Genomic DNA, 60,948 nt, shown 5'->3' with positions numbered 1-60,948 from the left:
GTGTCATATCGCTATTCATCCAAAATTTATCTTTTTTTTTTACTTTCAAATAAAATTGAGTTTGAACCTAAGATTTGGTGTGATTGTATTTCATAACTATACCTATTATTATTTTTTTCATGAATTGAGAGAACTTTTACATATGTTTTATGGGTATTCACTTATTTGATGGTGAAAACCAACTTTAAATTGTTGAGAAATTTAAACATAATTACTTTTTTCTAACATGCCGTTTTACAAGCTTGCTATGACCCAAACAATCGAGGCATTTTAACTTTTTTCGTCTTGGATATACTATGATAAAACCCTAAAACCACAAGTTACACAAAGTTGTATCCCTTGCGGTTTTGCGGACGCAAGTATCACTAGAGAAAAAAGAAAAAAAATCACTTACTTATCTGTACTATTTCACTGGACCACTTAACCCTTAAACTATTTTTTTTCTCATTTTCCACCCTCAAACTATTGAAAACGGTTCCCTTCACTCACCTAATGCTATTTCTCACTTTAGTTCTCATTGTATAAATCATATTTTGCATTGGAAATTTGGTAAAATATAGATGCATCCACAACTTACGTCTCAACATTTTTTTATTTTTCTTCTCACTGTTTACATAGGTTGAAAACACTTCAAACTATTTTAAACATAAAAAAAAATTAAAGTTCAAGCAAACGCAGTGAAAACAAATTCAAAATATTTTTGAACTTCGATAATGGTGTCATCTATGGCTCTAACAAATTTCAACTTAAAATACAACTTGTATGGAAAAGTAACAGAAAGAGAAATGTTATTCAGAAGGAAAGTGAATCATTTTTAATAGTTTGGGGTGGGGTGGGGGAGTAAAATGAGCCAAAAAATAGTTCAAAGGATTAAGTGATCCATTAAATTAGTTTTTTTTGGGGGGAGTAAAATGATTTTCTTTAAAAAATATCCACATAAAGTGGTCCGTCCAAATCAAACAAATCATTTTCTCTGAGTCGAATATCTCCTGCTTCTATCATAGCATCATCCACTTTTGGCCATGTGGACCAAAATTAAATACAAATATTTAAAGTGAGAAATCACTAGGATATAATTAATTAAGTTTTATTTATTTCAAACTTAAAATGATTCATCTAATATTTTAAATCAATTTTTAAATAGAATTTTTTTACATAAAATATAATGTTTTACCAATTTGAAAAACATATAACCAAGTAAAATCTTGGGGTCATTTGAATGCAGTATTGAAAAAAAATCCAGAGGAGTAGGCAAAACACAGAGTTTGATTAGACCGTATGAAAAACACATAAATTAGATGAGATAGATAGACTTAAAGATAAATTTTAAAAGGTTAGTCCTCTTGTTAACTTTTCGCTAAATTTTTTATATAATTATGCATTCCATATATTTTTTTAAAGAAATGGTAGGATTCAATCCTCTGATTCAAAAGTTTTCATCTCAATTTTCCATATAAAATTAAAATCCTCAGAATTCTCTATATTTTTCCAACAAATCAAACTACCCTTAAATCACATATTACGGGACCGAACCAGCGCACATGAACCTGACCTTTCCGGTCCGGGAGGCCGCACCTGACCTAACCAAACCTCACGAGCCAAGTGTCCCCGAACCCAAACCTAAACCCCGATCCGGCCCCACCTGCCATGGACCCAACCCCAGCGACCGCGTGGCCGCCACGCCCTCTCCATCCCAACTATGGTTAACAAACTTAACACTAACCCCAACCCAACCAAGCGGAGTACAATTATTTTTGTACAAATGTTGTTATTATTATTATTTTCTGAGTGAATTTTCGCAGTTCTTCCATCTCCTCACCAACCCCGTCCTCCTCCTCCCCTCCTCCGCGAGACCCACCGAGCTCGCGACCCATGTATAAAGCGGCATACTCCTCCGCCTCCGCCCGCCTCTCCTCCTCCCTCCTCCGCTTCAGATCCCTCCCCTCTCCCGCTCCCTCCTCCTCGCCGTCGCGCCTCCTCTCCCTCAGGGCACGCGCGTTCTCGCGGCCGTCGCGCGGCGCGTGGGCGGCGGCGGGCGGTTGGTCCGGGAGGGCGTCGTCGTCGCCGGTCGTCGGGTGCGGCGCCTGCAGGGCGCAGATCGGGGCCGTCGCGCCTGCCGTCGAGCGCGTCCACCGCAGGATGGCCGCCACCGCAGGTGAGCCACCGTGATTTGGGAGGGTGGTGGTGGTCGCGTGAGATTCGAATCACGGTGTGCTAGCTGCGGCTACTGCTCTCGTGCTATCTCTCGATCTCTCGTGTGGGTTTCGAGATGCATCTGTATGGTTTGGAGTTCTCGTCTTTTGCGAGAAACGGAATTTGGAATTATGCGACGGATATGCCTTTTATTTTTTTATTTTTGGATTTTGGTGTGGATGCGTTTGGGGAGGAGGTTTAAGCTGATGCGCTCGCTCGCGATCGGGAGCACGATCCATTTGTAGTTGCGTTCGCATCGGCAGATTAGACTTCGACAAATTCAAAGTGAGCTCGTGTTGGAGCGCCGCAAGGATCTCTTTACAAGTCGGATGGATTCGGTTGGAATTTTAGGGCCTAGGGGTTTAGGGATCGGCAGGAATATATTCCTAGTACCACGCTCATCTTCCCCATGAGATTCGACATGGATGCTGCAGCTTTTCTCTCTGTCTGGGTGGAACGATTCCCTCGGCAATCTAGAAGCAGAGCTCCATGTCCAGATTTGATGGAGCTGGAGGAACTCGTGCTAATGCTCGCAGTTGATCACTGGCCACTTTTTTCGCTGGAAGATTTTTTTCTTTCTTTCTTAAAAGTATCTCCTGGTAGTTTGATGGTGATGTCATTCTGGCTCCTTGGTGTGTTTCCTGAGCCGCCAACTTAGAATTGGTGCCCTTTGGAAACTCTATCTGTATGCTATCTTCGATGGTTGAACCCCGAGTGTAAGCATTAAATACAAAAAAGGCATATGTTAAGTGTTTAAGTGCGTAGAGTACAATGTGCTGTCGACGAATAGTCAATTTTTATGTAGTATTGGACAATAATACCTGCCCACAAGAATTCCTGTCACTCACACCAAACTACAATATTTGGTTGCCCGTATTCTTCTTGGTTAGAGTTCCCAAAACGTGAGTGATCAGCAGTCACTATTAAGTTATGACGACGGACTTACCTGGTTGACTCTGTAGACGTTTCTTCCTTAACTATTATTTCTCCTTGACATTTAAGCGTCTTGTGGACTTGCTATGCATATTCAGCTTTGGCAATGATGTAATGGTTTGTTTGTGTTACCCTTTCGATTATGCTAATAATTAATCCTATTGCTTGTCTTTGCCTACAGCTGCTGAGCATCCCTTCAAGAACATTTTGACCACCCTCCCTAAGCCTGGGGGTGGTGAATATGGGAAATTCTACAGCCTTCCTGCACTAAATGATCCCAGGATTGGTAATTGCTCTGCTTGCTCTTGGAGTTCTAAATTTTATCCTCCTCCCTTTGTTTTTATATTATATTTTCAATTCTTATCTGGGCTGTGTACATTGAGCATGATTTTCACTTGAAAAATAGGGTGGACCTGTAAGTTTTTAGTGTTTTTGCACTACTTAGCTCATCATGTTTTTGAAACAAAGCAATTTAATGTTTTATCTTTGGAAAGCTAGATTTTCACTTTAAATTTTGTCTTATGAATTGATTTTGCATTAGAATATGTACCATGTAAAATCCACTTAGACCTGTACACATACTCTTTGTGTGTTCTAGCAACTGCAATGCTATAGTTTGCAACATTACGTCTGCACATTAAATTTGGTATTTGTTACCTAACAATGATTCTCTTTTTTGTTCTATCAGATAAGCTGCCCTACTCTATCCGTATTCTTCTAGAGTCAGCTATCCGCAACTGTGATAACTTCCAAGTCAACCAGAATGATGTTGAGAAAATTATTGATTGGGAGAATACATCTCCCAAGCTGGCTGAAATACCTTTCAAGCCAGCACGAGTTCTTCTTCAGGTTTGATACTGAAATGTCACATACGATTTTTTTGTCTGTTTCTAAATGCCTATTTTGCTTATGAGTGGTGCTACTCTCTAGGACTTCACTGGAGTTCCAGCTGTCGTAGATCTTGCAGCTATGCGTGACGCGATGGCCAAGTTGGGCAGTGATGCCAACAAGATCAATCCACTGGTACCTACATCATTTCTTTTATCTGAAATTTTCCATCAGTTTGTTCTGGCCATCTTAAGTTTTCACTGAAGAACATTTTAAGGTTGGCCAGAACTTAGGCCCTAATACATCTGACCAACATTGATCATCCTCCTTGGCGTACTTCTTTTCTATCTAAAATTCCATGTTCCCATTTGGACTGCAGGTTCCAGTGGATCTTGTAATTGACCACTCAGTGCAGGTGGATGTTGCAAGGTCACCAAATGCTGTGCAATCAAACATGGAGTTGGAGTTTAAGCGTAACAATGAAAGATTTGGTTTCCTTAAATGGGGTTCTACTGCTTTCCACAATATGTTGGTTGTACCCCCTGGTTCAGGAATTGTGCACCAGGTAATGCTCTGGTTCGAAGGAAATCTTGTGTTGATCATGTTTATTATCTGGACAACTCTTCATTTTGTTCATATTTCAGGTCAATCTTGAGTATCTTGGTCGAGTTGTTTTCAACACAGATGGAATTATGTATCCTGACAGTGTGGTTGGTACCGATTCACACACCACTATGATTGATGGTTTGGGTGTTGCTGGTTGGGGAGTTGGTGGAATTGAAGCAGAGGCCACAATGCTTGGTCAGGTAAATCTCGGTGGAGCCTCACCTCTAATGACATCTATTGAAATCTTGCACCGAGAATAGTTGAAAATGTACTGATCCTAATTTAATAGGAACATAAATATTTCGCTTTAATCTTTCCCTATAGTTGAAAATGCAGTGCTATTTCTTTCATTCTATTATCTACAAATACATATTGTGGAAATGGCACATTAAATACTATTCTTATATGGTTCAACAACGAAGTGTGGTATTGATCTTTATGTATTGTTTTATCACCATTTGATGTATCTCCATTTAACCCACATTATTATTTTATACAGCCAATGAGCATGGTTTTGCCTGGTGTTGTTGGGTTCAAGTTGACTGGGAAGTTACAGAATGGTGTCACTGCTACCGACCTTGTTCTTACTGTCACCCAAATGTTAAGGAAGCACGGCGTTGTTGGCAAATTTGTTGAATTCTATGGTCAGTATTCATGTTTGCAAGGGAACAAAGTTGCCTTGATATAGTTGCATCTTGTTGATATTTCCCCTTTCTCTGTTCTATCCAGGCGAAGGCATGGGAAAGCTTTCTTTGGCTGACAGGGCCACAATCGCAAACATGTCACCTGAATATGGAGCCACAATGGGTTTCTTCCCTGTAGACCACGTGACACTAGATTATCTTAAATTGACTGGCCGGAGTGATGAAACTGTACGTTTTGTTATCTGCACACTCTTCTCTCTATTATATTGCTTTGATAGACAGAATAAGCATGAAATAGGGGGTTGAATTGGAAATTTTGTGAACAATCCTGGGACATGCACTTGTTTGCGATGGTAAAAATATCCATGGGATTTCATTTCCCTAAGGCCTAGTTTGGTTAATCCCCATGGGGAGGGATTGGAGGGGGGTTAATTCCACACCTCAATAGGTGTGGAATTCCAAATCCCTCCAATCCCCTTATGATCGGGATTAACTGAACAAGTAATGTGGCCTTGCAGTTTTTTTTAGCACCCCTTGGTATTGTATTGATTACACATATAATGGCTTATTCACTTGTAAAATATTGTATGCTGATGGGTTTCACCTTCTCAGCGTTCTGTAAACTAAATATTGCGTTTTGATTTAGGTGGCAATGATTGAAGCATATCTGCGAGCTAACAAGATGTTTGTAGACTACAATGAGGTATGCCTTTTTTGTTTGTTGTTATAGCACTTGATTTTAATTATTTGTTAAACGTAATACAAACATATTTGAATTCATGATGGCAGCCTCAAACAGAAAGGGTTTACTCTTCGTATCTTGAGTTGGATCTTAATGAGGTGGAACCTTGCATTTCAGGCCCAAAGAGGTACAATTATATGATCTTGATTATGTGCTTGTTGGATTGTTCAGCTAATGGAGAGGTGCATAATATTTACCTGTTTGATTTTTTTAACTTGTAGGCCTCATGACCGTGTCCCTTTGAAGGAAATGAAATCTGACTGGCATTCTTGCCTGGATAACAGAGTTGGTTTCAAGGTAAGCGCAAAGTTTTGTAGGATATATCTTTTTGCACTACTGTTCTGTATCTGACATTCTAACTTACTAATACAATGCACGTGGAGTATTACAGGGTTTTGCTGTACCAAAGGAACAACAAGATAAAGTTGTGAAATTTGACTTCCATGGACAACCTGCTGAACTCAAACATGGCAGTGTTGTCATAGCAGCAATTACTAGCTGCACAAACACATCTAATCCTAGTGTTATGCTTGGTGCTGCCCTTGTGGCAAAGAAAGCCTGTGAACTGGGTCTTGAGGTTTGATCTTCGTCATGTTTTCACAGATTGTTGCATTGCCTTCTTTTATCTGCTCTCTGTTGACTGTGCAATGCCATTTCTCTTCAGGTGAAACCATGGGTAAAGACAAGCCTTGCCCCTGGATCTGGGGTTGTCACTAAATACTTGTTACAGAGGTACCTTCGTGTCACTGAATAACTAATTTTAGTAAAGATGAAATTCCAGTGTCATATCTGGACCAATCTCAACCAAACATGGTAATTTCTCTGTGCAGTGGCCTTCAAGAATACTTGAACAAGCAAGGTTTCCATGTTGTTGGATATGGTTGTACCACTTGCATTGGCAACTCTGGTGATCTAGATGAATCTGTATCAGCTGCCATTTCAGAAAATGGTACATCTAGATTCTATGAATGTTGAATATTTAGCTGCAACGAGCCAATGAGTTTCTCTATTGACAACTTATGGTTTTCTTTTTTATAGATGTTGTTGCTGCTGCTGTTTTGTCGGGCAACCGTAACTTCGAGGGTCGTGTGCACCCATTGACCCGGGCTAATTACCTTGCTTCACCGCCTCTTGTGGTTGCATATGCACTTGCTGGCACTGTAAGTTTGTGTTGTTTTCTCCTCCTTGATACTCATATTAACTCGATTCTGTTGGAAGGGTTGGCATGGTATTAAAATTTTGCCTATCTTTGCTTTTGTTTCAGGGAGCCTGCTAACATTAGAACTTGTACTTTTCAGGTTGACATTGATTTTGAGAAAGAGCCGATTGGAGTTGGAAAGGATGGTAAAGAAGTCTTCTTCAGGGACATATGGCCCTCAACTGAAGAAATTGCAGAAGTATGTGTTCTGTGATGTTATTTTAATATGTTTCAGATTTTCATCTGTAAGTGTGAGTTTCATTTATTGGAGATATTTATCTCTCTAGTCTCGCTTAATTATTGGCAATAAAATGCTACTTGACAGGTGGTCCAATCTAGCGTACTGCCTGATATGTTCAAAAGTACATACGAGGCTATTACAAAAGGCAACCCGATGTGGAATCAGCTGACCGTGCCCGAAGCATCGCTCTATTCGTGGGATCCAAACTCCACCTACATCCATGAGCCTCCATACTTTAAGGACATGACCATGTCCCCACCTGGCCCCCATGGGGTGAAGAATGCCTACTGCTTACTGAACTTTGGGGACAGCATTACGACAGACCATATTTCACCAGCAGGTAGCATTCACAAAGACAGCCCTGCTGCCAAGTACTTGCTTGAGCGTGGTGTGGACCGTAAGGACTTCAATTCATATGGTAGCCGTCGTGGTAATGATGAAGTAATGGCAAGAGGAACATTTGCGAACATCAGGATTGTGAACAAGTTTTTGAATGGAGAAGTTGGACCCAAGACTGTTCATGTCCCTACAGGGGAGAAGCTCTATGTATTTGATGCTGCCTTGGTATGTTGCTAGTATGTAGACAGACGATGTGATACTGTTGTTGTATTGACTAACATCCTTGGTTTTGTCTGGTACATTAATGCAGAAATACAAGTCTGAGGGTCATGACACCATTGTTCTTGCTGGTGCTGAGTATGGAAGTGGCAGTTCTCGTGACTGGGCTGCCAAGGGACCGATGCTCCTGGTAACTCCCCATATTTAGATTCATCATCTTGTTTTGATACTCATGTTTGGGGAAGTATAGCATTATTAAGTACATGCTGTTTTCAGGGTGTTAAAGCTGTGATCGCTAAGAGCTTTGAGCGTATCCACCGAAGCAACCTGGTGGGTATGGGAATCATTCCTCTCTGCTTCAAGGCTGGTGAGGATGCCGACTCACTTGGCCTTACTGGACACGAGCGGTACACCATTGACCTCCCGACCAACGTCAGCGAGATCCGTCCCGGGCAGGACATTACCGTCACAACCGACAACGGGAAATCCTTCACTTGTACTCTTCGCTTTGACACAGAGGTACATACTTTCCAAATACTCGTTGGATAAACTTACCAGGCCAGTTCCATATGGAGAATTCATTACAGCTGGTTAGGTCCTCAACCGGTTTGCTTACATATTACGTCGTTTTTTGTTGTGCTATATAGGTGGAACTGGCATACTTCAACCATGGAGGCATCCTCCCATACGTCATACGCAACCTGGCGCAGAACTAGGAGAAAATGCACACCATTTCAAGTTTTCAACCATGACAACAACATTGCAGGCTCCTCTCCTTCCCCTCCCCTCTGTTGTGATCAGCCTGCACCGACATCGAGAGTTCGCCTGGGACAATCAGCCTCCCTTTGTTCACCATATAAATAAAAAAAACCGAAAATAAAGCCGCAGGAGACAAGGAGCCACACCTGGAGATCTTGGTGTGAGGAACAACAATTTTGCGTGCTGTGTTTAGTTGTGATGCTGAACCCTAATAGCTTGTGTTGATGATAAACCCTACTAGCTTGTGTTCAGAGAAAAGGGCCTTTTTATTCATGGATTGAGTTAGTTTGGTCGGGTGCCCTGTTGATAGGCAGGGCGAGGTCACGAGGTGTACATGGTATGGTGCGACTTGCGTACATCTAGAGTTATTTCTGCTTTTTCTACTACCATTTTCCCTTGCCATTGGCCAGTCGAAGGTCTAGCCCGGTTTACATTGTTTTGCATCGGCTGGATGGTTGTTTCATCGTATATACAGATTAGTCCATCCAGGCAGTGTTCGTCGTGAAAATAGAGAACAAGTGGTCGCTAAATTCAATTGATCAGAGTGATAGTAGGAATTAATAAGGTAGAAATCGGCCTATGGAGCTGTGGACTGAGCAACATCGATCGAATAAACAGATGCATTCAGGCATTCGGCAAGTACGAGAAAGTTAGAATTACTACGTGGTGTGTACTGTGTACTCTGTCCGTTTTAAGGTTACAATTAACGAAATGGCTATATATACCACCTAGGTTTGACTCAACTAATGTATAGATATAACTAATGTTTTTTCTATAACCACCTAGAGATGTATTCCCTCGGTTCCAAAAAAAAAAAAAAATCTAGTACCGGATGTGATTCACATTTAAGGTATGTCCAGATTCGTTATATTAGAATATATAACAACAAATCTAGACATATCTCTGTCTAGATTCGTAGTATTAGGATGTGTCATATCCAATACTAGTTTATTTTTTATGGGACCCATGGATGGTTTGTTTTTTATGGGACGGATGGATGGTTTTTATGGGACGGATGGAGTGCTATTATCTAGTACTCCCTCCGTCTAAAAAAAAAGACAAACCCAAACCCTGATTTCCGTGTCCAACATTTGACCGTTCGTCTTATTTGAAAAAATTATGAAGAAAATTAAAAAGACAAGTCACGCATAAAATATTAATCATGGTTTATCATCTAACAACAATGAAAATACGAATTATAAAAAAATTTCATATAAGACGGACAGTCAAAGTTGGACACGTAAACCCATGGTTTGTCTTTTTTTTTTTGGGACGGAGGGAGTAGGCCTACGGCATGGTTACAGAACTTTAACATTGCTCATCCCTTTTGGAAAATGTATAAATGCTTCAAAATATGTCATGAGAGGAAAAATTATAAATACTTCAAAATAGTTTATATTATCAAAATGTATAGCATCAGAAATGTAACTATACAACTTACGTTTCTCGTAATATAATCATATAACAAATATTTGTGGTTAGAGTGACGGTCATAGTTAACCATGAGCAAATACTATTGGTGCATCATCTGAGTATCTGACAGATCTCACGGCATTAAGCCATTAAACAATGACATGTAGCGACACCAAGATCAAATCTGAAGCCATTAATAAACAATGGATGATTCCTGCAGGATTACATTAAACAATAATTGATCCTTGATCTGTCTAGCACTGTCCTGATGATGTGCATCCATCTAAGACAATCTGTGCACTGATCAAAATGAATGTCCATAAGACCAGAGCCCCCTTCGCATTTCCCAGTGGGAGTGACAATAAAGATACATTATTATGCCATGTGCTTTGTAGTGCTAAGAATAGAAGGGTTAACAAGATCATTAGCCTCTCTGATCCGATCTAAACATTAAATGTTCATGTTAAAGCTAAGCAGAAGATTCCTAGACCAAAACCATGTTCAGGATTCCAGTCCAAGAAATAAAATAGTAGAGACGACCCCACTTGTCAGCGCCTTGAACAAATTACAATAACCTTAATCAGCACTCCCTCAGTTTACTTCAAAGTGCATTATTATTATTGTTGTGTCAGTTCAGAAGGATGGATCTCCAAGTTTGAATTCTATGCTTGGAAATTGATCAAATGGATGCTAATTTTAAGTTCATTGCTTTAGTCTTCAACTTGAAGAAAAATAAAAATAAATGCTGTCTTTCATCATCTTAAAAGGCAGTGTCTTCTGACCATTAGAAGATGATCAATGAGTGAAAAAATACTGTTAAATGCCGTTCAAATCTATCACTGACACTTATCCCTTCTTTCTATAAAGCTAATATTCACTAAACACCTAAAGCTCAACATACAAGCATAGTATTTATTAGCACTTCTAAGACCTACATGCAAGAATGCCACATCAACCCATTAAGCACACAGAGCTCAAAATGCAAGCATATAGTAATTATATCTACAATTTATTTTATTCTAAAGCTAAACATACATATGCTAAATCAACATTCTCAAATCATTTTTATAATATTTCAATCCAAATCATTTCATCATTTCTCCAATATCTAACATATATCCCGCAAAGCGCAGGACAGCATCTAGTATTTTAAACATTATATAACAAATATATTACTTCTAATGCAGCTGTTAGAAAAGGACAACTTGGGGTAGCAACTGTAATGCTGCAATCGAATCAAGAAATGCACAAGTGAACAGCAATATATATTGACACTAATGAACAACAAGAGCATATATATCCTGTTCTCAAGTTCTACATGTAACTGAAATACAAAACACTAACAAATTACATACATTTAATCCATAAGAGCATGTATATTTAAGCATCACTGCATCAAACAGCAATATATTGACTTCTAATGTAGCAGTACTTGTACAACTTTTGAGCAGCAACTGTAATGCTGTAATCGGATCAAGAAATGTGCAAGCGAACAGCAATATATTGACACTAATGAACGACAAGAACATATCTCATGTTCTCAAGTTCTACATGTATCTGAAATATAAATCGCTAAAAAAAATTAAATATACTATAAATACACTTGACCATAAGGAGACGTGGTTGAAAATCCATTCAAGTACCCATCTCCCTAGAAATCACTTCCGAGGATGAATGCTACAAACCAATTTTGGAAGGCGGCCGGCCATCATCTTTCAAATGGTAAGCAACCTGAAATATACGATCAGGTAGATGGAAAGAGATAGCACCGCACAAATGTGCTGCCAGAATAGAAGTGCCGATGCTTCCTTGACAGCATAACCTCTGAGGCTCGCAATCGCTCCAAGCAGGATGGCACTAGGGGTGGAGTACTGTAGCGACAGCACAAAGCGGTACATGTGGTCTTCCTCGACAAGCAGATGCAACCGATCTGCCAGCAGGACGACACCGATGCCAATGCACGGGAGAATCAGGAGCCTTGCAACAATTATACCAGTGATAGTCCGGATACCCAAGGCATTATCCTTGGGTCCTTCTGCAAGCATCCCCCCTAGAATTAACATCACCGAGGGTACAACGGCTTGAGCTAGAATCTCCAAACTGTCTGTAAAGAACGACAGTGGTGCATCAGGCACAAACACAAAATCTTTGAACAAAGGAACCATGCCGATGACAATGGCGAGCAAGGAGGCGATGGTTGGTGGCTGGAGAACATGCTGAATTGGAGTCTTCTCAGCTACAACCCTGATCCTCCTTACAACCTTTGGCTCCGCCAAACACCTTAGCGATTTTGGACTGCTAGGTCCAGCACCAGAAGTGCCCTCTTCTGCAAAATCAATATCAGGAAATGTATTCTGTGAAGAGCCTGAAATACTCATGAAAACCCGTGCAATGAATGGCGTCTTTGAGTGCTCCGTTTCTTTGTCAGCCATCCCTGGCCATTCCGCTTCATGAAGCAGAGATCTACTGTAGTTGCTGATCTGTGCAGGCTCTTCCACAATCTCGTTCCCTTCGCCTACAATCTCGTAGAATTGCATCGGTGGCTCCATCATATGGTAAACCAAGGTGTAGACAAGAATAACAGCGACCCATTGAGCAAACGAAACATAAGCGACACCCTTGCGGTGGCATCCAGGACCAAAGGGGTGATCCGTGGTATGGCAAACCGACCCGATGATCGCGATTGGGAGGTTACCCGTGTTGCCAAATCCGGTCATGATCACCGTGAACCTGAAAAACTGCGGCGGCGGGCGACAGATCAGCGCGACGATGTACCCAAGAATGCACCCGATGGCCGTGCTGATGAGCACGTTGACCGGGATGAACCACCAGTCGAGGATGTTCTGAATTGTGACCGACTGGCCAAGGTGGACAAAGATCAGGCATGGCAGGAACAGCGCGAAGACGAGCTTGCTCAGGAGCTTGAAGGTGGCCTTGGGGATGATCTGCGTCCTCGGGTTGGACAGCACAAGGCCGATGACCGTCAAGCACAGCAGCTTCATCAGCGGCATGACTGCTGACACCCAGTCCCCATGGACAGTCACCTGAGGGTTCACCTGCAGGTTCGCGGACAGCCAATCCATTCTCGCCACTAAATCTCTGTGTTTTTCTATCGAATTGGCCAAGATTACACCCCTTTTAGTTTGCCCTCCCAACCAATCAATCAGCTGCCTTCCTTGAGCAGAATCAAGACGTGTCAGTATCTACCAAATCGCATGCAGAAAGCTGATGACTTTTTTCTGCAAAAAAAGAGAAAGGATATGATTCAGGAATTGATGGATAAGAGCATCAATAGTGTGGTTATAATGGACAGACAGATCTGCTGATGATGCAAAAGTGAAAAATTTTGCTGATCAAAACAAACCAAACAAGAACAAAAGCCAAACCAACACCCCCAAAAATATTTTCCTTGGTAACAAACGGCTGTCACTGACTAATCCACTACCACCGCAGTAAGAAAAAAACTCATGCGTAATTCTGAGGGAAACAAATCAACCCAGCCATCCCTGATGGATCTCCAATCTAATAACGACTCATCAAGCGGCGCGGGGAAGAGGAAGGAGACGAGAACGAATACCTGTCCACCTCGATTCGAGACCGAGATGGCGGCGGCGGCCACCGGTGGCCGCTGCTCGGAGGAGAAGGGGGGGCCCGTGCACGCGCGCGCCTCCGGGGCTTAGCTCGCCGGCGGCGAGCTCTGCAGATCGGGATCACGCAGAGAGGCAAGCAAGAGTGAGACGGAGCAGGAGGTGACTAGGATAGGAGGAAAGGAGAGATATTATTATGGTCATTTCGCCGTTTTCTCAGATAGTATTTCTTTTTTCTTTGAGATTACCCGCGCCACTAAAATTCCGTTTTCAGTCGAAATCAGGAGAGGTGGAGTGATTAGCATTTTTAATTGTATATACTCTATTTGTTTCGTAAGTCGTTGATTTTTTTTCTTGTCAATTCTTTTTAGTTTAATTAAATTTATAAAAAATATAGTAATATTTTCAACGCAAAACAAACATATTATCAAAATATATTTAATGGTAGATTTAATAAAACTAATTTGATATTTTATATGTTGCTAATTTTTACTATAAATTTGATTAGACTTAATAAAGTTTGACTATGAAAAAAATCAAATGATTTATATAATATGAAAAGATGGAGTACCTTATTTTTATTTAAAAAAACACAGTACAAACGTATACGCTCACTCCTATGAAAAGCACCACGGACGTTTCGCTGTCAAGATATACGTCACATACCACTTAAAAAATATTTAGCTGTAAACAAAAACACTCGTGTCAAGTCTACAACACTTCGCAATATATGCATTTTGAAACTCACTATTAATGTTTAAGATATTATAAGATGCTACTAAATGAAAAAATAAGTAAAGAAAATAAGAAATCATGAATCGAACTGTCGAATTGGTAAAGTTTCCGGTGCTATCATAATACAATTGGGAAATTGTTTATTTGATTGTTTCTATACTTTAGTCAAAAAATGTGTTTATAATATGATAGTGAAGTGGCAACTATGTCTTCGCATTTGAGGTTTTTATTGAGAAAGAAGAAAATTTTCCCCTCAAATTCATGTGGAATTTTTTAGTTTGAAAGAAGGGTCTTTTAAAGTTCAAATTATACAACAGAATATTTAGATGTCATTGTTAATTAGTGTAGACTATGTGATTGGATGGGTAGTGGAGGTAAGGTAGGTGAGAAAAATGAATGGTGAAGGGTTGTGATTGGTTGGAAGAGAATGTTGATAGAGAAGTTGCTATATTTTAGGACAACTTTTTAGGCCTAAAAGTTGTTATATTTTGGGATGGAGGGAGTAAGTATAATAAAGAGTAAATTGCACTCACGGTGTATCAACTTGGTAGGTGGGTGCAATTTGGTGCAAAAACTTGAGAAATTAGTGTTCTAGTGCAACAGCATGGTAGGTGGTGTAATTTAGTATAAAAACTTTATAAGTGATCGCATAAATGCAACAACTTATAAGGTATGCACGATTTTGATAGAGTAAGTTAAGAAGTTATGCGACAACTTAATTATTTGGAGCACTTTTTTATATATATTCAATTGTTAAGCACTTCTTTTGACAATATACTCGTGTGGATTTGTATATAAGCATATTTATATTTTTATCCTAATAACAATAATTGAAAGTTAATCAAACTGGATATAGAAATTATTATATTTCGGTTGAGATTTGGGAAGGTGAAGAAAACAAAAATTGTTAGAGGTAATTAGATGTAAATTGAATGTGCAGTATAATTCTTAAAGATTAAATTAAATATTATAAAGTAATATCCATAGGATTGCCGTGTAATGGCATATTAACATCGTGCAAAAAAAAAACTGACGTAGCATATGTTTAGCTAAGTTGATGCACTAAAATACTAAATTGTCAAGTTTTTTACTAGAACGCACCCACTTGTCAAGTTGTTGCACTCGAACATTTAATTCTCAAGTTCTTGCACTATATCGCACCCACCTGCCAAGCTGTTGTACCGTGGGTGCAATTTAGTCCGTATAATAAAATTATTATTATGAGTCTGATAAAACAAATCCGAACACTAAACGAAATCGGGCCGGGTGGACCACCCGCTAATAAACGGGTCCATCGTCCAGACCCGAACCGAACTCCTCACCGCCTCTCTCTCTCCTCTTCCCCTCTTCTCTCTCTCCTCGACCACAACCCCAACTGCGGCGGCGGCGGCGGCGGCGATGGTGTGCGCCAAGTGTAAGGATCTCTACCCCCGCCTCGATCCGCCGCCGGATCAGCTGTCCGCGCGCTCAATTTCTTCTGTTTCGCCCTAGATTTTTTTCTCCTCTTTTTTTTTTTTTTTGGGTGGAAAGATCATGCCCTAGGTTTTTTCTCTTGCGTGCGCGGCTGAACCGGGTTGTGGTTTTGGGCTTGTGCAGGCGAGAAGAAGCTGGGGAAAGTGATCGTGCCGGACAAGTGGAAGGAGGGGGCCAGCAACACCAACGAGAGCGGCGGCCGCAAGATCAACGAGAACAAGCTCCTCTCCAAGAAGAACAGGTCGATCCCTTTACTCCCCGATCTTTCTTTTGATTCCGTGTCCCCATCCGTAGCAGCAGCGATCGGGGATTCAGATAGCGTAGGTTTGATTTCGATGGTGCGAATCCCCAGAGATTGATTGGTTGATTAGGTTAGAAATCGTTGACGGTTGACATTTTGTGCCCAATCTTGTGTGTCTTATGTTTTTGGATTATATTGCTTTTGGGGGAAATTTCAAGTGTGTTAACTAAGGAATGGGTAGATCATGTGTGTGATTCAAACAATAGCTATAGAAGTCACTGATTGGGGATCATAATTCTTCCAAGAAAATGAATATCACCCTTTAAGATCCATAATAGTTATAACTGTTATTTTGATTGAATGATGTTGGTGAACTTGAAGTTCAACAATGCACCCAAGTGATATTTTTAGAAAATCATGCCGCGGTCATTTTTTGCCATCATCCTGTAACTACAGACTCATTTCTCCATCAACTCGGTAGCCAATACTTAGATGGGGCAAGGCTGCAAGGTTCTTTTTCTTTTTGCTCTTGTTTTCTCAATCCATCTGGAGGAATGTTTATAAAGACCTATCCCACTGTTTGGGACCACGGTAGCTTATCCTCCATTACTGAAGGAATGTTTATAAAGAGCATTATTCAATTGCACATAGCAAAAAGGAAAACAACCCATCAAAACCGCTGAGCCTTTTAGAGAGAAGGGGAGCCAAGAGTAAAGGGTTTTGTGGAGCGGGAGAAGAGGTACGGGCTTTCATATTGATATATGATGAAGGTAGCCAGATGTTCAGTCCTTTTCTTTCGGTGCCTTCATCTTAAAATTCAAAATTGTTATGTTGATCTTGCTGTTCAAGCAAGCTACTCTTGAATTTTTCATAGTATATATTATGCTGGTAGCTTTGTTCAAAATCAGGTTGGACAAATCATTTGAAATCATATTTCACACTTGTACTGGCTAGAAGGAGGCGTACCAGCAAGGAATAAAAAGTACTTCGTACGTAGTGCACATGTTGCCCAACCCCTTCTAAAACTGGATTGAACATAGCCAACTGTTTAGCCGATCCTGCACAATTACTGCACGTTTCCCTGAAAAAGCCATCTTGTTTACTTTCAGTAAAGTATTTTGTGCTTTTTCTACTACCTGTAAATCTTAAGTTTTTAAATTACATTCAAAAGATAGTTTGTTGTGACTTGTGAATGTAAGCTAATCTATGTATGGCATTTTAATATCAGGTGGACTCCATATGGAAACACTAAATGTGTAATCTGCAAGCAGCAGGTCCACCAGGACGCCAAGTACTGCCACACCTGTGCATATTCGAAAGGCAAGGAACTCGCTCCGTCAGGAACACCCTGTGCCTAATTGGCATCATTGACTTACAAGAACAATGTTGTTTCTTTTTCAACCTGATACATGTGCATTCTTGCAGTCCAAGTGAATATTATCTGAGACATGCTCAGTATTATGAGAACTATCCATTATTTACTAATTCTTATTTCTGACCATAATATTGACTTGTTTCAGGTGTATGTGCAATGTGCGGGAAGCAAGTGCTGGACACGAAGCTGTATAAGCAAAGCAATGTGTAATGTCAACTCCTGTGCCATCCATGATAATCTTGTAATGCCCTGTCAATGAGATATTGTACTTGGAATCTAGCTGTTGAAAAATAGTTACATGTGTTCAAGAACTATGTACCTGGCTAACCATTCTAGAAAACTCCAAACTGTCTACTTACCGCAAATCTATGCTACTCCAGTGTGGCTTGGTTGTGCTCTCTGCAAATGTTTGGTGCACAAGGCTGCTGCTGAACGAGTTACTGGAATTGCTTGCACTGATTTCTCAAGTCTTTGTTGCATTGCATCTGGCTATAATTTGTGTGTTTTTAGAGAGATTTTATACATGCTTCGAGGCATGACCGCATGAGCAAATGGAAAATTTTCCATTTGTCGATGTTACACACAGGATTTACGATTTCAATAGGCCCTTCCGTTTCGGGTACTGGTGGAATTTGGAATTTTGTGAAATTCGGTGGAAAACCGGTAAATTCTGAACAAATTTCATAAACCAAAATTTGAATACAAATTCCCTGAGTTTGCTGACAAGTTCTCGAAAACTGGTCGGTTTTGGTGAAATTTAGATCGAAATCATCGAAATTTTGATCAATAATCTGTAATTTGGACCAACTACTAATTGGGCCTAGTACATGTAATCCGGCCGATAAGTGTTTTCCTTTTTTTTAATTCTTTATTTATTCTTTCCTGATGTAAGTTTCAGTAAATACGCACAATACATTATTTTTTTCGAATATTTATATCCCAATAGGTTCTAAGAATATCATAGTATTTATAATATTTTATTTGTTTTTTTATTTTTTTATCAATTCAAATTTGAATTTGGATGGAACTCCTCGAAATCTCAGACGATTTCTACTTCGAGCCTCATCGGAATGTCAAAATTTTGCGAAATCTGACCGGATTTCGTTGGAATCGTAAACCCTGGTTACATATGTTTACGTAGCATATACAACTGAAATGAAACTCCTTGTTCAAAATTCGTCTCTTGTGAACTATAATGCCAAATAAACCTTTATATGAATTGTTTGGAATTATTTATAAGAAATCAAGCATAGACCCTCCTTTGCTTGTAAAAAAAAAGACTGAACCTAATTGAGATATTTTCCTGCTTGAGTTTATTTCAATTTTTTAAAAAATGTTTAGAAGATTCAAATATCACTGAATCAAATACAGCAAGCTCGTAATTAACCTAGGATATGACAAACCTTCAAAACACGATAGCCGATCTGAATTAGAGCTTTAACAATGGGGAGAGATCGAGATTACAAATTTTCATTGACAATGCTGAACTTTGTCTGAAAAATGCTGCTTGTATAAATGTTGCTACGTTACGCATCCAAGCAGAATTCAGTACTACAACAATACGACAGCATCAACTACTGCCAGGCTGCCTACCACTACAAGGCTACAACCAGCTAGCTATTCATTTCTATGGAGTAAAAAGACTAAAAGTACAGGAGACTAGGCTACATGCTACAATGCACAAGAGAAAATGGAGTAAATCGTGTGCCTGGCCTTATTTCTTGCTGTAAATTGCAGGGTTACAAGTGCCTGTCGCTCTTCAATTCTTGCAGTTCTAGGTTTTCTGGTTGAGCACATGGCGGAGCTGGATCTTCTGGCTCTCCATCCGAGCTTCTAGAAGCTTCGCCTTTAAGCTCTGCTTCTGAACCAGCTCCATGCAGCCTCTGAACCCGCGGTTGAGTTGGCTGTTCATCGAGTCAGGTGAGCTCCATTGCCCTATACTTGGCGAGCTGAGTCCTGCATCTTGATTGGCGCCTTCGTTCGAAGAATGCATGCCATTTGACAGCCTTTCGTTCGATGATCTCCCGTTCATCATCTCCACGACATCTATCTTGAAGATTTCGCAGTTTTTCAGAGGGGATGACTTCCAGAGCTTTGATATGGCTGACTCTTTCTTCTTGGATGGTTTTCTGTCTGCGAAGTAGGCCTTGCTCAACTCACCACTCAGGTTGTCATTCTGCCCAGCCTCAGAATCATCCCCACTGGTCCAGGAAATCTTGTCACATATCTTGTTGACTGAAGGTTCGCTTCCATTCCTTGAAGAGCTCGACCCCTGCATCTCTTCATTGCTTATGGTTTCCCAGCTGCTGGAATCACCCATGTCACTCTCATTGTAATGGCTTCTATTTGAGTACAGTTTGGTTGGGTTCTCCAGGAATATATCAGTCATTGGGGAATCTTGCTGGTTTTCTGATTCGTGTACTGGAGAGTTGTGCTTATGGCATGGTTCAGTTTCCCTTGTCTCGAGCTCTTCACTAGGGCGTAACTCTTCAATGATTGCTAGTATATCATCCGATGCTGGTGGTGGTTCATACGTGAATTTGATCTCCTGTTCCCTGGTTGATTCAATTGACTGTACGATGTTTTTTGCTGTTTGTACTATGGTATCGTCTCCCTTGGTGTCACTGAAAGAGGCGATGATTGCCTCAACATCCAGTTGCAGTTTGCTCAACTCTTCGTATTTGGCTTCAAGGGTGAGTTTAGCATCAACAAGTTTCATCTGCACACGCTCTTCACGCCACACCTCAGCCATCTGCAGCAATTTTCTGTCCTCATCCACCTCCGCACGCAGTTTCAGAGAGTCTTGCTTCAGGCCTTCAATCTCGGCCTTGTGTTCCTCTAACTCCCTCACCAGCTTGGTGCACACCTCCTCAGTGAGTTCACGTGTCTTCCTCTCGTTGTCATACTCCTGCAACAGATTGTTTGCTGCCATTTTGACCTCCTTCAACTCATCAACAAGCTTTATGTTAATCTTCTCTAGTTGCCTCCGGTTCTTCTTCTCATGTTCAAGGTCTGCCTTCATATCTTCAAGAATGGCTTGAACCTTCTTGTGCTCTCTCTTCCGCCAAGCTGCTTTCTCCTCTGTCAGTTTCTTGAACAAGTGGTCAAGTTGCTTCTTGGCTGAAATCCGCTCAGCTTCTAGCTTGCCGACCCTATCCCGTGTCTGTTGAAGCTCCACCTGGAGGTTCGATACATAATTTTCCCCTTTCTGTTCTTCAATGAGATTTAGTTGGCTGGCGATCACATAGGCACCATCTGATTCTATCCCCTCTATGCCGTCAGGCTCCCACTTTGTTGCATTCTCCAAGCTGGTTATAGGCAACACGTCTGAAGCAAGATGAAGTTGGCCCTACACAATTAAATCCACCAAATTAACTATACAGTACAGAAGAAATACCAGCAAGTTTGAAGCAAGCAGTTTCTAGCATTACCTTGTGGAGCTCTCCACTATGTCGTTCCAAGACAGATATGGGGCTTGAAGTCTCATTCTTCAGGCCATATCGAGTGCTAACATGATCCTTCCTAAGTAGTTGGACTTGTAGATGCCTTGGTATATGCTGTCATAAGTAAATGTAACCAACAAGTTAACATACGACCAACAGAATGTCAATAACCAGAAACTAAAAATGTTTTCATTTTCATCTCCTCCCAGAAGCATATGACTCACTCTGTTACTATGAAGGTAACAAATTTAGACATCCAGAGTCAGATCTGCTGATTCATGTTGTTACATTTTAAAATAACTCTCACATCAAAACAAGCAAAGCTCACAAGTCAAACAAAACTATTGCGCAGATAACCCAAGATGAATATCCATGTCTATAAAACTCTAGCAGTTATACTGCTTTTCGATTGGTCGTATCTTTCCACCATGAAACACCAGAGCAACCCCCCAGCCTCCACAAAGTTACTGCGAGACATCTCTGAACCCAGCTCACACAAACAATGCATTTGTTTGCTCTTGGAACCAAATTGTCAGATGCACAGAGCTGACACCTATAATAACCGCAGTAGAAACATTCCCATTACAGCAAGAAGCTGACAAGGTACCAGTAAATTCCAGCATCCAAAGAACTAGAAGCAGCAGCAACAGTAGCAGCAGGGGACAGGCGGATTACTTCCATATCAAGAACCAAGCAGGGTACAGAAGTACACACTGATTGCTCTCTGCGCGCCGAAGATTCAATGCCAGAGCCGGGTCCCCACGTAAAGAGGAGTAGGAGTGGATGGATCACATGAGCAAAAGATTAGCGGATCACAAGAAACGCGCCCATGGCGATGGGGTTGTCAATAAATGCCACTCCCAACGATCAAGATGGAGCACCAAATGCTGATAGGACGCCATTAATGGCGGGATCTGTGCTTCGATCTGGAGAGCGCCGTACAGCTGCCGCAACGGCTAAACGCCTCTACTGCTGCCCTGCCGCCACGGGCATGAACGGCGGCGGTACACGAGGTGGTGGTGCGGGATTCAATGCGGCCACCCGTTCGTCCCAAATCGGCGCAAATTGGAGCAAAATGCGGGCTAAAATTGGGGGTGGTGAAATTTGAGGGTGTTCGAACGGAGGAAGAGACGTGGTTACCTCGAGGCAGGCACGATCCGCGGCGTGGCGGGAAGCCGGAGGAGGCGCCTCCTCCGCCGGCCGCAGCCGCCACACCGCCGCGGCGAGCCGCCTCACGGAGCGGCGGCCGGGCGCCCCCACCGCATTCCCCTTCTCCCCGTCGTTCTCCTCCTCCTCCCGCTCCCCGGCGCCCCACCGCAGGTGCGGCGTGCCCGGCCCGCCCCCGCGGGGCAGCCCCACGGCGGCGGACGATGAGGCGGCAGCGGCAGCAACGACGAGGGGGGTTTTCAGCGGCCTGCGGCGGAGGCGGACGGGGGCGGCGGGGCGGGTGGTCGACGAGCGCGGCATTGTTGGGGTTCGCAGTTTGCTGGATGGCTGACTGGCTAGGTTTCCGGCGGCGGCGGTGGCGGCGTCGTCGGCGACATGGGGTGGCGGCGGCGGCGGAGTGAGGTGGGGGTGGGGAGGGGAAGAGTGGGAGTAGGGGAGTGATGATGGGAGGGAAGGGGTGTTGCGGTTTTTTTGGGGAATTGTAAGGAAAGGGAGCATTTAATGCGCTGTGTACAGGAATGACCGTTTTACCGTTTTATTAGAGGAAGTTTAATAGAATAGGCCACTACTAGCTCCAATTCATTTAATTAATTCATATAATAGTTGCTTACTATACTATTAATACCTAGTTTCACCTGTCATACACACATTATGTCTTGGAGTCTGTGCTGCAGCTGGCTACAGATCTGTAGCCCGCTGCTCTTCTCTCTCATCATTTATCTTATTAAAATATGTTTACAGCTGGCTAATAGCCTGCTATTGTACCTGCTCTTAGGGGGGGGGGGAAATGAGAGATAATATTTTTACTAACTGGAGTGATTTGGTAATTACTGTGCTGGATTGAGAATTGTGTAATGTTCAACCACCGTACTTATTAGGGCACCCGCAATGGTTATCTATAGGCTCTCTACAAGAGATCCATGTCAGCATATTTTCCTACTTGGAAGAGATTAAATGAAGAGAGAGAGCAAAATTATCTACTAACCTAGAGATAGTCTATAGAGAAAAACGAGGCAATGGATTAGAGAGCTATAGATATCCATATAGACATACCATTGAAGTGGTTTACTATTATCTAGTCTATTGCTGAGATGTACATGCTTTATAGATAGCACCTTACTTTACCATTGCGGGTGCTCTTATACTCCCTTCGTAAAAAAAAACTCAGCCTAACCCCACATAATACAACGAATCTGGACATGAGATTATCCAGATTCGTTGTTCTAGGTGGTACTCTCTCCATCTACTTTTGATAGTCATATTTCATCTTGGCACACAAACCAAGAATAAATAATTCTACTTATCATCCATTTAAATAGTATGCTGCTAGTCATTCCTCGTAAACAAGCGATTCATTAATATTTACATTTCTCAATGCCCATGTAGCCAATCTTGTGTGGAAGAATAGAGTCACGTATTAAATCCGAGATATTCTTTAAAATGATAGGTTGTTGGATTGAAATATGCCTCTCAAATATAAATTTTTCAGATTTGAAAATATAATAAAAAGTAGATGGAGAGAGTATCAAAATCCCTACCTAGATTTTTTTTTATGAACGGAGTACGTGTTAACAACAGGGTACTAGATCCAACCGGATATCCGTATGTACTAAATTTTAGTACTCTTACAATCTCATGATCTTCAAAGCATATCTAGCATATCTTTAACTACGACTTTATAGTTTTATATATGCAATAAATAAATATTTGTTTTTATTATATTAGTTAAAGTTTTAAAAGTTTACCCGTAACCTTATTCAAAATATCAATAATTATAAACCAAAAGGGTACCCAGATAGGCAGATACCATGTTGACGTGCATCAGACTAGGAGCCATCCCACCCCCACCCACTTGCATCTCGCAAGTAGTCAAAGGCTTTTGTGATCTAATACAACTAAAAATAATTTATTCTCTCCAACGAAAGATAAAATTTGGTCACATGGAACAACTACTTAGTTTGTATCCCATGATCATAACATATGCTCCCTCCGCCTCAAAGTATAAGTATTTTTTAGCTTTAACACAGTATTCGATATGCTATTTTGACTAACAATATCTACAAAAGTAAGATGTTTTAAATAAAAAAGGTTGCATATTATGATAATTTGTTTGTTTAATGATAAATCTAGTAACATCAAATTAACATAATTGATCTTTTTATTTTTTTTTGCTATTAATAGTCAAAATTTTAAAAGTTTGACTTGGTATTATTCTAAAAATGCTTATATTTTGGGACGGATGGAGTATACAATTCTGGGTTATACTAACTATAACTTTGGACAATTTGTTTAATCACGTTAAATATTTCTTGGAAGGTAATAAACTTATTTTAAAAGAGAAACCACTCAAGGTGAGACCTTTTTTCCCCTACTTTTGACCAGAATAGCATCAATCTTCCTTGCGCCCTCGAAAATTCACAAAACGCACAAATTGTACTTAGGTAACACAAAATGGCACAAGCCCTCACGATCAGACCATTTAACTGTTTAGTTGGTCTGCCTTTCGATTTATTACACATTAGGCATAACATCTCCATATTTATTAGTAGCGTGAATAAGATGACAACAAAGTATACTAAAATAATAGTGAACGTACAGAACAGCAAAACCACACCGATCCAGCATCAACTGCGTCCAGTGACAGAAGTGCCAATATAATTTTCAGCAGAGCCAAGCTTGTCCACATCCAGGTATCACAAATTCACAATTCGCATCGTCCCAGATGGTTCCCCTCTTCTTTATTCTGAAACCAGATCTTACTATCAATAACAAAGGAAAAAAAAGTGTGTTGGAATTATGAAGAAAAACAGTGATTTTTCAGGACAGAGTGAACAAGGAGAACATCTTGTTTGATGGATGGGAAAACTGTAAGGATGTAAGTTTGGATTCATGGAGTAAATTTTTGAATGGAATCAGCTCGAGATTGTGCTATTTGACTTAGGAGCAAATGGAATGTGGAAAACATCAAACAAAGATGTCGATAAAATGTATCAATCATCAGTTACACCAAAATGGTTTATTCCATAATCAAAAACAGAATTAACACCACCTACTTGCTACGATTTATTTCTCAGAAAAAAAATTAATACAGTATTTTAATTTTACATGAATCAAATTAATATACTACTTATATGTGTTTGGTTAATCCTTACTCCCTCCGGTTTTATTTTAATTGACGTTTGGACAATGACACGGTCTACAAAATATATATTTGACCTTATTTTTCTATTATAATATACATATATGCTCCTCAAATGAAATCCTACACGAAAATTAAATCACATCGATGGTGGGGATTAAAAGTGATATTAACAGAGTAATCCCCATTAGAAAGGGGCAATTTTGTCCTTAGAAAAAAATCTGATCCCGTATTCATGTCGATCCCATCGATCGAGCGATGGATTCGCGGCGCGCGGCGGCAGTTCTCGCAACCCCATGGCCGCGAGCTCCCGTGAGCAGCGCCGTGTGGCTTCATCCAATGAGGCAACGAGCAGCACCGGCCTCTTCCTCCACCCGGCCCCTTCCGCCTCTCTGCTGTTACCCATTGTAGGATCGAATCACAAGAACTAAGCCAACCAGAGGGGGGGGGGAATGGTTGGTATACCCAAAAACCGAAAACTTTTAGCGGAAATAAAAGTTACCCTCGAAATCGATGGAGATCGGTCTGACTGAGATTGATCTACCGGTCTGACCGAGTAGATGTCGCCGGTCTGACCGATGTAGATCAATCGGTCTGACCGCCGATGTCGCCTGCCGCGCCTGTTACCGCTGCCGGTCTAATCGCCGTGCTCCCGCCGGTCTGACCGCCGTTTGCCACCGGTCTGACCGCCGGTGTACCGCCGGTTAGACCGCCGAAACCCGGTGAAACACAAATCGAAGAACTCTTAAAATGGATGACGACTTTATTACTTCTCTTTGTGTTTACAAAGTGCAACAACAGCACTCCTTACAAAATTTTCGACTAAACTCGAAACCCTAACTCAAAACTCAATTCAATTGCTCTCTAAAGCGATACCGAAAAGCCTCACGCTCCCCCTCTATTTATACATGAGGTAAGTAGCCTAAAGCTACGAACCAAACTCATACTAAGAGTCCTAAATACCTTAGGAAACCCTCTAATATAAGAAAGAAACTTTACATAACCAATCGTACCAAATTTGGACTCCTTCCAAATTCGACTCCGCATCCCATACGCACACAATACCTCCATTGTATGCCATATGGAATCTCCATCAACCACGTGCATCAACTCTAGCCTAAGTATCCCGCATGATCTCTGACCACCACGGACGTCGTTTTATCCCCAAGCCGACTCCCGGTCCATCACCGCAAATACTCTCCCGAGACATCGAGTCACCTACACATGAAACAAACAAAGAAACCATATTCCGAGACCAAGCTATCTCCAACTTGACTCATTAGCAGCAAACAATATATTACATACGTATAGTATCCATCTAGAAGTCATAATCATGAAATAAACTCGGATATCCAAACAAACAACCCGAAACCGAAACCGACACAGCGTCGGCCGGTCAGACCGCGGGCTGCGCCGGTCTGACCGCGAGATACACGCCGGTCTGACCGGTCACATAAAATGACGATCCTGCGATTCACCTGTAAATCCAATCATCTCCAAACCACTCCGTGAATAAATTTCAAATAACAAAACCAATAATCTCCAATGCCCAATTGTTCATCACAGAATAATAATCAAAAACACCTTTGATTTTACACCCCTCACGCTCCCAGCTGGCTGTGGAGCAGCTTTACGTTCGGATCCACATTTGCCCCCAATTAAACCAGCACTTGAACCACATTGAGCGGATCATTCCACATAAGAGTTTGTCCTCCCTTCTAAACACAAATCAACTACAACTCTGCAAGCAAGTACAGTACTCCGTATCAACCCTCAAGGACAACCGAACTCCTGACTGCCTCGGCCGGCCATTCCCTATTCCCCATGGAGTCAGATTTGAAGGCGCCCTTATTGACGAGGTTGTTGGTGCGCGACGTCGGTGCCATATTGGGGTCATCTAGAAGCTGATCCACCGGCTGCGGCTGGTGTTCACAGTCGAGACGCACGAAGATGATGATGTTGACGAGAAGCCGAGCCGGGCGTCACAGCGCTCGGCCCCGACGACGGCGGCCGGCATCCCTACTAACTGGAGCTTTGCTCCCGTTGTGTCGGAGCGAACTGCCGCCCCCCGAATGCAGAGCCGCTTGGCAGCCTGCAGGATCGCCGCGAATTGACCACCGTCGCAAGTCAATCGCTCGATCGATATGGATATGGGCTCAGTTTTTGCTAAGTACAAAACTGCCCCCCTCGCTAATGGGGATTACTATGTTAATCCACTTTTAATCTCCACCATTGATGCGCTTTAATTTTCGTGCAGTTTTTTATTTGAGGAGCATAGAAGCACTCTCCAAGTATGTTTACTTTTATTATAGTGTGCTTTGAAAGACAAATCTGTATATGCTGTTCTAGTTCCTTTAAACTTAATATTTTTAAAGTTATTGATTTTTAAAGTTATAAAAGTTTGACCTCAACCTTGTCTAAAACATTAATTAATATGGAACCAGAGAGTAGATTATAATCCGAATCAGATTTTAAAAGTAACAAATCAGATAATTTCATTACTCCTGTTGCCAAGCACTCATTTTGTGGTGGCTAAGAATTCTTAAAAATAAAATTATAAGTATGAAAATTTGCTTGGTTTAGACTACAAAACTACATATGTAAACAGCGTAAATAAAGAAAATCAAGGTTGTTTTATTCTCTATTTATTCAAAATCTTCATATACCGTATATATCTATACCATATTAATGAGACACTTCCTATGAACTTTTAGAATTAATAGGTAATCGATACACCGATTAGTGTATAACATTGAGTCGTTATGAATTATGATGAAGTTTTAATTAATGCAATGTCTAGTAATTCTTCCATAAAGTGGAACGAGTATGGCATAGTTTAGTGAAGCCATACTTACAGGTAGCTTGCTAGTGCTAATTTGCCACCAAATTATCAGGTTGGGATGGAGGAACCTGATGGAAGTTGAGGGCATCCCTGGACAACAAACTGACGCAGTTGTTCAGAAGACGGCAAGCCCTCTAAGGAAGCTAGTGCCTCACAATCGTTGATGCTTAGCTTAGTCAAAGCATCGCAGGAATGTAGTCTTATGGATGTTAAACCTGAACACTGGGATATTTCAATTTCACTAAAAATCGAGTTTATCTATCTGGCCATCAGAGTTGAAGTCGATCCTGACATTTTTCAGAGATGGCATACCAACCAAGGACAGTTTCTTCAGGTATGGCATCTCCTCGAATGGTGATAGGATCTTCACTGCCGTGCTGTCCTGGAGAGGATGCTTTCTAAATTGCTGAGAGAGAAATCATCTCGTAGCCACCATGACGGAGTAGAACTAGCATAATGGATTAAATCGGCCTTTACATCCAAACGGATATACACAGCCAACCAAACTTACAAGAGTTCTTAGACTCAACATTCATCTTCTTACACACGGTGAGACAAAACCAATGGTTCAAATAAAAGAGTACTTAGACTCCAAACTTCCAAACAACCCAAATTCGACTTGCTCAAAGCAAAAACAACAAAACAAAAACACGGAGAACGAAGTAGATCAAAGCAAAGCCTCAAGCTTCCAATCTTCTCCTTTGGTTCCAACCAAACTTGGCAAAGAAGTCCAACATTGTCGTTTCCAACTTTTTGCATCCATCTTTCACATGTTGGCCCTCTTCCTCTTTAAGAAGTAAGGACCATTCCCGCGCCCAGAAAGTCCTCCCTGAAAATTACCTGCACAAAAGAGTTAGTTTTGGATCCATTGAAAACCACATCATTTCTGCAAAGCCACATTGCCCAACATAAAGCAGCAACACCAATAAGAAAGTGAGCTCTAAGCCTAGGATGAACACCATAAGGCCAATTTCCCAACAAACTAGCGACATTAGTAGGCGGTTGGATTCCAAAAGTTATAAACAACGCATTCCACACAAATCTAGCTAGGTGACAATTAAAGAAAAGATGTTGTATTGTTTCACTAGAATTACAAAAGCAACCCGTAGTGTTCCCAACCCATCCTCTCTTAGCCAAATTATCCTTGGTTAGAATGACCCCCTTTCTTAGATACCATAGAAAGATTTTGATCTTCAACGGTACTCTTAACTTCTGAAACACCTCTTTCCTTGGCACAATGTCACGATATATAATAGCCTTGTACATTGAGTTAACAGAGAGAACACCTTTTTTATGCACTTCCCAAACAAAAGAATCATTTTGTTATGTCAGATTAACCGGTATTACTCTTGCTACTACCTCCAACCAAGTTTTTAAGTTATCCCCCAAAATAGCCCTTCTAAAAGAACTAGCATAATTGAAGACGAGAAGACTGCATGCAAGATCTTTCTGTGGTTAAGACCTTTAATCACTTCTCACTAGATGGTACAACTGCGGTTTAAGTCCCTCGTGCGTAGAGGACAGGCATCGAGTTACAAGTCGTAGGTAAAGCCACATCATGATACAGTTTGGAGGAAGCCTAAAACCCTAGTCGTCGGATAGATCTTATTGGGTTGTTCTAGATAGGTTCTAGTTGGTGGACTAGAGCAGCCATCTTTACCTCCCTATTGTAATTCCTATGGTATTCTCATCCAAATATCCATATAAAGTGGAGTAGGGTTATTACTCATCTTGAGAGCCTAAACTAGTATAAACCCTTGTTTTCTTGTTACAATCTCGCGTACACCTTTGTTCCGATGATCTCTATACTCTACAAATACCATATACGGGTATCACCCGTTGACACATCCCTAAGTTAATTTGTTATTTGTGCATATGAGTAAATGGATATTGGTGCATGCATCCATGCACATAACTCTTTGCAACCAAAATACAATGTTTTGGCTTGTTATTGACTTAAAAATAATAGGGATGATGCATGCATCAAGTTTGCAATCAGAGTAAATATAGTATATAGAAGAGTTATTAGTTTTCGTTGACCTTGATGATCAATTGAGAACCGAGGGAGTATGATAATTTATTTCTACGTTTTTCTTTTGTTGCTGTATTTTTTTAAAAAAGGTTATTGCGTTTGAAAGGAGCCTTGAAAGGTGACATAAACCGAATTAAAGCGCTGGAATTATTATTGTGATCTCTGTGCGCGGCAGGACAGCCTCACAAACACACAAGTGTAATCAGAGATGCTTTGCTAGCTAGCTTCTGCTACAAATCACCTCTCCACATTACAAGGAACAGCATCTATACGATCATAATGCATGGATGGGACTAATCACTAGCTAGACATGAAATTAACGCAATATGCCCTGCATATATACGCACGCAGAAGCTAGCATCTAATGATGTGGCTAGCTATAATAAGGTCTAAATCTAAATTGTTCACTTAGAAATCTTAATCAACACGTTGCTAGGAGATATATATGCATGTGTGCGAAAAGAAAATATTTTTGTAATGTGTCTTATATTACATATATCTGTTGTTGGAAACATTTGATCTGTTTGTAATTAATTTCAATTGATAGGGAAAACCAATTTATTCCACTTGTTGGATAATGCCTTTTAAATTAAATTTGTTAGATAATGATGAATATGATACATAAGTCAATCTAAACAACATTGGAATAAAAATAATTCTATGTTATTTTATCTCACTAGATAATAGTACTGGATACAACATACTCAGGGGCTGTTTGGATGGGACTAAAAGTTTGTAGTCTATGTCACATCAGATGTATGGACACTAATTAAAAGTATTAAAAGTAGATTATTGACAAAACTCATTACATAACCATAGACTAATTCGCGAGATGAATCTATTGAGCCTAATTAATCTATGATTAGCCTATGTGATATTCTACAGTAAACATGTGATAATTATGAATTAATTAGGCTTAAAAATTTGTCACGCGAATTAGCTTGGTATATGTAATTAGTTTTGTAGGTAGTCTATGTTTAATATTTTAAATTAATATCCAAACATCCTATGTGACAGCTTAGTAGAAAAGAGGCCCTTCGAGAGGGATTTTATTCGATTCCCTTAATTATGAGTCTATTGGTGCGTTCAGAAGCCATTTATGCGGAAGCGCTGCGGGCCTGCGGCTGCTGCGCTCGCGCGACTTGCGGAACAGCCGCGCGGTAAGTGCCAACCGAACTGTAGCCTTCAAGAATGTCAATATTATTTGTAATATACTCTTTCATAATTCTTGATGTTTTACTCAGTATTGAGGTTAAATTATTAGAACTTTGACTATTAGTAACTTTTTAAATATTAAGTTTGAATGCACTATAACAGCACATATAGATTAGTCTTAAAAAAATACTACAATAAAAATAAATATTTATTCATTATATATTACAACAAAAATCATAATCAAATATACGTTTTGGAGACCGTGTCTTCCAAAACATCGGATGGGGGTAAGCTAATTTTAACCTACTCGGGACATATAAATATTTCCTATCAAGTACCATATTCTATTCGTCCCAAAAAAAACCTAACGAAAGTGGGGATGTGACCCCTCCTATTAGATTTGTTGTATTAGGAGGACCACATTCCCTCCTAACTTTTTTGGACAGATGGAGTAAATAATCATTATAACAATATTTTTGTGTCTACCTTTGACGAGACCACACAAGCATTTATTCACGCATATATAATCTTGGCCATAAGCATACACACCTTAGGCCTTGTTTAGATACAAACTTTTTCTTCGAATTTTCAACTTTTCCATCACATCAAAACTTTCCTATACACATAAACTTCCAACTTTTCCATCGCATCGTTCCAATTTCAACCAAACTTCCAATTTCGGCGTGAACTAAACACACCCTTAGTACAATATAATGACAAGAATGCCATATTTCTAAACTAAGAAATTATAATGGCAGCGGGAATCCAATTATTATTATTAGACCCTTTTACATGCATGGAATACCTACGTGATGTCGTGAAGATAAGGGCATGTACAATAGAGACCATAGCTACTAGTGGTCTTAACTTGCCACATAGGATAAGACCACACAAAAGCCACTACTATATCCACAACGGTGACCACAATTGAGTACATTTTGTGTTTCAGCCTTTACCTATTTATATGTTAGCCCCTATGATATTTGTTAACGTTACCATAAACTTAACTATTTTAGATCTTATAACAACAAAAAAAAATGTATAGATACCCCTAATCTATATATGGACCTACCATCAGCCTCTAGTCTCCTTTATTTTTTCTTCCTAGCCATCTCTATCTTATCATGTCCTCTCGACGCCACTGCCTCCTCTTCCGCCACAGAGGCACTGGTCCCTCTACTTCCCATCCACCTCCGGCCTCTCCCCGGATCTTCTCTGGGAGTGGTGATGGGGGAAGGAACAACATCACCTGTCTCCCCCTCCCTTCTCTGTGAGCGGTGGTGGCGGAGGATCTCGGCGCCAGATCTGGTTGCATCGGATGGCCTTTCTCCTCCCACCCCTTTCTCGCTACGGTGAGAGACCACCGGCGGTGGCGGATCCGGCCATGAGCTCACCAGATCCGGTCACAAGCTCGCTAGATCTGGCGGCGGAGGGGAGCAGCCGTGGCGGATGATTTGGCGAGCGGCGACACCACCACAACGGCAGCGGTGAGCGGCAAGGACGACCACGACAAGTCCTCCTCGACCTCTCCTTTTCCCCAAGCGCGTCACAAGGCTCCGATTCTCCCCGATGCGCGTGACCCCGAGCAGCGGTTTCGAACCTCCTAAGCCCAAGCACGGCGAGGCGACCTCTGCTGGCACGATAAAGGTTTATGGAGCCACGATCCCCACTATCATGGGTGCTCAGCTCCAACATGGAGGTTTGAGACCACAGTACAGGGTGAGCGTTGTGATGGCCTAATACCTACATGCATAGGGGCATTTAACTATTTGCCACTTTTAGATTTGGCCATTAACTATTTGCCACACCTATCTCAATGACATGTGGGTCCACATTGTTTATGACATGTGGGTCCACATGTGTATATGACATGTGGGTCCACATGTGTCTATGACATGTGGGATCAGTGGCAAATAGTTAATTGCCACATTAAAAGTGGCATTTAGTTCAAAATCTCACATGCATATTCACACAACATGCACAGAACTACGTGTATATATATACGCGGATAAGCGCGCCCCATTCCCAATTTCCCAAGATAGCTATAGTAAATATATATACTTCATCCGTTTCCCAATGTAAGTCATTCTAACATTTCCCACATTCATATTGATATCAATGAATTTATATAGATATATATGTCTAGATTCATTAACATCAATATGAATATGAGAAATGATAGAATGACTTACGTTGTGAAACGGAGGGGTATTAAAAAATTTTAAAAAGCTGTGCCATGGATTCGCATATTTGGTCAGAATAGATAATGGTGTTAATTATTTTTTTTCTGAGGAGAAAAATGCAACAACGTGTTGCATGCAATAATATTCCGTCTTCAAATTAAAGCCAAACCCAGAAGCAGCTAGCTAGCTATGATGTGTTTCCACACCAGCTAGCTAGCTTAGCTAACCCTAGCGTCTTCCCCTTCCTCTATATAAACGTGGAATGCAACAACGGCCTCACATCAAGATCGAACTTGCATTGATCAAGCACTAGAGAGAATATAATAGATCGCCGGAGATGACAGAGGGCGTGGTGAAGTTCGCCGTGGACAAGCTGGAGTCGATGGCGGCGCAGGAGCTGAAGCTGCAGACGGAGGTCGGGAAGAAGGTGCTCGACCTCCGCCACGAGCTCGAGTGGCTCCGCACCTTCCTCCGCGACGCCGACCGCAAGCGCCGCGGCTCCTCCTCCTCCTCCGGCACCGGCGCCGCCGCCGCCGCCGCCTACGACGAGCTGATCGAGGTGTGGGTGCGGCAGACGCGGGAGTTGGCGCACGACGCGGAGGACCTCCTGGAGGAGTTCGTCCACCGGGGGGAGCTCCACTGCCATGGCTGCTTCGACGTCCCCTCCTTCCTCCGCTGGCTCCGCCACTCCGCCGCCGGCGTCTTCGCCCGCCACGCCATCTTCGACGGCATCGAGGACATCAACAAGCGGATCGAGCAGATGAAGCAGCAGCGCAAGGAGTGCAACCTCGAGAAGCTGCCCTGTGCCTCCAAACCTCACCGCAAGAAGTACACTGACTGGTATAAATATATATGCTCATATATAATTAAATAAAACTAACATAAAGATTTCTATAAATCGTTTTGACTTTTTTTCAGTTCAAAAGTTTTGAGTTTGATTAAGTTTAGTAACAATATTTTCAACACAAAACAAACATATTATCAAAATATATTTAATAAAACTAATTTAGTGTCGTAGATGCTGCTAAATTTTACTATAAATTTGATCAAATCTAAAGAAAGGTTTGACTAGAAGAAAATGGATTAAAACGACTTATAATATGAAAATGAGGGAATAGTTTTTTTCCGAACTATCAGAGAAACCAAACTTTGGAAATTCCAAACGGATGTATCAAACCAAAATTTAAATTCAAACAGGGAAAAGGGGGAATATTTAAATTCAAGCATAAATTTCAAAATGAAACAGAAACTAAAAATAGATTTCGATCAAATAATTAATGTGCTTTCAAAATTATAGAACTTGTACGTTCGAGTATATACATATATATACTCACTTCATTATTTAATTTGCACCTGTTGCTTAGAATATTGACAGCCTTTAACATTTATGCATTTCATTTTACAATAATAATATTAATGTTAAATATTAAAAGTATATAACTATGTAAAAGTACTAGATGAATACTCCGCCGTGTTGATATGGAAAATTAAGTTGTATAATATGTACAAATAATATGTAATATGATTATCATGGTTTTATGCTCAAAACTAATTTTGAGCCTAAAAATAATTAAGATTGCATGGTTTTATGAGAAAAGAAGAAAAAACAATTTGAACCATAGATGTATCATCCAAATACTAGAAATAATTAAGGTGATGTGGCTTAATGAGAGAAAAGAGAAACAACATTAACTACATTTAGTGAGGATAAACTATATAAGTATATAGGATTTAACTATGCTAGTCTTGGGCTGAGACCTTAGCACATGGGTAGGCATCACATGGCCCACTATAGGTATTGTGCCGTCGTTGAACCCATACCATTCTGAACCGGTTTGCCTAATTAGCAACCTATAGATCTCCTTCGAGAGTAATTTAATAGAAAAATTTTATTTGAAGCATTGATGTTAGGAATATTTTTTCTACTTACCTGATGAACTTATACTATAGTCAAATAAGATTATTTAAGATTAACACATATCCGGATAATAGTTGATGGGGAAGCTCGTTATGACTAAATCAAGAGGCTCTCGATTTATATTTTACGTAATAAAAAATAATGTAAAATCTATATCTTAATTAGAAAATAATAACATAGATTATAGGACTATTGGAGTGCATCCACTGTAAATTGACTTTCTTTGACTATTACATTCATTCGTACAGGTCATCGCTGACTGAGCTGGAGATCGAAGACAACCTGGTCAAGATCGGCGACTACGACGAAATCGAGAGGCTGGTCCTCGACCAGAGCCGGCAAAGGACGGTGATCAACCTCACCGGCAAGAGCGGCATCGGCAAGACGACGCTGGCGAGCTACCTCTACCGGAGGAACAGCATCCGGAAGCACTTCGCCTGCACGGCGTGGGTCCACGTCCCCCGCAAGTTCCGCTTCGCCGACCTCCTCCACGACGTCATCCGCCAGGCCAACGCCTCCTCCGGCGACGACGAGCTCGGCGGCGAGGCCGCCGACGACGACGTGCGGCGCCGGGGTGGGATGGAGGCGGAGAGGCTCGTCAAGGCGCGCCTCGCCGCCGCGCTCCAGGGGAAGAGGTACCTCGTGGTGCTCGACGACGTCCGGAGCAGGGAGGAGTGGGCCTTCTTCCTCGCCGCGCTCCCCGGCGGCCTCGCCGGCAGCTGCGTGCTCGTCACGACGCAGGTCAAGATCAGCGAGGAGTCGGAGCAACCCGTGGCCGGCGGCGGCGGCGTCGTGCGCACCAGGGAGCTCGGGAAGCTGCGGCCGGAGCAGGCCGCCGAGCTGTTCCGCCGGAGGGTGTACGGCCACGGCGAGCCGGAGCCGAAGAAGATGGAGCAGCTCAAGAGCCTCGTGGACTCCATGACGAAGGGCTCCAACCTGCCGCTCAACATCGTCATGCTCGCCGGACTCTTGAGGTCCAAGAAGGAGGATGAATGGGAGGCCGTGATCCATAGCCTCGATGATACGCCACCCCCGACATCGCCGGAGCAGACGCCGCCGGAGGCGGAGCCGAAGAAGGACAGCCTCGATGATAGCGAGACGGCGCCGACATCGACAGAGCAAACGAAGAAGAGGAAGAAGAGGAAGCAGATGGCGACATCGATGGACAAGATACTGACGGTGTGCATGGACGACCTGCCGACGCATCTGAAGCCGTGCTTCCTCTACTTCGCCGGGTTCACCGCGCAGACGCCGATCTGCGCCGGGAAGCTGGTACGGCTGTGGGTCGCCGAGGGGTTCATGCAGGCGAAGAACGGGCAGACGGTGGAGGAGCACGGCGAGGAGTGCCTCAAGGAGCTCATCTCCCGGTGCCTCGTCCAGCTCGTCGAGACGGACGCCGGCGGCGGCAGGGTCGCCGCCGTCAGCATCCACCAGGCGGTGCTCGACTTCGTCCAGGCGGAGGCGCGCGACACCAACTTCCTCCACGTGCACAGCGGCGCCGCGGTCCTCTCCAACGGCGCCGCCCGCCGCCTCGCGCTCCGGAACACCTACGACACCGACCTCGCCGTCATGCTCGAGGCGCCCAAGCTCCACACCCTCCTCTGCGACATCCCGGAGCGCGCCGCCGACGACGCCGCCGGCGCCGCGGCGTGGCAGAGAGCGCTCGAGCTCATCAATGGCCGCGCCCCCACCTTCTCCGTCCATGGCTCGAGGTTCCTCCGCGTGATGGATCTCAAGGGCGTGCGGCTGCCGCACCGGGAGTCGCTGCCGGAGGAGATCGGGTGGCTGATCCACCTCAGGTACCTGGGCCTCTCGCACACCGCCATGAGGCACCTCCCGAGCTCCGTCAAGAGGCTCCGGAACCTGCAGACGCTGGACGTGTCGCGCACGGACGTCGAGGCGCTGCCGTGGCGGCTCTGGCGCAACCCCTCGCTCCGCCACGTCATGGCGAGGCGGCTCGCCGCCTGGTCCGCGCCGGACGAGCGCGCCGTGCTCCCGGACCTGCAGACACTCCACGGCGTGCCGTGGGGCCGGTGGGCTCGGAGCGGCGGCGGCGGCGCCATCGGGAAGATGACCAGCCTACGGTCGCTCATGGCGTGGAACGTCTCCGCCGCCGCCGCCGCCGGCGGCGACGGCGGCGGCGGCGAGTGGCTGTCGTCAGCTCTGGCCGGGCTGGAGTGCCTGCGGTCGCTGGACCTCGAGGCGGCGGACGACGCCGTGACGACGCTCCCGCTCTGGGACCTCCTCACCATGCTTGGCCTGAGGCAGCTCGAGTACCTCACGCTACGAGGCAGGGTGGCGCCGCCATGGAACCCGCCGCCACCGGAGACGACGACGACGGCGCCGCCGCCACCATTGCAAGGCCACCACCACCACCACCATTACCTCCTCCCAAACCTCGCCAAGCTCGAGCTGCACAGATCAGAGTGCGACCAACCCCTCATCGACGCCATCGCCAAGCTCCCCAACCTCGCGGAGCTCGTGCTCGACGAGGCGTCCTACGTCAAGCCCTACATGAGGTTCCCCGCCGCCGGGTTCCCCAAGCTGAGGAAGCTGCAGCTCACCAGCCTAGACAAGCTGACAGAGTGCACCGCGGCGGCGGCGGCGGCGGCCGGAGACGTCGTCGGAGACGGCGGCGGCGCGCTGCCGCAGCTCCGGCACGTGTCCGTCTTCCACTGCGGGAAGCTGAACATGTTCCCGGTGAAGATGGCGCCGAAGCTGGAGCTCCTCACCATCCATGATTCGGAGGAGTTGAAGAATTTCATGGACAACCAAGACAACGAACACATCCACGTGGTGCATGGCAAGATGTCCAAGAGGAGGGTGATGACTGCCCCCAAATAGAGGGAGTACTAAAATCAGAGCAAGTACGATAATAAAGTATTGCTTGGGTTTAAAATGAAAAAAAATGGGTGACGTCAGTATGGTATCGTACATGACCGTCGTACTGGTATCATGCTGATGGTAATATATAAACGTTGGTAGGGAAACTATTTTGATATCTTGCGGGAACCTCCCTTATTTATTTAAAATCATCTAAATAATTATGAAAAGTTTCAAAAAAAATTGACAGTGTTAATAGAATTTGTATTTTTTTTCTCAATGGGTATGTCGAATTTAAACTTTAATTTTTGGACTATAATGTCACTATTCTTTTTTTCCAATTTTTTTATTACTATTTCTATTGAATTTGGGAAAAAATTACACGATGGACTATTCGTTTTTTTTTTCAATTTTTTATAACTATTTGTATTGAATTTGAGAGAAAAAAATATACGAGCAGATATCGCTGATTAATTAAAATTTGTTTCCCAATATTATGTATGTAGCTATCTGCAGTATTCATTGTACGATTGATAATGTGTAGATTGCATGTATGAGCGTCTTTGTGGACTGTTAATTGCTTAATTTGTACACGGGTGCAGTTATCATGTACAGTAATATGCTCCCTGCGAGTATATACGGTTGTACTATGTACATGTATATGTATGGTACTCTATATAGAGTGATATATGATTGTTTTGAATATATGTAGAAAACTCAAATCATCCTTAAGGGATATCCTCTTATTTTTGCATGTCACTTAAAAGCCATAAAAAAATTAAAAAAAATTAGTAGGATAGATCAATATGCGATATGTCATTTCACAAACATGCAAATTCAAATTCAACTTATACAAATAGAAACAAAAATAACAAATTTGACTATGAATAGAACGCGTAATTCACGATTAAATTTGTTATTTTTGTTTCGAATTGTATAAGTCGAATTTTAACTCATATTTTTACGAAAAGATATATCATATATTGATCTATCTTGACAAATGTTTTGATAACTTTTTAAATGCCATGCATAAAACGATGGGATATCTCCTCGAGGGACAAAAATTCACTTCCAATATATGTCTTCTCTATCATCTCACTCCCCACAAGTGTTCTTCTCCAACGACTTGAAAGCAACCACCCCTCAACCATAATAGTATAAGTGCCGTTGAAGCAGTGACATATATGCCCCATATCTCAATGCCTCGACGGTACGTGCCGTTCGGTAAACGATACGCATCGTGACGATTCGCACATATACTGTCTCTCCTTCTCCGTGCCTACCACCTTATTTTATTTTGCTATATAAAGTACTTTGCTAAAGGCAATTTAAAACATAAGGACTGATAAGATTTTTCACATAAATCACGTAAAATTTCTACCTATATTTGTCCCGTCTAAAGAGGACTTGAATATAACAACATAGGTCAACATCTTTTTTGAAAAAAAAAATCCAATTTGCCTCACTAACAGTATTCTAAATTTACTTCTTTTACCGTAAAATTGGGTACAACACAACCCTCAACTATCAATACCATTGTATTTTGCCTCCCTGAGTGGTTTTGACGACGGTTTTCTCCGATGTGACGTTTATGTAGGGGGTGTTTGGTTCATGGCCACACTTTGCCACACCACACTTTTGGCTGCCACAGTTTGTTAGGCAAGTGTTTGGTTCACTGCCACAGTTGTGGCTTGCCACACTTTTTCAATAGCATATCCCGCATGTCATAGACTCAATTTTCTTGCTAATTTTACCACACTTTGTGGCTAACAATTTGTCCACCACACTTTTGTGGCTGCCATAAATTGCCTAACATTAGTTGTGGCTGGCAACCTAACATTAGTATGCTACGTGGCAATCAACAGTGGATGTCTAGTCAATAAAAATAGTAATAAATTTGGTGGGACACATCTGTCTAGAATACCTTCACCTTCCATCCACCGTACTCTTTCTCCAACAGCTCCGGCAGCCTCATCACATCAAGGGAGAGCTCCGCTCTCTAGCTAGGTCTTGATGGCAGGAGCACGGGGAGGAAAAAAATAGAACAAGGTTTTACCCCCTCATCGCATTTGCGGGCCTGCAGTGACCGTTGATGAGAGCGGAATAGATGGCTAGCGTGGTCTTGACGGAAAGAGCACTAGGAGGAAGAAAATAGAAGGGGTCGCCAGATCTACCCGCTCGATGGTCGTTGTCGTCATCACCATCATTATATGTATTCCTCCTTCTCTCCTCACCATCATTGGGGTTGTCTTCTTTGCTCTCCCATCCCTTCTCTGGCCGCTTGCTTGCCGAATCTGAGGTTGCAATCATTAGAGGCGGAGGCAAAGCTCACTGGAGATTTCGTGGAGAAGGCAACGTTGACGCTTGCAAAGGAGTAATGGTGCTCAGTGGAGGGGCCCACCACCCACCACACCCACCATACCCACCTATCGCCACATACTCGAGGAACTATTGTCGGTCGCCCCGATCATATCAACCATTTCCTAGTCCTCCCTTTCTCGAGCTCCTACTGGCGGTATTGGCAGCGCCTCTGAGCTTCACAACGACAGTTGACCTCCTTTCGTTGCGGAGGATGGGAATAATAGCGGCTGACCTCTCTCCCCATTCGCTGCTCATTGCCGCTTGCTTCCGGTACCCGAGCACCCATTGAATCTGATGTTGGGCGCAACAAAGTTAGTCGATGTTTGCTCGATGCAAGGCATAGTGCCACCGTGCCATGTCCATCGTCTTCGACATGTTCACGGGGTGGATGCTACTCGCAACTGAGCTCAGCTAGGGCAAGGAGAGAAGCCCAACGTTGCCTTGGTCACACCACCCATCGAGCTCGTCTTCATCCCACTGCTGCCCTATTGCCAATTGCTTGAGCCTGTCGTCCCTATGGAGGAAGAGATGAGAGAGGGCGTGGAGGGGAAGGTGAGGTGTTCATGACAGGTAGCTCCCACCAAATTTTTATTTATTTTCTACTTACTAGATAACCACCATAATGATTCGTAGTGCCATATAGGACAAAAACCATCATTGGAATTGCTCGGGAAGGCAGAACACACCATTATATATTGATGAATTAAGAGAGATGGTGTACCTGATTTTACAGTTAAGGGAGAAAAAAAAGCTGACTCTAGCTATTTTTGAGATAAAATAGACCTTTTTCCTTATCTTTTACTTCACTAAAAAATGTCAGTACGTTGCTACGGGAAACTTAAATTATGATAAACACTTTAATGGTGTTCATCTTTCGTGACCCAAGCACATTTAGAAAATATTCTTTATATCGAGCATGAGCACAATCTCTTATCAAAGTCTAGATACCATGTAATTTGTTCAAAACAATCTATTTCACTTGGCACCGGTAAATTTATTTAACAGTGTGCAACTTTTGGGATCCAACCGTATTAATAGGATATAAACTTTTGGGATCCAACCGTATTAATAGGATATACTTCATGTCACGTGAGAATGCAATTTTGTGTCCAGGTCTGGATACCAACTAATTTCTTCAAAAACGGTTTATTTTATGTAACACCAGGTAAATTAGGACAAGTCTACGGGCCAGACATCTGATCTGTTTGGAGAAAAATCGGACACTGACGTCTGCGTCCGATTTACGTGCAAAACTACTTTAAACTGAATTTTCTCTTAAATTACTTATCCAAATCGATTCAATTGCACCATTAGGTTCATTGCAGTTAAACCTTCAAAATAAGACCACACATGGATATATTCCGACAAAATTTTTTTAGTAGCTTATTATTGTATTATTTTTAAATGTTGCACGATGTTCCACCAGGTATATCGGAATTGTTTCACTAAGTAGATCGAAAATGTTTCACTCGTTTAAATCGGGTGTTGTTTCACCTTATATAAAAACAATGTTTCAGCAAATAGTAAAAGAATGTTTTACTTCACTACAACATTTGATCCATACATAGTGAAACATTATAAGTACACTAGGTAAAACATTTTTTGGTGGAACAAAAAATAAAACAAATTCCCTTAATAGGGGTTTTCAAAAATATGTGGGTTTTTTGTTGCAATGGAATATTTCAGTTTACTGGTACATTAGATTTATACATAGTGAAACATTGTGAGTACACTAGGTGAAATATTTTTGATGGAACAAAAAATAAACCAAATTCCCTTAATAGAAGGTTTCTAAAATATGTGGGTGATTTGTTGCAATGGAGTTGTGTGTGTGGATAAGTGGCAAGTGGGGACAGGGGACATATGGTGGGGACCTAGAGGGCTGCTGCTGTACACGTGATGGGGGAGGAGGGTGGGGAGCGACCGATTTTTTTGGAGAAGACTCCGCGTCAGACGTCTGATATTCCACCAAATATCGGACGCTACGCGTCATCACACCACCTGCGTATGCAGCATGAAAAAAAAATCAGTCAGTCAAATGTTCCAGTTAACTAACAAGTGAAACATTAAGTTATTTAATGTGAAACAAAAAAATCAGCAACTAAAACATTTATAAAGTTTATGAAACATGATGAAGATACACATTGAAACATATCGCTATCACATATGAAACAACCATTGTTGATGGATTGAAACATATATTTTTTTCATCAAAATATAATCATGTGATATCTTGTTGTAAAGATTTAATTACAAAGAATACAACGGTTGATCGGATCGTAGATTGGATAATTAGTTTAGGAGAAAAAATATTTTGAAACTTGTTAAAATGCATGCATGCATGTATGGATGAGGTGGATAGAGAGTAGTGTAGTTAGTTTTGAAAATTTTGTGAAACATGTTGAAGACACACATTGAAACATATCGCTATTACGTATGAAACAAAGAATGTTAACAAATTGAAACATATGACTATTTGTTATTAGAATATAATTATGTGACATTTTGTTGTAAAGATTTAATTACAACGAATACAATGGTGTGATTGGATTGTATATTAGATAAGTAATTTAAGAGAAAAATCATTTTGAATATTGTTAAATAAATGCATGCAAGCATGGAGTGGAGAGAGAAAAGAGAGATACTAGCAACATGTATGTAGTAGCAAGTCACTGGCAGGTGGCATGCAACGCATGTGCTAATGTACGGTCACTAGTGTAAGAGAAGGCAGTCAAGAACCATCCGATTTTTATATTTGGATTGGACGACCGATTAGAAGTAATTTCGATTTTTTTCCCCTCCACCCGTGTGACCAACAAGGAGCATTCTTGGGTAAGTTATTCTATTTTCATGACGCCGTGATGCAAAATAATTGAAACCCGGACCTTGACACAGAACTTGGTAAAGCATATCCCTCAATAAAGAAAAGAAAAGAGTATTATTAAGCATAATTTAATGCTATATCTCTATCGGCCCACACACTGGCACACACTGGTGTGAGCCCAGCCAGCCCAGCCCAGCCCACCTCACCCTACCCTACCTCACCCGCAGTCACAGACGAGGCATAAAAAAAATATCTGACGCGCTCACGCGCACACCCATCCCAATCCTAATCCCTCCTCCTCCTCGCCGCCTAGGGTTCGCGTCGCGGCGCCACCCCCATCCCCCTCCCGCCGCCGCCGCCATGATGCCGCAGCCGCAGCCAGGGATGGCCCCGCCGCCGCCGCCCCCGCAGGCGGGGGCCGCCGGAGTCGGCGGCGCGCCGCCGCAGTGGGGCGCCATCCCTCCCCCGGTGCCGCAGCAGCAGTACGGCCCGCCCCCGCATCAGCATCAGGCGCCGCCACCGCCGCAGATGTGGGGCCAGGCTCCCCCGCCGCCGCAGCCCGCGTACGGCCAGCCGCCGCCGGCCCAGGCGGGGTACTACGGGGCGCCGCCGCAGGCGGCCCCGGCCGTCCCCGCGGGGCCCAACGAGGTCAGGACGCTCTGGATCGGGGATCTACAGTACTGGATGGATGAGAACTACATCTCCGCCTGCTTTGCGCCCACCGGCGAGGTATATGCTTCTCTCCGTTCGTCTGTCTCCGAATCTGTGCCATAAAAATAGCTTTTTTTCCCCTCTCATCTGTTGATGTGGAGTACGTTCATGCTATAGTTGTGTATTTGGCCTACTGGTTGATGGGTAATTAGGGTATGATACAGTTTTAAGGCGGCACATGCTGTTTGTATGTTTATGTAGGAGTGTAAATGTGAAGACTTGGATGATTTAGGTCTCTCATATGATGTGGGACTGGTTAAGTATTAGAATTTTTGAAATATAATTTTATTGATTGGCTTGGCGCGTTGGGGTGGTGGCATTTTTATTTTTCTCCATGTTTTGGGCATGCTCGAATGTTTTTATGTTAGCAATGCTTTAAGATATGTTAGGGGGGAAAAGCTAGATGGTTTCTGCTGTTCCAAACAGGCTTGTTTGGATGTTGCAACGTTTGTTTTTTGTGTTTCCAAAAAGAAAAGACAAATCTTTACGAGTTTAGGAGTGATGATGTTGTGTGAAGTTGATGGTGACATTTCTGTGGTAGCTAGTGTGTTGGTTTATTTACGACGTATGTTTTCATCATTGCAGTTTCTCCTCAAGATCTATTGCTTTTCTGTAATCATGTTTAGCTAATCTTTTATTTTGTGTCCATCATTTGGCAGCTACAATCTGTGAAGCTAATTCGTGACAAGCAGACTGGACAACTTCAGGGTTATGGCTTTATTGAATTCACATCCCGTGCTGGTGCTGAAAGAGTTCTTCAAACATACAATGGGGCAATGATGCCAAATGTTGAGCAGACATACCGGTTGAATTGGGCCTCTGCTGGTGAAAAACGTGATGACACCCCTGATTACACAATTTTTGTTGGTGATTTGGCTGCTGATGTTACAGACTACATATTGCAAGAGACGTTCAGGGTACATTACCCATCTGTGAAGGGTGCAAAGGTTGTGACAGATAAAATGACAATGCGTTCAAAGGGCTATGGCTTCGTCAAATTTGGTGATCCTTCCGAGCAAGCTCGTGCAATGACAGAAATGAATGGGATGGTTTGTTCTTCAAGACCTATGCGTATCGGCCCAGCTGCAAATAAGAAAGCAACTGGAGTTCAAGAGAAAGGTAATCACTAACTGAATGCTGGTTGGGTTCATCTAGTTTTATCTGTTTTTGGCTTGTAGCTGGATTCTATGATTGTTACTTACATGTTGTGCAGTTAACAACAACTTGTTATATTATTTTTCTTTTTTTTTTTCCCGTTGGTTGGCTTGTTCCATACTTCCATATGTATTGAAGATTGGCTGAAATCCTTCTACAATAACTTAGTAGCTCCACGCATTTCCTTCGTGAATTCGGATAATTTAATACACTAGGATTCTGAAATACTCATAAAGCTCCTGTTGTCTGGAAGCAGGATACCAACAGGCTCTCTTCATATAGGAGCCTTGGAACTGACTTGAGCTGCAATGCATGTCTTGTAATTCGTGGCCTCTGTTAGGTCAGTGTTAATTGTTTATGTCCTAAATTTGAAGTCAGTTCTTTCGGTACCAAGTACTTAATTTTGTTAAATTTTTTCCTTCCTGCCACGTAATAATCCTTTTGTTCTTCTGGTATCTTCCGTTAAAGCTTTACTTGAAATTAAGATCTTCCTCAACTCAATAGGTTTCATGTAGAATGGACATTAGCTTGTTTATAAGCTTCCTATCCTTATAAGTAGCCCATACTTCTGCCCTTGTTATTCCTCTGTTACTTTCTTTTAGAAGGATGCTATGATGGAAATATCGTATGCTCTCAGTACCAATTCCATTTGCTATTCCTTTATCTTCTGTTTGTTGTAACATCCACTTCTATGCTGGAAGTATTGTATGATCTTAGTGCCAAGCCTAACCTGTTGATCAATTCCATTTCTATTCCTTTATCTTCTCTCTGTTGTAACTTCCACTTCTTTGATCTTTCAATAATAGTAACAAAAAAAAGCTACTGGCACCTTTGTAGCTCTGTAAGCTGTTATGTTTTTAATACCTACTTCCTCCGTTTCACAATGTAAGTCATTCTAGCATTTCTCATATTCATAGTGATGTTAATGAATCTAGATAAATATATGTCTAGATTCATTAACATCAATATGAATGTGGGAATTGCTAGAATGACTTACATTGTGAAACGGAGGGAGTAATAGTTATGACTTGTACCATTAGACTTGCTTCAGAAGCATACCATTACCACCTGCTGTGATCTATGCGTTCACAGTTCTTTGTGAAAGTATTTCTGTTAAGGATAAACTTCTTTCTTGAGGGATTTGATGTGTTCTGCCAAAGCCCAAAGATAGGTTAGGAACAGCAAGACATCTAGTTGCATTTGTTGAATAGTGTTTCTTGGCTTCTTATATGATCTTGGTACCTGTTAGCTCATTGGCACTGCATGAAGATTATATTTGACAAGCAAATGCTGCAGGGCGTACTTGTTCCTTGTTTGCTTTGAGTTTATTGAGATACTTTAAGATAGCATGTTTTAGCTGTTTGCATATAATTGAGTTGACAACCAGGAATACTAGAATACTAAACTACTGGGCACTATTTGAATTGAAGTGCAACAAGTTCAACATACGGGATGCCTTTTTCTGCCCTTGATTTCTGACTATATTGGTGTTATTCTACTTACATCCTCCGTGTCTTTATGTGATCTGTCTAGTTGACCCTATTAATTTTCACTAGCAAACTATAATTATTTACTCACAATTTCCTTTTCAAGGTTCTTCATATTAAGTTGCATCATTAGATATTAACATGTTTTGGGTCTAATCGTTTACACAATCTCTTACATGGAGCTACAGAATCAGTTTCAATAATGACCAGAAGAAAATACTTGTTATTTGCAACAATTAAAATTAATTTATTAAAGCTTCATCATGGACATGTTCTCTTCTGTTGTCATTAGCACCAGAGATTTTGCAAGCAAAGACTGATATATGATATGGATGATTTCAATTTCGTAAGACTGTTTTGATTGCTGCATTTGTTCCGTGTATCAGATTTCAATGATATCTTATGCTTGTTGCTGAGGAGGTTTGTATGTCTTGAGCCATGAAGCATGCTGTTTGCTTGCAACATCTTTTTAACTATACAGTCTCTTGCGACTAAGTGAAGATCATGATTTGCATGATATGCATCTGGATTTAACAAGTCTTACATTATATTTTTCTTCATTTGTGTTTTATTTACAGTACCGAGTGCTCAAGGAGTTCAGTCTGACAGTGATCCTAGCAATACCACTGTGCGTTCTTTGTTCTAATTTCTTGGTAAACGTAGTTTCACATATCAATTTTACTGATGACCATCTTTGTTGTTGAGCACAGATATTTGTTGGTGGCCTTGATCCCAGTGTCACTGACGATATGTTGAAACAAGTTTTCACTCCCTATGGAGATGTGGTCCATGTTAAGATCCCAGTTGGAAAAAGATGTGGTTTTGTTCAATTTGCTAACAGGTTGGGTAATTTTGCACCCTAGATATCCCTCGTTTGTGTGTATGATGTATGCACTCCATATGTACTTTTATCTTAACCATATGTTCGATGCATTCAGAGCTTCTGCCGATGAAGCTTTGGTACTTCTACAAGGTACCTTGATTGGAGGACAGAATGTGAGGCTTTCATGGGGCCGCAGCCCTTCAAATAGACAAGCTCAGGTGATATACTGATCAATCTTTTACATGAACTGAATTTCTTTGCCCAGTCAACCAAAACTAACATATACATTTCCAGCCTCAACAGGATTCCAACCAGTGGGGTGGTGCTAATGCTGGATACTACGGTTATGGGCAAGGATATGAGGGTTATGGGTATGCACAACCTCAGGACCCTAATATGTATGGGTATGGAGCTTATGCTGGTTATCCCAACTACCAGCAACCCCTAGCTCAGCAGCCGCAGCAGCAACAGGTGAGAGCTGTGCTTTTTAACTGATGGTCCTGTTAACTGATTTAAGCCAGATTACCTTGTTAGTTTGCAACACCTCATAGCATTCATTTAATATTTTTTGTGATAGGAAATGGTAGGTAATAATTGTTGACATGATGAGAAATAAATTTGTAAACTGTATGCTAGTTTGGTAATAAAGGTCGTAGTGTCAATTCACAGTTATTTCTATTGGTGCCCTACATGAAAGAAACACTTCTGAAAATTCTTTTATTGAGTAAATATTGTGGAGCTTGGTTGACAAAAGATGTTCTCAAGCCTAGACTGGCTAACCCTTTTGTTCTATACTCTGGCTAATAAGTGTAATTTGTTCTCCAGAAAAAGAGGTGTAAGGTATTTGTTTTCTGCTCCAGTTAAGTAGTCTTAAAACAAGGGTTAGCAGCTACTGTTAAGATATTATTCCACACGTTTCTTGCTGAATTTCTTACTTCTCATTTATAAAATTTGGCACAAGACAATCTCTCTCCTTGGTTTAGTTAAATTTTCTGACCATGTTGGCACATTGTAGATATAACAATCACATATCTTAAGAATCTTCTTCCTTTGCAGTGAGATCCAATGGAAGATTTGGTTTTTAGAGACTGATCAGAGCCGTCGAATGAGGTGATGCTTCTGCATTCCGGAGCATGTCTGGGTTATGTCAATAGAGATTGTGATTTGTAGTTCTCCAGATTTTGACTGCTTATGAGGTGTTTTAATTAAGCGACATGTTCTGTACTTCTGTGAGCCTGGGCTGGTGCACATTGTGATTCTGTCGTACATGTGAACTGCATGTAGTAAAAAAATTCTTTCGTGGTTTGTTTTCTGCCTTAAAATTATCATTGCTTTGTTGTTATGTGTTATGCTCTGCTTGTTACCCAGATGGATGTCATATGCCATTCGATTTTGACCTAGCATCGACTGGTTGAAATTATGAATCTTATGAATTAACAGTTAGTAGTGTACCTAATCAAGGTATATAAAACCACTTGGGCCACTTTGATGGACCTCAATCCTGCCCTATATATTCGTATAAGCTGGGGAATTCTGTTCGATTTTTTGACCTACACGTGGATAGGTACCGGAGTCGTATGCTGAGCCTTATTCAAACTTAGTATTATTAATATGTTTTGCCTTCTAGAGAACCGAATGATTTGAGTTGAGACATGGCCATATATAACAGCCACAACGTGGTGCAAACCCGCTGCATAGTAGAACTGTTGGTATGTCGTGCTGCAATTTAATCCTTGTTTAACTGAACAAGGTTATTATTATATTTTGAAGACATGTATCCACGTTTATACTGTTACCTTTGTACCTCCATTGCGGTGTAATGTTTCATCACATATTCTTGTCGATCGTCCTGGCAAATATTGCAGATCTTTTCACTGTCCTAGATTATGTATTTGCAAGACGTCGAGCGAATGGAAAACTAGTAATCACTTCATAATAAGGGTAATAATAATCTAGCTGATCGATCCGTAGGTCTTTAGGAGGAGAGGAAAGGAGGGAGGTGGTCTTGCATTGCAGGCCATACTGTTCCTAAGGATGCCTTGAGAAATATGTTACTTTAGGTCCTTCAATTTGGCGCCAAGTTTAAAATTCATCTGTAAACAAAAATACCATACATAACGGGTTCCTTAAATGATATAACATGTTCCTTGATTTATAAAACCGGATCATATGAAGTCTTAGCCAATATTATACCGAGTTTTAGCTGACGTGACAAGTTGAATAAGCATACGGGTCCCACATGTCAGTGGTCACCACTTTCCTCCTCTCTCCCCTTCTCCCCTCTCTTCTCCATGTCAACCTCGTCTGCCTCCATAGCTGCGCTCGCCCCTAACCCTACCGTCATTTATGTTCGTCATCTACATAGAACCAACACTGCAGCGCCACGCATGCATGCGAAAATGTTTGACGCTGATGCCTAAGCAGTCCTCGTCGTGGCGCATACTCCCTCCGTCCAAAAAAAAAAAAACTCAACCTAAGAGGCATCCTTTCTAGGACAAAGAATCTGAATTACTATTTATCCAGATTCGTTGTTTTAGGAGGGTTCACATCTCCTAGGTTAAGTTTTTTTTTTGATGGAGGGAGCATGTACTTGGAGGCAACCGCCGCAGGAGGGCTAGCCGTGCGTGCCAGTGGGGCCACAGAACGTCGTCCAACCGTAGCGCGGGCGCCACACCAACGGCATGTGGGAACTCTTATTAAGCCATATCGCATCAATTGTTTTAGCCTTTAAATGATACGGTCCAAACTATCTCTCTACTTTTCTTCTCTCATAAAGTTTTATCACCTTACTTTTATATTTGAACCATCATTCTATATACTATTTAAATTAAAATAATAATAAACCACGTTAACTTATGTAATCTTATGTTATCTAGCTATTTTATACATTATTTTTACTTATTGTTATCACACTAAACTTCCACAGCAACGCGCGGGGTTTCACCTAGTATACTCCCAACCCATCCTCACTTCTATGGGCTTGGCCCGATATAATGTATGAACATATTACTGGTGCTTTTAAAAAGTCAAATAATCTAAAAGCACAGTACATACAAGCTAACTGACGGGTAATTCTACCTTAATTATCCTGTGGTTAATTGCCGGGGCATCAAAAATTTACACTATGGACTGCACATAGATTCATTGACAGTTACTGTTTCCCCCCCTCTGCGTAAGAAGCCATATTGTTCTGACGAGATCTGGGGAAGGTGTAAAGCACATATATACCTAAATGTACATAATGACCATCATGTTTACTGGTTCCAGGGTTGTTCCTTTTCAATTCCTTTTTAAATCGTTTCCAACTTTCCAATCGTTCGGATCTAGTATATATATCTGAAATAATTGTTTCTATGCATTATATTTGGACAAACACTATGCATGGACAAGAGCTGTTGGAATTAATAGATGGGCTAAGGCCCATTCGAAGATTAATTTTTTAGAAAATCACAAAAGCCCACCTCATGGGATGACATGCATGTGGAGTTTAGTACCACCTTATTTATTCTAGGAGAGGGGGACCTCCTTAAAAGGGAGGATGCCCTCCTAGCCACTTGAAGCATGTGTGGTGGAGAGAAGAGGGGGAGCATGCATGCGCTCGCTCGCCTGGCCGGGCAGGCTGCGCGCGTGCACGACGTATGCGTCGAATGGTCCAAAAAATTGGCTCCTCACCCTTGCGCAGATGCAGCCTCCTTTTGCAGCTTTGTTTTGCTGTGCGGGCACCCTGATCAAGCGACCTATCTCTATATAAACCGAGCCGCCGCCTTCACGCAAAATCAATCTAAGGTTTGCTTCCTACTCTGTACTGCGCCATCGCTCGTAGACTACTCCATCCCGCTCACCGGCGTGCACCGGCGATTGGGAGAGCAGGTCTTCGGAACCTCTGCCTTCGACGTCCTACACCGCGAGAAGGCGGCAATAAGGTTTTTGGGAAGCGCTTCGCGCGACTGCTCCCTGTTCGTCCGCGATGGCTCGCCTTCCTCTCCGCTCGCGTGCTTCGCGCCTTCGTCGATGCTCGCAACCGCGAGTAGTTCCTGCCGAGCAACCGGTCTTTCCGTCACCTCGGTACGTGTTCGACATGTTGCGCATATTTGATCTGTTCATGTTTTACTGCTTAGTTTACATGTGTAGATCTAATGATGCGTTCAATCTAGTTTACATCTGCAATGTCATGATTTATTTATGGAATAAATTAAATCATTATGTGCTTATAATTTCAACAATCCAAAAACCTTATTATAGGCGCTGTGATTTTACTATGGCTGGTTTTGCCGATGCACTAAGGCCGGATAAATTCACCGGTGTGCACTTTAAGAGATGGCAGATCAGGGTCACTCTGTGGCTGACGGCTATGAAATGCTTCTGGGTGAGTACTGGCAAGCCTATGGGCGTTCTTAATGCTGATCAGCAGAAAGAATTCGATGAGGCCACTACTCTCTTTGTGGGATGTATTCTTAGCTTGCTTGGCGATCGTCTGGTCGAGGTGTATATGCATATGACCGACGCTAAGGAGTTGTGGGATGCACTGAATACTAAATTCGGTGCTACTGATGCTAGCAATGATCTGTATATCATGGAGCAGTTTCATGACTACAAGATGGCTGACAACCGTTTTGTAGTCGAACAGGCTCATGAGATACAAACCATGGCTAAGAAACTCGAACTCCTTAAGTGTGTTTTACCCGACAAATTTGTGGTCGGGTGCATTATTGCTAAACTACCTCCATCTTGGAGAGGTTTCGGTACTGCACTCAAACACAAGAGACAGGAATACTCCGTTGAGGGGTTGATAGTGTCTCTTGATGTTGAGGAGAAAGCTCAGGAAAAAGATGCCGCGTCTAAGGGCGATGGTGGGCAGTCCAGTGCCAATGTTGTGCACAAGGCCCAGAACAAGAGCAAGGGGAAATACAAAGCTCAACAGACCACCAACTTCAAGAAGGAGAAGAAGAACAACAACAATCCTAACCAGGATGAGAGGACTTGCTTTGTGTGTGGGCAACCTGGTCATCTGGTTAGGAAGTGTCCACAGCGCAAGGGGATGAAGGCACCTGCAGGGCAGACTTCTAAGTCTACTAATGTGACCATTGGCAACATTGGAGATGGAAGCGGGTATGGTAATTTACCTACTGTTTTTTCAGTTAATCAGTCTACTAATTGGTGGGTTGATACTGGGGCCAATGTACATGTTTGTGCTGACATATCATTGTTTTCTTCTTATCAGGTCGTACGGGGTTCCACCGTCCTTATGGGGAATGGGTCACATGCTTCTGTTCATGGTGTTGGCACGGTAGATCTGAAGTTTACTTCGGGAAAGATCGTGCAGTTGAAGAACGTGCAGTATGTCCCTTCTATCGACAGGAATCTTGTTAGTGGCTCCCGTCTGACTAGAGACGGATTTAAGTTGGTTTTTGAGTCTAATAGAGTAGTCGTGTCTAAACATGGATATTTTATTGGTAAAGGTTATGAGTGAGGAGACCTGTTCCGCTTTTCCCTTTCTGATTTCTGCAATAAGTCTGTGAACCATATTTGTGGCAGTGTGGATGATGAGGCTAATGTTTGCCACTCACGTTTATGTCATATTAATTTTGGCTTGATGTCTCGGCTTTCCAGCATGTGTTTAATTCCTAAGTTTTCCATTGTCAAAGGTTCTAAGTGCCATAATTGTGTGCAATCGAAGCAACGTCGCAAGCCTCACAAGGCTACCGAGGAGAGAAACTTGGCACCACTAGAACTACATTCAGATCTTTGTGAAATGAATGGGGTGTTGACGAAGGGTGGAAAACGATATTCCATGACGTTGATTGATGATGCTACTAGATTTTGCTATGTGTACTTGTGGAAAACGAAAGACGAGGCTCTAGATTATTTTAAAATTTATAAGGCAGAAGTTGAAAATCAACTTGACAGAAAGATAAAAAGGCTTAGGTCTGATCGTGGTGGAGAGTTTTTCTCGAACGAGTTTGACTTATTTTGTGAGGAACATGGCATCATACATGAGAGGACGCCTCCCTATTCTCCTGAGTCTAATGGGATTGCTGAAAGGAAGAACCGCACACTGACTGACTTGGTGAATGCCATGTTGGACACCGCGGGACTACCTAAGGCATGGTGGGGGGAGGCATTGTTGACCTCGAATCATGTGTTAAACAGAGTTCCTAACAGAAATAAGGACAAAACACCATATGAGATATGGATTGGGAGAAAACCATCACTTGCTTACTTGCGCACATGGGGGTGCTTGGCGAAAATCAATGTACCAATAACGAAGAAGTGTAAACTTGGACCTAAGACTGTGGACTGTGTCTTTCTTGGATATGCTCACCACAGCATTGCATATAGATTTTTAATAGTTAAATCTGATGTACCTGACATGTATGTTGGTACAATTATGGAGTCTCGTGATGTTACCTTCTTTGAGAGCTTTTCCCAATGAAGGATACACATAGTAGTTCTAGCCAATCGTCTGAAATAATTCCCAGTTCAATCACACCACCAGAACAAACTGAACATGCACATGAACATGTCACTGAGGAGGATGACAGTGAAGCTCGTCGAAGGAGCAAAAGACAAAGGACGGCTAAGTCTTTTGGTGATGATTTCACCGTGTACCTCGTGGATGACACTCCTAAGTCATTTTCAGAAGCATACGCATCTCCTGATGCAGACTACTGGAAGGAGGCTGTCCGTAGTGAAATGGATTCCATTATCGCTAACGGAACTTGGGAGGTGACAGAGCGACCCTATGGGTGTAAACCTGTGGGGTGCAAGTGGGTGTTCAAGAAGAAGCTCAGGCCTGACGGTACTATTGAAAAGTACAAGTCTCGGCTTGTTGCTAAGGGCTATACTCAGAAAGAAGGCGAAGATTTCTTTGACACTTACTCACCTGTTGCTAGATTGACCACAATTCGTGTGCTACTTTCCCTAGCAGCCTCACATGGTCTTCTCGTTCATCAAATGGATATTAAGACAGCTTTTCTTAATGGAGAGCTGGATGAGGAGATCTATATGGATCAACCTGATGGGTTTGTAGTTGAAGGTCAAGAAGGCAAAGTGTGCAAATTGTTGAAGTCTTTGTACGGTCTGAAACAAGCTCCTAAGCAATGGCATGAGAAATTTGACAAAACATTGACATCTACAGGCTTTGCAGTCAATGAGGCAGATAAATGTGTGTACTATCGCCATGGTGGGGGTGAGGGAGTTATTCTGTGCTTGTATGTTGATGACACACTGATATTTGGGACAAACGTGATAAATAAGGTTAAATCATTTTTGTCTCAAAATTTTGATATGAAGGAATTGGGAGTAGCTGACGTTATCTTACACATTAAGCTAATTAGAGGTGAGAACGGGATTACACTCTTGCAGTCCCATTATGTGGAGAAGATCTTGAATCGCTTTGGCTACATTGATAGTAAGCCTTCTCCAATACCTTATGATCCTAGCTTGTTGCTTCGCAAGAACAAGAGAATTGCTAGGAATCAACTGGAATACTCCCAAATCATTGGCTCGCTGATGTACCTGGCTAGTGCAACTAGGCCTGATATCTCCTTTGCTGTGAGCAAGTTGAGCCGGTTTACCTCTAATCCAGGAGATGATCACTGGCGTGCGCTTGAGCGAGTAATGCGCTATCTGAAAGGTACTATGGAATTGGGGCTTCACTATTCTGGGTATCCTGCGGTACTGGAGGGATATATTGATTCTAACTGGATCTCTGATGTGGATGAGATCAAAGTCACTAGTGGATATGTTTTCACACTGGGTGGTGGTGCTGTTTCGTGGAGGTCTTGCAAACAGACCATTTTGACGAGGTCAACCATGGAAGCAGAGCTGATGACACTGGATACTGCTACTATTGAGGCAGAATGGCTGCGTGATCTATTAATGGATCTGCCTATTGTTGAAAAACCGGTGCGGGCTATCCTTATGAACTGTGACAATCAAATGGTAATTGTCAAAGTGAATAGTTCTAAGGATAATATGAAATCGTCTAGACATGTGAAAAGACGATTGAAGTCTGTCAGGAAATTGAGAAACTCCGGAGTTATAACGTTGGATTACATCCAAACAGCTAGAAACCTGGCAGATCCCTTCACAAAGGGACTATCACGAAATGTGATAGACAATGCATCGAAGGAGATGGGTTTGAGACCCATGTGATAGACTATGGTGGTAACCCAGTCTATGTGATCGGAGATCCCGTGAATTAGAACCTGGGAAGAACAAACCATTAGTAAACCAGAGGAGAGTACCAATATATACCCTCTCTAAGTGAAGATGCATGTACTCTCGTGAGCTGCAAGGCAGGTTGGCTATGCCTTAATGAGTTCTGTTGGCTTTAATTAGTGAAGATGCTGTCTTGCAGAGCATTCTTGAAAGAACTCACCTTTGTAAGCTTGACTGTTGGTCGCAGTCTATGGAGATTTTGGGTGAATCTTCTAGGAAACTTACTAAAGACCTAGGAGTATGACTTATACGCTCCACCCGAGGGGTAGTCTACAGACGGTCTAGTACCAGATAAGACTCTAAGTGAAACTTGCTTGCACAAGACTTGCAATTCAAGGCGTAGTCCATTGTTCAAGTTGTGAGTAAGTGTAGCTTGGAGTTCTAGATGGATGTTCAACCTTAATCGGTCTCCATCGAACCGCTAATATATAAACAGTACATTGGAAAAGGCAAATCTCAGTGGGATTTTGAGATTTGGTGGGGGATTGTTGGAATTAATAGATGGGTAAGGCCCATTCGAAGATTAATTCTTTGGAAAATCACAAAAGCCCACCTCATGAGATGGCATGCATGTGGAGTTTAGTACCACCTTGCTTATTCTAGGAGAGGGGGACCTCCTTAAAAGGGAGGATGCCCTCCTAGCCACTTGAAGCATGTGTGGTGGAGAGAAGAGGGGGAACACACGCGCGCGCTCGCTCGCCTGGCCTGGCAGGGCAGGCGGCACGCGTGCACGACGTACGCGTCGAATTGTCCGAAAAATTGGCTCCTCACCCTTGCGCAGATGCAGCCTCGTTTTGCAGTTTTGTTTTGCTGCAGGAAAATTCGGATTTGTTTTGTTGTTGGAAACATTCCGAAAAATCCGGTGCGTGAAAACGGCGTGGAGTCCGGATAAGTTACGCGTGACTTATCCGGTTCGGTTATGCGGAGTGGAGATCGTGCGGGCCCCCTGATCAAGCGACCTATCTCTGTATAAACCGAGCCGCCGCCTTCACGCAACACACGCAAAATCAATTTAGGATTTGCCTCCTACTCTGTACTACGCCGTCGCTCGTAGACTACTCCATCCCGCTCGCCGGCGTGCACTGGCGATCGGGAGAGCAGGTCTTCGGAACCTCTGCCTTCGACGTCCTGCACCAGGAGAAGGCGGCAATAAGGTTTTTGGGAAGCGCTTCGCGCGACTGCTCCCTATTCGTCCGCGACGGCTCGCCTTCCTCTCCGCTCGCATGCTTCGCGCCTTCGTCGACGCTCGCAACCGCGAGTAGTTCCTGCCGAGCAACAGGTCTTTCCGCCACCTCGATATGTTTTCGACATGTTGCGCATATTTGATCTGTTCATGGTTTACTGCTTAGTTTACATGTGTAGATCTAATGATGCGTTCAATCTAGTTTACATCTGCAATGTCATGATTTATTTATGGAATAAATTAAATCATTATGTGCTTATAATTTCAACAAGAGCTAGGCCGACAGATCATCTAAATGCCATCCAAATTAATTACTACTTTCAAGAATTATATCTCGTATATATGCAGGGGTGGATCCAACGTGGGTGCCCCACATGATCACTATTGAGAGAAGGGGACAGAGGAAGGGGAAGAAGAGTGTGTGTGTGTTTTTTTTTGGGGTGGGGGGGGGGGGGGGGGGAGGGAGGGAGAGGGAAATAAGCCCCCCCTCCATTTTTTTTCTTGGATCCACCTTATATGTGAATATCTCATGCACACACTATCACTGATAATGATTTCATATTGAACTTCAGGACACTATATTTTTTTTGTCACAAAGAACACTGTATTTCATTAATTAAACAGGAAAACCATACACTTGTATTGGTATTACATCACAGAATATAGCTAGTAGTGGTACACGAATAGAAGTCATTTTATTGTAGTATATAAAGGTAATTATGCAGGATCTCTGTAACTGCACATAACTTTTTCTTAGATGCAATCAGTAAGATGATCAGTAATGGTTGTTCTCCCAGAACTGGGCTTGGAGCCAATCTATTGTCCCCTTTTCGACCTGGAATGCCTTGGCCAAAACATCATCGGAGATTGGTGGCTTCGACCCAAACACCGCATTTGCAATGGTGATGGCACCAGGGTTTTGGCTGCTAAGTGCGGTAATTGCGACCGCGGGCTTGTAGGGGTTAGGGTTAAATTGGAAGTGGATGAGCCCCACAGGGAATACAAACACATCACCCTTGTTGAGCACCTTGGAGAAGAACTTGTTGTCTGGGTTAGACGTGACGAAGCCGACATGGAGTGTTCCCTCAAGCACCATGAGGATCTCGATGGCACGAGGATGTGTGTGGGGAGGGTTCTGACCCAACGGTGCATAGTCAATGCGTGCAATTGAGATGCCGAGTGTGTTGAGGCCAGGGATCTGCATGACGTTGATCAGAGTGACGTTGGAGCCAACCTTGTTTGTTTTCCTAGGAGTGTCCAGCATTGCTGCCTTGAAGAAGTGGTCTGCGTTCACGTCCATCGGGTTCAGGCAAGCAAATCCATTGACAAGCACTGCTTGCATGCAAAGTAAACGGACAGAGAAAGCTCAGAATTTTGCACTATATTCATATGTTTTCAATAAATCAAGTAAATGAGAGATGGAATTCTAGCCATGTTATATTGTTCTACAAGCAAATTAAAACAACTCGGAAATGAAACTGAGAGTTTGTATACCAGGTGAGTGCATGTCGGCAACGCACAAGTCCTGGAGAGGGCTGGGATCTGAAGCCATGCCTTGCCATGAGGCCAAGGCAAGAAGAATTGCGAGCTAGATGGTTGTGTTTTCTTGTACTTCAGGTTGGTGTGTATAATTTGAGATGCTTTTGTCCATGGAGGGGATGTGCTTATATAGGAGCAGATAGAACATGTTGCTGTCTGAACTTGCATAAGCATACATGCGAGCAACCTAAGAACAAGTCAAGTGGAGCTAGAGTCAGCTAGCTGTGACCAATTAAAGGATTGAAATGGTCTCTGGCATATGCAGGCTGCTAGGTAGAAAGAAACGTGCTGAACTTCATTAATATTAACCATATATCACTGTAATCTGTATATATCAACTCTTGTGTGTGTTCTTTTAAAATGTTTATCTGCTCTACTAACTAATCTGACGTGTGTCGCACTGACCTTGTATAGTAACTTTGCAACTGCATGGGAAGACGCAGTCGAGATCATTATTATTCACATGTGTTCATCGTCCACTATATATACATATTAATTATAAGTATAGCTTAATCACTGAGGAGATTTCTCAGGAACCAAGTAATGATGTTGATTATGATAGCAACGGACAACGGTAAGTGACTGTCAATCGAGATCGGTCAATGCATGCACCTGTATATATATATCTATGAGAGTAGTTACATTGATCCTACGTCAGAAACACATGTCAATCCCATCCGTACGGAGACCGGGTCGGCCGATGGATGATCATATGGGAAGGATATCACCAAGAGCTAGCATTATTTAATACTAGTGTACAATATATAATGAACAACACATATATAGTGTAAACCTGGAAGATATTATATAATATAAAATTAATGTTCGAGATTTGTCCATGTAATCATAAATAACACTTCTACTAATTAATAGTTAAATCTGGGAGTAAAAGTTTTACTAATGGTAACATAGATAAATCTCAGAGACATCTATTTTTAATTGTACGATAGTTTTAGGTCTGTGTTACATATTTTTTTCCCTTTAGCATCACCTGTAATACTACTCCAACACTTTTGTGAATGATCAATATGCAAATATACTTTTCCAACACTTTATACTTGGTCACCCTGCATTATTTTCTTGGGAGTGGTTACTTCCACCAGCAATACATGCGTAACAAAGACCAGTACTACCTTTTGATTTTCTTTTCTTTTGCTAGGGAACAAATATAGTCTACTATTGGATTTGCTAGTAGTCAGTATATGGACTAATTACTGGTACGGAGTCCTATTGACACGCATGCAGGCTGTGACAAGCACTAACACACTGTGGATTAGCTTAGTAAGATTTATTAGTAATTAGATAGTATTTACTACCTCCGTTTTTTAATAGATGACGTCGTTGACTTTTTCTCACATGTTTGACCGTTCGTCTTATTCAAAAAATTTACGTAATTATAATTTATTTTGTTATGAGTTGCTTTATCACTTATAGTATTTTAAGTGTGATTTATATCTTATACATTTGCATAAATTTTTTGAATAAGATGAACGGTCAAATATGTGAGAAAAAGTCAACGGCGTCATCTATTAAAAAAGGGAGTAGATTTGTTCGATCTTTTCGCTGGTCCAGAGGAACTGCTGAAGCCGTCCAAACTTCAATATTGCTCCCTCCATTTTTCATTTATTTGACGTTGATTAGTGCAAAGCAAATTTGAACTAACCAACATAAAAAATATAGAAAGTACATTGTACAACCACAATGTCTTTGATATCACTGCACCTACATTGGATCAACTAATATTTGATAGGTGGTTGTACAGTGAAGTCACTGCACCTATCAAATTTTTTCAAGTTATATAGATTTAACTGACGACATTAATGGTTGGGTTCTTGAGCCCACTATAGATCAAATAATCACTTATTTGATCTATAAATGGATTTACAGACCCACCCACTTGCACCCTTAGGTTTGATGGTTTCTACATTGCCAAGTAGACCAGCCTCTTTCTAGGTTTTCCACTTGTCCTTGATGGCTAGCCAGCACAGTCTCCATTGTTGAGGCGAAGCATGCATGAAAGATGTGGGGTTCTGTTCTTTCTAGAATGCCCTTGAAACTATGATTGCACTCGCATAATTTTCCTTCAAAACCTTGAACTATTTAGTGATCTCATGTAAAAAACGAGTGTATATATTCACTTGAGGGACATAATGACTTTCCCCCTAATAATTCCTGGTGAACGGGCATTGAGCGTAGGGATGCAAGTGGGATTTGCTCGCTTATCACTTCTATTTTATTTTTTCTTCTAAAATTTATACTTCCATGCATGTGAGAAATAAACAAGCAAGCGGTCTTTTATGCGGGTAGTGGGCTTGCCCACTAACATCCCTAATGAGCGAACATGCATGTGCTATGTGAAGCTGACGTGTCAGCTCATATGGCCATACCCTACGGTCCAGGTTGCCTACTGCAAC

The 60,948-nt window shown here is 42.2% G+C and overlaps 7 protein-coding genes across 8 annotated transcripts; 4 read left to right on the top strand and 3 right to left on the bottom strand.

The window, feature by feature from the left end:
• Positions 1-1,817: 1,817 nt before the first annotated feature.
• On the top strand, positions 1,818-9,091 carry LOC127782816 (putative aconitate hydratase, cytoplasmic). Its single transcript, XM_052310081.1, has 20 exons — positions 1,818-2,155; positions 3,308-3,412; positions 3,815-3,975; positions 4,057-4,149; positions 4,334-4,519; positions 4,599-4,760; positions 5,060-5,204; positions 5,290-5,432; positions 5,851-5,907; positions 5,994-6,073; positions 6,168-6,243; positions 6,338-6,523; positions 6,611-6,678; positions 6,777-6,895; positions 6,985-7,106; positions 7,245-7,343; positions 7,470-7,949; positions 8,035-8,133; positions 8,220-8,462; positions 8,591-9,091. The coding sequence occupies exons 1-20, from the start codon at positions 1,873-1,875 to the stop codon at positions 8,657-8,659; spliced, it is 2,976 nt and encodes a 991-aa protein (XP_052166041.1). The 5' UTR covers positions 1,818-1,872; the 3' UTR covers positions 8,660-9,091.
• A 2,403-nt stretch (positions 9,092-11,494) lies between these two features.
• On the bottom strand, positions 11,495-13,891 carry LOC127782855 (protein PIN-LIKES 2). The gene is made up of 2 exons (XM_052310129.1): positions 13,693-13,891; positions 11,495-13,354 (listed from the first exon to the last, which is right to left on the bottom strand). Exon 2 carries the CDS (start codon positions 13,196-13,198, stop codon positions 11,831-11,833), a length of 1,368 nt encoding a protein of 455 aa, XP_052166089.1. The 5' UTR covers positions 13,199-13,354; positions 13,693-13,891; the 3' UTR covers positions 11,495-11,830.
• A 1,817-nt stretch (positions 13,892-15,708) lies between these two features.
• On the top strand, positions 15,709-17,985 carry LOC127781413 (uncharacterized). The gene is made up of 4 exons (XM_052308362.1): positions 15,709-15,851; positions 16,034-16,151; positions 17,380-17,471; positions 17,672-17,985. The coding sequence occupies exons 1-4, from the start codon at positions 15,836-15,838 to the stop codon at positions 17,734-17,736; spliced, it is 291 nt and encodes a 96-aa protein (XP_052164322.1). The 5' UTR covers positions 15,709-15,835; the 3' UTR covers positions 17,737-17,985.
• An 841-nt stretch (positions 17,986-18,826) lies between these two features.
• LOC127783301 (uncharacterized) lies at positions 18,827-22,577 on the bottom strand. Its single transcript, XM_052310549.1, has 3 exons — positions 22,110-22,577; positions 20,958-21,083; positions 18,827-20,875 (listed from the first exon to the last, which is right to left on the bottom strand). Exons 1-3 carry the CDS (start codon positions 22,434-22,436, stop codon positions 19,301-19,303), a joined length of 2,028 nt encoding a protein of 675 aa, XP_052166509.1. The 5' UTR covers positions 22,437-22,577; the 3' UTR covers positions 18,827-19,300.
• An 11,208-nt stretch (positions 22,578-33,785) lies between these two features.
• On the top strand, positions 33,786-38,824 carry LOC127781572 (putative disease resistance RPP13-like protein 3). The gene is made up of 2 exons (XM_052308542.1): positions 33,786-34,327; positions 35,654-38,824. The coding sequence occupies exons 1-2, from the start codon at positions 33,825-33,827 to the stop codon at positions 38,247-38,249; spliced, it is 3,099 nt and encodes a 1,032-aa protein (XP_052164502.1). The 5' UTR covers positions 33,786-33,824; the 3' UTR covers positions 38,250-38,824.
• Positions 38,825-43,684: 4,860 nt separating this feature from the next.
• On the top strand, positions 43,685-48,901 carry LOC127782193 (RNA-binding protein L-like). Of its 2 annotated transcripts, none has more exons than XM_052309268.1 (7): positions 43,685-44,142; positions 44,784-45,243; positions 47,345-47,394; positions 47,477-47,607; positions 47,705-47,807; positions 47,893-48,060; positions 48,646-48,901. In XM_052309268.1, the coding sequence occupies exons 1-7, from the start codon at positions 43,774-43,776 to the stop codon at positions 48,646-48,648; spliced, it is 1,284 nt and encodes a 427-aa protein (XP_052165228.1). In that variant the 5' UTR covers positions 43,685-43,773; the 3' UTR covers positions 48,649-48,901. The 2 variants fall into 2 exon arrangements, with proteins under 2 accessions (XP_052165228.1, XP_052165227.1); XM_052309267.1 differs by having other exon boundaries at positions 47,884-48,060.
• An 8,701-nt stretch (positions 48,902-57,602) lies between these two features.
• LOC127782489 (germin-like protein 8-11) lies at positions 57,603-58,648 on the bottom strand. Its single transcript, XM_052309690.1, has 2 exons — positions 58,490-58,648; positions 57,603-58,327 (listed from the first exon to the last, which is right to left on the bottom strand). The coding sequence occupies exons 1-2, from the start codon at positions 58,545-58,547 to the stop codon at positions 57,771-57,773; spliced, it is 615 nt and encodes a 204-aa protein (XP_052165650.1). The 5' UTR covers positions 58,548-58,648; the 3' UTR covers positions 57,603-57,770.
• Between the last annotated feature and the right edge of the window lie 2,300 nt (positions 58,649-60,948).

The sequence above is a fragment of the Oryza glaberrima genome, chromosome 8 (assembly GCF_000147395.1).
Source record: "Oryza glaberrima chromosome 8, OglaRS2, whole genome shotgun sequence".
NCBI lineage: Eukaryota > Viridiplantae > Streptophyta > Magnoliopsida > Poales > Poaceae > Oryza > Oryza glaberrima.
This window is presented reverse-complemented; position numbering and strand designations above follow the sequence as displayed.

Excerpts from the sequence above, each read along its gene's own strand:
- LOC127782816 (XM_052310081.1), top strand. The coding sequence starts at position 1,873 with ATGTATAAAGCGGCATACTCCTCCGCCTCCGCCCGCCTCTCCTCCTCC. Across the intron at positions 3,976-4,056 it reads CAGCACGAGTTCTTCTTCAG|GACTTCACTGGAGTTCCAGC; the intron begins GTTTGATACTGA and ends GCTACTCTCTAG. Across the intron at positions 8,463-8,590 it reads CTCTTCGCTTTGACACAGAG|GTGGAACTGGCATACTTCAA; the intron begins GTACATACTTTC and ends TGTGCTATATAG.
- LOC127782855 (XM_052310129.1), bottom strand. The coding sequence starts at position 13,198 with ATGGATTGGCTGTCCGCGAACCTGCAGGTGAACCCTCAGGTGACTGTC.
- LOC127781413 (XM_052308362.1), top strand. Across the intron at positions 16,152-17,379 it reads CTCCTCTCCAAGAAGAACAG|GTGGACTCCATATGGAAACA; the intron begins GTCGATCCCTTT and ends TTTTAATATCAG. Across the intron at positions 17,472-17,671 it reads CACCTGTGCATATTCGAAAG|GTGTATGTGCAATGTGCGGG; the intron begins GCAAGGAACTCG and ends GACTTGTTTCAG.
- LOC127783301 (XM_052310549.1), bottom strand. The coding sequence starts at position 22,436 with ATGCCGCGCTCGTCGACCACCCGCCCCGCCGCCCCCGTCCGCCTCCGC. Across the intron at positions 21,084-22,109 it reads CGGATCGTGCCTGCCTCGAG|CATATACCAAGGCATCTACA; the intron begins GTAACCACGTCT and ends TACTTATGACAG. Across the intron at positions 20,876-20,957 it reads ATAGTGGAGAGCTCCACAAG|GGCCAACTTCATCTTGCTTC; the intron begins GTAATGCTAGAA and ends TTAATTGTGTAG.
- LOC127781572 (XM_052308542.1), top strand. The coding sequence starts at position 33,825 with ATGACAGAGGGCGTGGTGAAGTTCGCCGTGGACAAGCTGGAGTCGATG. Across the intron at positions 34,328-35,653 it reads CGCAAGAAGTACACTGACTG|GTCATCGCTGACTGAGCTGG; the intron begins GTATAAATATAT and ends TCATTCGTACAG.
- LOC127782193 (XM_052309267.1), top strand. The coding sequence starts at position 43,774 with ATGATGCCGCAGCCGCAGCCAGGGATGGCCCCGCCGCCGCCGCCCCCG. Across the intron at positions 47,395-47,476 it reads GTGATCCTAGCAATACCACT|ATATTTGTTGGTGGCCTTGA; the intron begins GTGCGTTCTTTG and ends TGTTGAGCACAG. Across the intron at positions 47,608-47,704 it reads TTTGTTCAATTTGCTAACAG|AGCTTCTGCCGATGAAGCTT; the intron begins GTTGGGTAATTT and ends CGATGCATTCAG.
- LOC127782489 (XM_052309690.1), bottom strand. The coding sequence starts at position 58,547 with ATGGCTTCAGATCCCAGCCCTCTCCAGGACTTGTGCGTTGCCGACATG. Across the intron at positions 58,328-58,489 it reads TGCCGACATGCACTCACCTG|TGCTTGTCAATGGATTTGCT; the intron begins GTATACAAACTC and ends GCATGCAAGCAG.